Consider the following 54,156-nt stretch of genomic DNA (forward strand, 5'->3'; position numbering starts at 1 on the left):
GATCTTTAAAATGAATATTTTTAAATTTTCTTTTAACACCTTTTTCCGGAAGTGAAATTCGCGTATCGTTCATATTGACACAATCTTTTTGATGATTTTTATATGATTTCCAACTAATCTTAAAAGATCCTTCATCAGACAAAAATGAAAAACTGAATTAATATTTTTTTCATCACCTACTTCTACTCTACTTTGTACCATTAACAGGTGAATACATGGCTCATCTACTTTATAATATTTACTTAAATATTGTAAAATATTTGTATGTCGCCATCTAATGACTATTAGACTAACGATAGTTAGTTAGTTGTAGACGATTGCTAGACAATTAGATTGTTTATAGCAACGAGGGGAGAGTTTGTTTATCTCCAGTTTTTGACTGAGACTTGAGTTGACCGCACGGATTCTTTCTTTCTAATTAATTGCTGTTAATCTTTAATAAACATTTTTCTTTATTTATTAATTTTTCGAAGTTGTTATTTGGTCTTATTTTACAATATAATGTAAAAAGACTGCGAAACAAGGAGACACAAGAATATGAAATTTTCCTAAGTGATGATGACGATGAGACCGATGGAAAAAACAAGTGTTTTGAAACCTCTGCATTGAAAAAACAAATTTCGAAAAGCGGAAAGAATATTCGGAGAAAGTTGTAATAAGCCAGATATTAGTCCAGATTAAATTGTAGTAAGAGTTCGCAGACATTACGAGTCATTATATAAAAAATTAGAAACACGAGCTGGATTAGAAGGGAGGATTTAGGTAAGGGGTTGAAGGAGGATTCCTGAGGTAAGGTGTTGAACATACATGGGGAAATCTTACTGAATAAGTAATGGGGTGTTTATCTAAATATAGGTATGCTGTGTCTCGGTATGTTGATAACAAAATTCTTACTGAGGAATTAACAGAAATTGAAAAGATAAGCTTCACCTTAGTGGTACATAGGCACAGCTACATCTCCTTAATTCAATATTTCAATATTTCTTCAATAATTTATTATAAAATAGATTTGAAAAAATATTTTCAAATTATTTAAACCATGTGTCTTTTTAAATTATTTAAATCATGTGTCATATATATTTTCGAGTAAGCGAGGATTGATGGGAAAAGAAGAGAAAAATCATTACATAGAAACTGTATAAAACATGAAAACCAAAGTCGAGAATCTATCAGTCACGTTTCGATCGTGAGTGAAATACAATCATTGTAAACTAGTTATTAATTTTATCTTTCGTCATTCATCCAACATAACTTCTTTACCAAAAAATAAGTGTCATATTTGTCGATCAGCGGATTGTTATGTATATATAGCGGAAAATTTAGTGTGAACATAATGTGGACTTGAGACCATCTGGATATTCATGGAAATTCCTTAAAAAACAAGGATTGTATGTTGGGCTTATTTGGTCCAACTGTGGAAACCATACTGTAATTGGTATAAGTAAATCAACTAGTGAGTTTGATGTAGAAGAAAAAGTACATGAAGCTCTGGCATATGCTTCAAACAAAATTGTAATACAATTGAACAATTTTAAGATTGAAGGAAACTTTAAGAATTTAAGTCTTCAGGAAAATTTTAAAGTACTTGAAAATTGAAAAATAGATTCTCTACTCAAAGAAGGCTACGGTGCGTTGAGAGCCTACATTGATACACATCCTGAAATACTCCCTGATGAAGATATAATATCTCGATTCAATAAGGATGAAATGAAATCATGGACTGTTGACTTGTGCTATGGATGTGAGCTAAAAGAATGCTTCATAATACAATTATGGGCATTATGTACCAAAAATCGATACAGATACAATTTTACATAGGATTCAATAACAGCATCATCAAGCAAAGTGTGCATAATAAAAATGGAAAATGAGTGTATGGATTTTAATAAAATTAAAATCGATATTGGAGCTCTAGGAATAAGTATATACAGGGGAGATGATATGCTCACAATTGAAAATTCGGAGGAATTTTCATATAGCACTCATGAAACTACAGCATACTCTGCAAAAAAAATAATTTCACAAATAATTGATCCAGAAGCAGCTAAAACTACGCCTAACATTCTTCAAGATGATGAAATCGAACGCATAAATCAAGATAATATGCTCAATAAGCACATCGATGAGCATTCTGAAGTTTTTTTAGATGAGGATAGAGACGCATCTATGAAACTAACGGTGTAAAACTTATATATGTTTTCTCTAATAAACTACAAGTCTCACAATTCGTGAGCCATTTCATTTATGTTTTTAAATAAATAAATTCCTTTGAAATTTTTCCTATGTTGTTTGTTATTTGTCCCATTACAAAATGCAACATATATTTATGTTAGTTACATGGTTTACAAAAAGATTTTTTCCTGAAATTTTTAACATCAAATCAAGTAATAATTGATATTTCAATTTTTGGATATGGAACATCAAGCATAACATCGGCGCACAAACTTGAATGTTGCACATATGATACAAAACATCGAAAAAATATCTCCAATGAACAAAATATGTATCGTTTGTTCCAAGTCAACGATAAATATAGTCAAAAATATCTACACTTTAAAGAATACACGTTTCCATATGATTGTGCCAGACTCGCTGTACAGATGCGATGGTTCTATATAGATAAATTTATAAACTTAACATCAAGACGAAATTTGCTATCCCTACTGTATTTAAACTTGGGACGTATATCTCAGATGGAAACCGAGGACATTTTCGAACTTGTCTTGCAAACGGTGATGACCAATGCCTACTATGAAACCGATTATGTTTGGGAACAGCTGCCATTTGCATGAAAACACCACCCGCTGATAATCGGATACAATCGATGCTTCGAACATTTTCATAAAGATTCAACAGAAATTTTTAAATTTAAAAAAGATTGTTTTATATGTAATAATACAAAAAATCAATTTGTATAAAAAAAAAACAATTGAATAAATATTATATAAAAATAAAAATAACCTTCTTCTCATCCCATAATGCTTATTATACATAGATATATAAAAGGGAATAAATAAGGTTTTTTTTTCATAAAAATGATAAAACATAAATATGGTTACATAGACTTTTTTATTTAATCTTTTACAAATGTTAAAATGAATAATGAAATACACAATACATATTACTCATATGAAATTATAATTGTATAAAATTATTTGATACTGATTGATAAATTGAATAGTGGGAGGCGTCTTTCTCTAAGGATAACTGCAACAAGGAATAAAGAAAACATAAGTAATTTGAAAATAAATTTTTTAATAGTAGATAAAATAAAGTTCAAATTCTACAAATTATTATAGACGGGAACATATTCATATAAGAATTTAAATGATACTTACTTGACAATTCTCTTTGGAAGGAAAACTCTAAACTCGTCGTCCAGAGTTGCCACAGCAGCATCACCGTACTTGGTTGCAGTGAAATTCAATTTCGTCACTTTATATCTTTCGGATAATTTTAGATCCTTTATTGCTTTGTTTCGAACATTTTTTTGGCTGAGTTGTTGAATTCTGATCGATCCATTGTTATTCATAAAGGAATAAGATATTTTTCAGCTTACAAAGATTATGAAATATCAAACAACTTTTCGTTTGAGAGTGATTTTCTAACCAAAAAGTCTCAGCATTTATAGTACTTTTCACCCTAATTTTATCCTTACTATTTTCAAAATTTACCCTTCCTTTGCTTACTAAAGATTTCAACTTTTTCTCCCCTCACGCATTTAGAGAGGCGTTGATGCACTTTTAATGATTTTCCATCTGAAGTTATCAACTGTCATCGCTACTCCTTTTAAAATGTACAGCTCCTTCACCAACAGATTTTCATTTTCCCTCATCCCATGCATTTTGGAAGGAAGCGGCAGTACCGTCAATATCATTATCATCAGCAGCAACATCCTCAACATCATTATCATCAGCAGCAACATCTTCAACATCATCACCATCAGCAGCAACATCATCGACTTCAGCATCATCATCGTCAGCAGCAACAGCAGTATCTACCGATCTCAAATGGATTGATCTAGGCTTTCGAAAATCGCCTAAGTACTCATGTAATAAGAAATCCTAAATTGAAATATTTAAATTTAAGAAATTTTCTCGAAGAATGTGAAAAATTAGTAACTGATAAAATTGAATATTATCAATCATTAACAACCAATTTGCTCGTAAATTTTGAATTAGCACATTCGAAAATACAAAACAAGATTTAATAGTGTATGAAAAAAAGCATTTCCATATAAAAAACATACAAGTACTTATTTCAACGGAGTTTTCAGATCATTTTTTAAATTATACTATACCGCGTTCATTGAAAGATACAGAAGAGTTTCAAGAACTTAACTCTAGGTGGTCAATTGTTAGAATCGATAGCTTACAGATGAATATTAATAAGTACACACCTTCGAAAGGATCGGGATATATGAAGAAGAGTAAAAAAAAAAAATGAGTACATATTGTGATCTTCCTAGTTCAATAGAAAAAAAGCTGTTTTAAACATAAAAAATGAGGATTGAATACTGTTTTCTCTGGTCAGTTCTTGCTTCGTTACATCGAGCATCAGATGCGCGAACAAGTAATCGTATATCAAATTATAATAAACATTTTGATACTTTAAAAATAACAGGAATCTCATTTTCAACACCATTAAGTGCTATTTGCAAATACAAGAAATTGAATGGTTCAATTATTCATGTTTACGGTTTAGATGATAATAATAGATGATAATAATGACATTGTACCGGTTTATTTAAGTAAATATTATGATATCAATAAAAATCATATTCATCTTTTGATTTCTGAGATTGGAGTAAATGAAAATAAACAACTAGTTTACCATTACGCACTTATTAAATCTCTTTCTCGTTTCAAGTATCAAGTCAAATATCTAATCATAATGGGAGTATAGATCTATGTGACCGTTGTTTAAATTATTTTTACACGAAAAAATCCTATGATAAACATATTCAAGATTGTATTAATTTTAATGATCGTAAAATTTCATTCCCCAAAAAAGAAAATTTAAAAAGGAAATTTAAAAATCTTATGTACAAAGAAAAAGTACCTTGTGTAATTTATGCTGATTTAGAGTGCATTATGGAACCACCTATTGAAAAAAGATCTAAACATATACCATGTAGTATAGCTTCTTATATACATTGCTCTTATGATGATTCACAATCGAGATTTGCTCTTAAACGTGGGAAAGATTGTATAAATGGTTCATGGCAGAGTTAGATAAATTTTCTAAAAAATAATTGATCATCCCAAGTCAATGGATCCATTGAGTGATGAGCGGCAGTCTTATTTTTATACTGAATAAAATTGTCATATATGTGAGAAACGCATTGAACCCGATCAACCGAGAGTTCGCGATCATTGTCATTTAACAGGAAAAGTTCGTGGTCCTGCTCATAATGAGTGTAATTTTAATTATTAAATAGAACCCATAATTCCAATTGTTTTCTATAATTTATCGGAATACGATTCACATTTCCTTATTGAATCATTATCATCATCAGATTTCCCCGGTACTATAACTATTATTCCTATTAATAAAGAAAAATATATATCATTCTTCAAAGTAGTTGAAATCGATAAAAATAGAAATTCAAAAAGATCAAATGATGATAATTATGAAAAAAAAGAAAAAAATTTAAACATACAGCTTCGTTTGGAAAGATGAAAGATGAAAATAATGGTAACATTATGACACATTTTATTGGTTTAAGAGCTAAACTGTATGCATTCAAGGTAATGAATGATAAAGATGAAATAAAAGGTAAAAAATTAAAAGTAGTGAGAGATAAAGTAAAGCTAAAGGAGTAAAGTCATCTGTGATAGAAACGATTACATTTGATCATTTTAAAGAATGTTTATTTAATGATAAGAAAATATTTCGAATTGAGCATCATATAGTTAGTGAAAAACATAAAGTGAGTACAATTTCTCGAATAAAAATAGCTTTAACGCAGAAGATGATAACCGATTGGTGCAAAAAGGGAAGACTGATACATTTCCATGGGGGTATAAGAATGATAATATAGCAATCACATTGAAAACATGGAAAAAAGGTGAAAAAAGAAAAAAATAACGTGTGAAATGTCAATAGGTTCTTTATGATAGAAATGATCTGGTTACAAAAATTAATTAACCGTATTGTATCTTTTATATGACTTTTTGCAATTTTATTCGAACAACACCAAATTACATTACATGAAGCCTTCCGCCATATTGAAAAACTAACACTAACTTATTATATATGTATATAGTCCCTTTCTGGTAGAGAGTCTCTACATTCTCCCACCTTTGAGTTAGCATAACTCAAAATAAACAACAATTATTTATTCTTTTCAAAACAAAATGAACATTATTTATCCTTTAATGACTTTAATCTTCTATTTATCAAAATAAACATGCTAAAAAAACAATCATCAATGTTAATCTGTCATTAACACAAAGAATAATTAGTTATCAATCTTTAATTGTGCACACCATATTTCTTTGGTGGATTCAATTGTCTCCCATATCTCGTTACGACTTTTGGTACTACTGTCTCTATGTAATTATCACTTTCTTCAAGTAATGTTATTGCTACTGGATCAGTATTTAATGTTTCATTATTATCACACAAGCTCTCCTGTAGCCGTTTTAAGTCTTACGACTCTTATGACTTCATCTTCACTAGGAATTGTTTCAATTACCTTAGCCAAAGGACAGTCCAGACGCTTTTGATTGTCATTGCCAACAAGGACGATCTCTCCCACCTGTATTCCAGGCTTTTCATCCAATCGAAGTTGCTTTCGGGATAACTGTCCGAGATATTCACTCCAGAAACGGCGGCGTAGATCCTCTCTCAGAAGTTGTCGATATTTGACCCTTTTCTTTAGATCAATTGAATCTATATGATCTAAATCAGGTATTCCATTGCTCTTAGCTTCATGCAGAAACATAGCAAGGGTAAGGGGTCGAGGTTCATAAGCATTATCAGATAAATAAGCGATTGGTCGGGAATTGATTATTGACTCACAGTCGCAAAGTGTCGTGCTCATCTCTTCATAAGTGAGACTTGATTTCTTGAGTACCTTACGCAATAACTCTTTCATTACCCGAACCAATCTTTTCCACCATCTACCCTACCATGCTGCTGAAGATGGATTGAACTGCCATTTAATTTTTTCTACAGAACTATACCTCTCAATCTTGCTCCAGTTTATTCTTCGTAAATGATTACTCCAATAAAATTTGTGCCATTATCGCTATATATTGTGTTTGGTCGACCTCTGCGAGCAATAAATCGTCTCAGTGCTTCTAAGAACGCTTCTGTAGACAGTAATGTAACAAGTTCTAAATGTACAGCCCGATATATTGCACATGTAAACGAACATATCCAAGCTTTTTGATTTTCCTTTAAAAATACAGGCCCAGCAAAATCCACACCTGTGACTTTGAAGACAACAGCCTCTCTCACTCGATCTTCAGGTAATGCTGATGGTGCTGCGTCTGCAAACGTGGACTTGTATCTCTTACAAATAATGCATTTATTCTCAACCATTCTAATTGTTTTTCTGCCTTGTAAAATCTAGAATCTTTCTCTCATTTCATTTAGTATTGTTCGAACTCCTGCATGCTGCAGTTTGTCATGATAATGACGTATTAATTGTGGAACAATAGGATGTCTTGGGCTTAATACAATTGGTTCACGAAAATTGATGTCGTCACATCGATTAGATATCAAAGTTCTTATTCTAATCAGATTACTTTTATCAGTGTATGCCCTTAGACCTTTAATACGTTCATCATGCTCTCTACTGAAGGATTCCTTTTGTGAGAGACGTAAAACATCTGTCTCAGCGGCAGAAAACTCTTTTGCCGACAATTCTCCATATCTTCTGAATCTGGTCTTTTTCTGAGTATTGTAGATAAATCTTTTAATCCACCCAACCATTCTTATAAGCTGAGCATACTGCGAGAAATAACGGTAATACCAACCGTCACTTGTCTCATCATTGTCTTGACAGATATTGCTCAATATAGTATTTTCTTCGGTCATCTTCCTTGCTGACTTTTTTAATTCACTATTTACTTCATCATCGTCAACGGAGTATACACTTGTAGGCCAATTCTCTGGATCATGGTAAAGCCATTGAGGGCCCTCCCACCATTTTGATTTAACTAATTGTTTGGATGTACATCCTCTAGAAGGCATGTCGGCTGGATTCATACTTCCTGGCACATATCTTCAGGATGTTGCTTCGGTTAACTCACGAATTTCTTGGACACGATTCCACACGAATACTGCCCACTGACTTTGCCTATGTATCCATGTTAAAACTGTATTTTTACTCCACTCAAAGATTGTGTTCTAACATAAATAACTGCTGCGTAAGCTACTCGACTAACATCAACGAACACATGAAATGACGATCTTGACTCTTCGTTACAGCTGCGGAAAACCCATCTTGGAACTTTTACTTCTTTTAATAATTGTAATTGCTGATGCCACTCGTCAAACTGTACTCTAATTTCTTGAGGAACTTCTGTATCCCACTCTAAGCTATTGATGGTCTGTAATAATAATTTTGGATATAGCAATACTGGGCAGACAAAACCAATTGGATCGAACACCTTATGACTTGCTGCTAAAATTACTCTTTTGGTGATCTTCTCGTTAGTCGATTTAATTAATGTTTTATGCTTCAACATTAACACATCTTTTCTTTTATCCCAGGTAAGCCCAAGAACTGAAGTTAATTGATGTGGCTCTTCATATTGAAAGTACTTCCACCCTCTCAAATCAAACCCACCGGACGCCATCAATGTTGTGGATTCATCTTTAAACTGTTGTAACTGTTCTTTAGAGTCTAGACTAGTTACACAATTATCAACATAAAATGATTTTAATAATTTCTGGATGGCATTAGTCATGTGCTGGAACTGATATTCATGTGCTGCTTGTTCAAGGAGTAATTCTATTACTGCTGCTAATAAAAATGGACTACTTGTTACTCCAAAAACAACTCTTGTATGACAATAAATTTCGATGACACCTGGACTAGTTTTATTCCACCACAAAAATCTTAAAGCATTTCGATCTTTTGGTGTGGTACTAATTTGTAGAAATGCTTTTTAATATCTGAAATAACACCTATCTTTTTTTCTCGAAAACGCAGAAGCATTGTAGGAATCAACACTATCAAGTTCGGACCTGGTTCAAGGCATTGATTTAATGATACTCCATTCCTACATTTAGCTGAAGCATTAAACACTGGTCGTAACCTCGTTGTACTGTTATTTTTCAGCACATGACGATGAGGCAAGAAGTGAGGATTCGACCAATGGATATAGTATGGCTGCACATTTATCTTTTGCAGCACCAAGCGACTCTAAAGCACGCAATTGAGCTTCCAATTTATCGTAGATGCTTGACAGCACGATTTTTTCATTCGATTTTACAGCATTATTAATTACTAATGACAACAATTCTCGTACATAAACTTCCACTAGTAATTCTTCTTTACCAAAACGTCTCTTCAAGCTATCAATTACTTTCTCATAATTATTGCTGGTTGGAGGAAAGCTGTTTACTAGATCTGCTGCTCTTGATTTTCGGACCATCGCCTGGATTAAATACTGAAGCTTATCTTCTTTCGTGATACTTGTGTCCTTGTGTATGTTTTCGAATCGGCTCCAGAATCATAGCCAATCCTTTAAATCTACGTTGAATTTTTGTAGTTCAATTTTGGGTAACTTGAATCTTCGCTGGGAATCTGTATTATCGGTAGCTGTCATTTGTTGTTGAAACGTTGGCTGCCCTTGTTGGAATGCATTTTAATTAAATTTTGCGACCTCTATCTTTGCACGAAGGTACTTGAATATTCGGCCGCCATGTCATACTCATCTTGCATTACTTGTTCATGGTTTTCTTTGTCTGCCGTTATTTTCACCAATTGCTCACAAATTTTTTTATTTAGCCCATCTAATTTTCGAGATCTAGCTTCTAGGATTTGGAATGTTACCTGCACATCTTCATGATTTGGTTCTTCTTGTCGTACCTCCTTCACAAATGCTGTTAAATCTCGTGTCAATGCAGCTCGAGCAGCCTTTTTGCTCTTCTTTAGCATTTCATATAATACGGCTGCCATCTTTTTTCCAGACCACTTTGTCAAAACTTTTTTTTCACGAATATATCTCTTATCGAGTCACGGTCGCCACAATATGAAATGTCAATAGGTTCTTTATGTTAGAAATGATCTGGTTATAATAATTAATTAACCGTATTATATCTTTTATGTTGTTGACTTTCTTACATTTCATTCAATTCCAAACATATATGAAGGCAACAATAAATTTCGATATCAAATAAAAGACGAATGGCGTATAATTACAATTCCAACTGGTACTTATAATCTTACAGATATTTACATATTTCTAATTGCGACAGATCCTCAATTGAATCTTTCATTAGGAGTTGAAAAAAGTACACTCGTCACCGAATTATATAGCAAAAAATCAGCTATTGATCACATCTGAAGATTCTATCGGTGAATTTTTAGGTTTCGAACGAAAAATGTATAAAGCAGGAGAAGTATATAAATCAGAAAAACCAACATCAATATTGAGTGTTAATGCAATATGTGTAGAGTGTAATATTACAAGTGGTGTATACATAAATCATCAATTTGCTCATACAATTCATGCATTTTTTCCATCAGTCCCACCAGGATATAAAATTATTGAATCACCTACAAAAGTCATTTATCTTCCAGTCACGGTGAGGGAAATACATGATTTACAGATACGGGTTGTGGATCAAGACGGAAAATACTAGTTTACGGTAATAGTTTATGGTAGTCATTTGGAAGAACAAAGTTATAATAACCATCAACCATCCGCAAATGTGCACAGTTTAAAGAAGACAATGAATTAAATGGAGTTGAAATTGATCGTAGTAAAAATGTGGGCATTACAACACTTATGAAGGGATTTCCATCATTTACACCAGAGCAAGAATATTCTTCAGAAAACAGTGGAATGGTACTTGATAATAAAAAACTATGTAATTCCAATGGTAATTTTGACCAACACTGACTTGAATGCAATGAATCAAACTGAAATAGCTAATGCGGCAACAACAGCAACAGAAAATGTAAAAATTACTCTTGATAAAATTGAATCGTTGGTGCCATATGTTACAATGTCTGATTCAAAGAAAGTTGATATGTTAAGTTACATCAGTAAAGATCCATCGATATCGATACCCTTCAGATCATATTTGATCATTGTAAAATTAAAGATTTTGCTGTTTATTTAAATTCACAGCGATATCCATATGCTGACATAAATATTGATATTTTCAATAGTAAATATGCACTTTCGTATAAAATGTATACGAATTTTTCTTCATCCCATTATAGTAAAAATATTAAAAGACCATACTAAAATAAAGGAAATTTTAGGGAAAGAGAACCATTCATTGTAATAGATTGTTCAAGACAAAATGAATCTATTAAAGCGGGACAAGTCGATGTTCGTCCGAAATTTAAAGCTACTGACGTGTTTACCCTGAGTACAACTGCATACTATCTAATTTTACATAATAGAATAGTTGAATATAAACCATTAAGTGAACAAATTCATAAATTCATTTAGAAAATATATAATTATATGTTTATATTTAACTTTAATTTCAAAAATTGTAATTATTCATATATTTATATACAGGTAAGAAGAAAAAAAAAAAAAGAAAAGTTATATTTCTCTAAGAAAAATCTTATAAATATTTTAGGATAAGGGGTTTTTTTTATTATAGGAATAATTCAAAAGCATACATATCATCAATCTTACACTTTATTTGAAGACAAAAAAAAATTATATACAATATTTGATACATTTTTTCAATACATATTTATGAAACATTAACATATACATTTTTTCTAAATTATAGTTATTAAATATTTTCTAAAAGAAATTGATTAAAAGCGTGAACCTCCTTTTTAGGCCAATGAGCAATTCTAGGAGTTGATTCACCGCTACGAACTTCCAATTCATCATACTGAAGACAATCCAATGTTTCCATTATTTCAAATAAGTCCGGACGTCGTTCCCGCAATTAATTATATAATATTTCGAATTTTGGACATCCAAGCTTCTCAATATTATAACTCTGAATTCCCAAAAATGTGAGTTTGTCTCGTTCAACTGATCCACCTTTGTACCCTATGATTTCTTTTAAAGAACTTACTTCTTCATCGATGCCACGCAAGAAATCATTAATTGCTCCTTGATTCTGATGATTGCGGTTATTATCCATTTTTAATCCACGAACAAACATGGTATTGAAGCGTGCTGATGTATCATCTTCTCGTGACAGTCTATGTTCTCCAATATTATAATGGTTTGAATATATTTCACAGCTCTCAACTCAAATACACGCCATTTCTTTGCAGTAGAATTTTTTATTTATTGTGAAGCCATTCATACTAATGATGTGTGTTATTTTTAGCTAATTTTCCATTCTTAAAAATATCAGCTTTAATTACATTCAAAAAATGAAACTTTAATTAAATTTTTTTATTTAATATTATGACGATGGTAATGATGACCAATTGCTTCTCCAATTTATATTGCTTAATATTCTGCAACACATGGCAACCAATGATTCAGGTGTTCCATAATTTATAATACGTTGAGAGTATTTTCTTTGACGTTTTTTAGTTGGATAATTATAATTCTTGCTTTTATTTATATCAAAATAATATCCACTAAAATTTGATCATTCTTAAACAACGTATCAAATGTTTTTTTTGTAACTTGTATATAAATAACTTGTAAGGATGTTCTCTGATGATTACACATGCATAAATGCATCTATATCAGAAATATAATGAGTGTTACAATTTTGAATGTATTGATTGATTTTGTAGTAGTCATTTTGTTGTTCTATATCATCATTATTTATGAAACATTCATAATGAATAATCCAATAATCAATATCTGTATATATATTAGTATATCCCAATAAATATGAAGCAAATCCACCAGCAATGATTCCTGGTTTTAGTTTTTATAATTCTAAATACACTCCTGGCACAGTTTGTTTAATTTTTACGCGTAAAGTTTGTTTTAACGTAAATCTGTTTTGAATGTATAACTCGTAAAACTGATCACTTATTAACAACCTTTCCATATCTATAATACAATTTTACAAGACTTATGTCAGAAGCTAGACTCATGCTTTTTGAAAACAAATCTCCCAATAAATACAGGGTAGGCCTTACTCCTCACTTTTTTCCTCCCTACTCGCGTTTTCCCCCACAGGACATATTTCTAGATTTCATAGCAACTTTAGATTATGCACCTGCAGGTCAATGCATCACATTAGCTTTAGTTGTCAAGTTTAAAGGATCAAGGAGATTTAGTATGATTTTCCCGTTGTCCAACAGCATACTTACACTTAGATAAACACCCCATTAATCATTCAGTAAGATTTCCCCATTTATGTTCAACACCTTACCTCAGGAATCCTCCTTCAACCCCCCGCCTCAATAAACCCTAAGAACCCCACTACTTTTCACGTCTACAGCTATGAGAGTTCTACCACAAAACCTTAGAGACACCTTCGCTTCGTTATATTAATCAGACGGAGCGCTTTACGAAATAAGCAAGAGTTATTGATATGTAATGTTCCATATTTTTTCAATGTTTTTATTGTTTGTAGAGTTTGATGAAACTAATAGGTTGATGTTGAATCGTTGTTTACTGAAGTTATTATTTAGAAGAATGTAGTAATATTGTTGAATTTGGAAACAAGTACTTCAACTCTTGGATACTTAGATGGGGGAGATATTAAAGCATTGTCTGATTTCAATTTCTTTAAACGTTTTGAAATAGTAACAAATCACGTTCGAGCTATATTATCTTCTACAGTTTTTTCCTCCAGATTGAAATTGGTAATGTTTTGTTGTAAGCCACTCTTGATATATCTGAAAATTATTTTATTTCAGATTTCATAGTCGATTAAATGACGAATAATTAGAAAGTCGAGCCAACAAAAAATATGTTTAACTTTCTCATGAACAATTTCGTGAAAATCACCTCGTAATAGGACAATGTCTGAAAATCGTCTTATAAAGTTTTTCCATATTCTAAACATAAAAACATCCAATGGTTAAATTTGTCCAGTAGCCCCTTAAGGAATAATCTTTATCTCCATTTCGTTATCCGGTGATTTGGCAGATGTGACAGGTTGAGAACAATGTCCAGTCCACGAATCGATCAAAAATAAACTATTTTTCCCAACATTCGGAAAAAAACATTCTTCAACTAGATTTTGAAGTGTTTAAAAAAAAATAAGTATATAAACTTTCAGGATATATTATAAGATATAATATTTAAATTGAATTTTTTACCTGAAGTAAGTTTTCCAGCTTTCGATATTTCTACGCAACACAAGAAAAAGGGGAGTGAGGAGTTTTCCATCAGCTGATATCGTTGATTGTATAGTATAACTGCAAATTGTCGAAGAAACCGATTGAACTGTGCACTTTTTTTTTCTTCTTCTGGAGCTGAAGTCTTCTCTGAGTGTAATTATCATCAAAATCCACTTTGATCAGAATTATATATGTTGTCTAAACCGTATGATTGTATTTTCGATTTTACATCTTTAACGAACACTTCTGATGTTTGTTTCCATATTTTACGATCTTCAATCGTTGTTGATGATATGAATCTATTAACTTCAAGTGAAACAATACCATGAGCTCTTTTGAATGATAGTATCCACGTTGAAAATTGTAAATTTTTTTTAGCTAATAATGCTCATTTGTTTAAGTGGAATCATGGACTATCATCTCAGCATTGATAACAGTTTCGAAATTACTCAATACTCAACTGCTCGCAATTCATAATCATGACTTAAACTCTCTTATCAGTAGTACATGCTCTATCAGACACTTTTGGTTCATGGATTGCAGATGCATATTCTTCTATAATTTCTGGTTCCCCATCCTTATATGGTTGTTCAAAATGTAATGAATTCTCCTCCATCATTTCGATATCAGCATACCCATAATTGCATTCAATAATATTTGTTCGGAGTGATTCTTCAATTGTATTTCAGCATCATTTACAGGTGTCTCTATAATTTTCATAGTTTAAAATGTTGTTAAAAGTAACCGAATAACATGAAGAGGGTAAACTTTTATTTTCAACTACTGAGTGATACACAATTTCTAGAATAAAAGATAATAATATATCTATTTCGAGCACACGATTTTATACACATACAAAATAATGAAGATTAACCAAAATTAAAATTAATACAAGATGCAAAAGTATCCATTCACTACAGTATTAAAGATGAATGCGGAAAAATAATGTTACAATTTTTTAAATGATTAGAATATGTCACATTCGTTCAAAATGCTAGCATGGAATAATTCGTATATTACAATTACAGAAATAGTTTTCCTCAAAAATAGCTTAACAGTGACTGTGATAAGAATTATATTTATGTTTGCCCACATGACGGTAATAAAGAATAATATTTTGACTAATCATAGACTATGCAGTCTCTAATTACGACGTACTTTATTCGGTGATTATTGTGACTATAAATAATTAATCAATAACAATTGGAAATTTTTAAATTGTGATTTTGTTTATTGTCGTCAATGTTATATTGATAACTGTAAAGACACGTATCTCGTAAATTTTTGTATTTTTTTGATAAAAATTGGTTCCATCAAAAAATAATTTTCAGTTTTTGAGTTATAGTTTTTTATGGATTTGTTCGATAAAAAGGAATAGTTTTTTCGGCAGTGATTTCCATGTTATTTTAAAAATTTCAAAGACACGTATTCCGTAGTTTTTTATGCTCTTTTGATTAATATTGGTCCCATTAAAAAAGTAATTGATGGTTTCTGAGTTATAGATTTTTTGTTATTTTTAATAAGAAAAAAATGTATATCGAAAATTTCGATAAAAAATATACGAAAATTAAAAATTACCTTTATAGGGTGTCAACTTGGGGGGCGATTTTTACCCCTTTACAACATTTTTTCGTTGAAAAAAAATACATGGTTCATTATTTTTGACGTAGATTTTTATATAGGAACCTCAGCTAAATCGACGGTGACCACCTCACGAGGTTTTCTTGTTAGTAAAGTTTTAGAAGGTGGAATTCTTAAAATTGTTGTAAGATGTTCAGAAGTAAAGCGTCCTCCATGAACCTCAGATCCTCCCATGTTGGGAGCATCCTTTGCAAAATCCACTACTCGTAGCCACTTGGTTCAAAAAGCTACATTGCTTCTATTCTGATCTTCTGTAGTTAGTCGATGAAGCACTTGACGATCGACCTTAGCATTTTAAAGCTTCTTTGTGCTTGGGGTCTATATCATCTGACCATCGTACGACAGCAGAAGTATCCATCTGAAGAAGAAATTAACAAAAATATTTTTTTTAGAACAAATCTCGACATAAACATCGGTATGTTCCAATACTTTTTCAGAACCAAGAAAACCCACTCCATTACTTCTTTTACATTCCACGTCATACAATAATTATTTTTTATGCAAAGTATCTTTAATATCTAACGCCTTCTTTATCTGATGTCGAATAATATCTATCAATTTACTTTGTCACGCCGTAGTGTCGTAATTCAGGTACATAAGATTCTACTTCTTCAATTGACAATTGACTCAATGATTTCAATGGTGTTGGTTCGATGTGATTGCTCTCATTTATTACTATTTTTTCTTCTTCAGCTGTAAAAAAAAAATTATTTGTTGTTTTTAAAGACATGTAATATGTTTGAGTTCATAATTGGAAAACACTTTTGAAGTAATTCACGTGCAGCTCAAAAATGCAGTCATAAACTAAATTAAGTGCAGCTTTGTTAACATACATGGAATAAAAAAAATTTTTAATAATTAAGAAAATGAAAATCTTTCATTCAAATGCAACTTTTTAGTATCTTACACCTAGCATCGGTACTGACAAATATCTTGAGGATATCCCATCATGTTCATGTTGATTACTAAAGATTGAGCACCAAGACTCAGATAATGAGAAAGCTTATCAAATATTACACCTTTCTTAGTCACTGTTGGTGGTTGTGGGGGACTACTGTATTGTCCTGTGTATCTGCTAAACTTCTTTTTCTATTTAAAGAATACAATTCTACATGACAACTGGAATAAATGTAGTTACAAAAAATACAACCTATACTTACATTCGAAACCGATGAAGAATTACGAAGAGTCAAATTTTCATGCTCTAGACTCGCTTGTTTCAACTTCATCTCAAAAGAACGATGAACAGTCCAAGTTTTTGTCTCCAAAGCACTTTTACACAAAATTATCTTCTGCAAAACATTTTCCAGTTGTCGAAATGAATCTTTTTTCTATTGCAATAGATTTTCCAGCTCCAGTATCTTACTTGATTAAGCATCAACTTGCTCTGAAAGTACAGCTACTTCTAGGTTCCTCCTCAATCATTTTTAAGATTCCTAAATCCTTCCTAAAAGTGAAAAAAAAAAAATTTAATAAATAATTTGATAACTGGAGGAATAATCAATCAGGTAATTTATCAAAAAAAAATTGGATCCGATCTGATTTCACATCACTAATGACTTTTATAATTCAATACCATTGTTTAAATTGATCTTATGTTTTACTTTATATTCCGTAATAAATAAATAAATGAATAAAGTCGTATTGATTGGATGACGTTTGATTTTTAAACTTCTTTGGCTAATTAAATCATACTTCAGTATTACTATTACAGCAACTAATATAAAATGAGATAATTTAATCAACTAAAAAATAAAGATAGTAAATAATTAATGATATTTACATGTTTACAAAAATATTGCAATGATAAAAAAAAACAAAGCACTTCTTTCTCGACAGCGTAGTATGATTGACGGCAACACGTGATACATGCAATGTGCGCGTACGCGTGAAGAAGCGTGGTAGGATCACTCGGGGTTACATCCGAGTTCTATAGTACCTCTTTTAGTCTAAGAGCAGTGTGAATTTCCTATGCATTAATTTTAGAAAACTTAAAAAAATTTTTTGAAGACGGTTTCTCGTAGAGATTGACGAGAAAAGCATTTGTACTAAATGTCATTGTATGGAAATGATTTTTACTATTGTTTATTAATAATTGAAATTTGGCATAGTACATTTTTTTACCTTTCACTGCTTACGCAGCAAGAACCGCTTGTGTTTTCGAAACAAATGCAGATACCTTTTTTGTTGAGAATCGAATTCTCTACAAAAAAGTCCGCTAGAGCATATACTTACCTGTTATAAGTAAAAAAAAATTAATTTTTTTGATTTTCTACGGTGTGGTGAACGTCTTTTTTTCATTTTTTTTGGTCAACTTTGCGCACCTGTATTTTTAAACAATCTTTAAAAATTTTATTGCTATATTAGAAGTGGATAGAATTTTTCCTGCTCTACAAAATGGCTATCTCATTTTTTTCAAAAAAATTTTTTTTTCCTTTTAAAAAATCGAAGACATATTTTTCGTAACTTTTACCCTTATTTAAGGGTTGGAGATACCATTATTGAAAAAAAAATTAAATTCTATACAATTCCACTTAAATTGTGCTTAAAATTACTCTATACTACGTGATGTACACTACTTACTGATACTAGTTCTCATTTATTATTCTAGAGAATTATAACACAATAATCACATCATGTTATCAAATCTGTACAATCGTACTACCACACTCTGCCGTACCTCATACGGCCTTTTTTTTTTATAAGTATTTCATTACATTGTGTATGTCATTTTGTTCTGAATCATTACCCACAGTCTAGTAGCCACAAATTTGAGCCCTACGCTATCGTGCATTAATTATATAACGGAAATAAAATTTATTTGGTTGTAGGTTCTGGTAGAGGATGATGAGAAGATCATTTGTGCGAATTCTTATTACTCGTAAACAATAATTACTATTGTTTATCGAGTGTCAATGTTTGGCAAATTGCGTTCTTTCACCTTTCACCGCTTACGTAGCGAGAACGGTGATAGATATAAAAAAAAATTAACATCTTGCTCATTATTAAAAAATTGATTTTCTAATAACCATATTTGTTATTGGAACTATTTTTTTTATAAACAATTAGAAATTCACATACTACTAGTTTAATTTTCAATAAATCCATCATTCTGTTGATAATTGTTTATGAAATTTTTTCATGCTCTTCAAATGAAGATATGAAACTTTGCTGTAAATAATTTTCTGATTGAAAAATAACTTCTAAAAACTATAAATATATTTTTTTTTAATGTTAATTAAAAAAACGCTCAACGGCATATTTTGCCTGAGCGCCCGCAATGCACGATTTTCAGCGCGCTTTCGCAGCGCTGTACATTTTTACCTTCCACGATAGACAGTTGTTCTCGCAGACTTTTTTTGTACAGAATTCGATTAATACAATTATTATTGCACTCACCCGAAAACTCTACTTTTCACCCTAAACACCACTTTTTTGCATATAAACTATTTTCACAGTATAAAAATAAGATTATAACTTATAAAGATAAATACTAGAAGAGTTAATGTATTAGCTCTGCAGCCAGAGCCCTAGATTTTTGAATTGCCGAGCCGGGTTCAAACCCAGTCATAGCCAATTTTTTTTCCTCTTTTTTTTGTTAAAATTGCATATAATTGCAATTTTAGAATACCAAAATCAATTTTAAACATCAATTTTCATTTTTCCCATAATTATTTTTCTCATCAATGACGGAAAAATAATAAAAAAATTAAATAGTGTAGATAAACTTATTTCTATACAGCCATATAAGTTGTAGGATTTTTTTTTAAAAAATTTTCAATTATGAACAACAAATGTATGCTAGCTCTGTGGTCAGAACTCCAGACTTTTATTTTGCCGAACAGGGTTCAAACCTAGTTACTGGAAGATTCAAAAAAAATTTTTTTTTGTTAAAATTGCATGTAATTGCAATTTTTGGATGCCAAAATTAATTTTTAACATCAATTTTAATTTTTTCTATAATTATTTTTCTAATCAATGACGGAAGAGTAATAAAAAATAAAAATAGTGCAGACAAATTTATATTTATATAGCTACATTAGTTGTAGGATTTTTTTTTTTAACAAACAAAAATAATAAACAGCAAAAAACAGTTGAAACAATCCGCGGCGAGTTCCGGCGCATCGCCGGCAAGCTCTATTCCTACTCTTCGTACCGTATCCGTATTTTAAGCTGCTTGCTTGGGTATGGAGTGTGGGTACACAAATTGTCACAAATTGTTGTAAGTGCTCTTCATGTTTCATAATTATTAAAAAAAACTGCTGCCTCTTTTTGTAACGACATGAAAACAAGTTTTTTCAAACTTTTTAATAACTTTCTTACTCTTCCGCTACAAATTGGAAGGGTACTTAATAAAAAAAAATTATTATTTAGAACTAATTTTGGCATGCTAAAATAACGCTTGTATATCATTGGAAAAAAAAAAAAATTGGCGGCGACTGGGTTTAAACTCGGCTCGGAAAATTCAATATCTAGTGCTCTGTCTGCAGAGCTAATACATTAACCCTTTTATTGTTTATATTTATAAGTTATAAGCTACCCACTTGGGTTCAAAGGGAGGGGATAGAGCTTGCCGGCGAAGTGCCAGAACTTGCTGCTGATTGTCGTATGCCTCTCTCTTTCTATGAACATGAGCCTTTGAGTATTTTCCATTTAGAAAACACAAAACACTGTGTCGACACTGTGTTCAATAATTTTATAAATGAGATAGTGACTTTCTTATCTATCAACAGAGGGCAGCATGCATAAAGTTACTATATTTCAATAAAATTTTCGGGCAGGCATATTTTTATGCCATATATCTCTTGGCCAGATGGGTGTATGCATATATCTATTACTCCTATATTGCTAGTTCCCGTAAGTGGGCGCGTGGCCTATGAAGTGAGACAGAAAGTGAATATGTCTGTCTCTTTCTTTTCATTTGAACTGTTGTGCGCAAGCGTCACTACCGTAGAGGGAGAATTGGCAATTGGAGAAGAGCAAGCCACCTCCCTTTCATAATTTAAAATTGAGTTATAGTAGATTGGTTTCTATATGCTTCGTAGCTCAGCGGTAAAGCTCCCGACTCTGACAGTGAGTCTCGGGTGTTCAAATCTTCTTTGTTTTTTTTTTCTTCATTTTTTTCTTTTCTCTATTATTATTATTATTATTATTAGTAGAATAACTTCAATTAATAATTGTTTGAACATGTATAATAATTAAATCATTTATATATGATAATTTAATATCTAATTTCAAAGGTATATCTATATATTATTTCTTTGTAAATAAATTTATAATAAATAAAATAATCTAAAGTTGTAAGAACAAATTAATTTTTATTGTTCAATAATTTTAATTCAATTCGATGACTATAGATACTATTTTTAAATACCAGTACAAATTAAATTGTTTTATAAAAATTACAATTGAAAGTTCTTGGAGAATTAAAATTTTAAAGTCTTTTCCCCAAGCTGCCCAAACTCCTTGAGTTAGACCCAACATCCACAGTAATAAAATAACATGTAATAAATGCAAAAAATAATAATTGAGTCAATTATTGTTCCTTTAAATTATTATTTTTGTATTAGATTTTACAAACTACATACTAATCACGTTTGTACATCACCACAATAGTTGACATTGCTCTCCTATTTTTTAATTATATAGAAATGTGATGATGATAAATAAATAATCATGATTATTAATTTAAAAAATATTTTTTTTCCTGTTTATATTTTAATGACAATTTTAAATCACTAAATACAATTAAAATGTGATAATGATAACTATAAATAGTATACAAGCTATTGGATTTTAAATATCTTTATTTAATAATTGAAAAGTTTACTTTCTAAAAAATATAGCATTCATGAGCTCTGAAATTAATTTTAAACAATTTACAAATAGAAATATTTTTTTTCTTCGTTAATGAAAAAAGATTTTATTTCATTTTTTTAAAATGAAGTTTGCATATTCTACTTCTTATAACCAGCTTCATTCAAATGAACAACATATTTGAAACAGGCATTTTAAAAAAAATGGGGAATTGATTATTAATGAAGTCAATTAAAATATATAAAAAATTGAATGTAGCACGTAAAACAGACGCTATTCTATTTGCAAAGGATGCTATCTCATTCCTTGTACAAATTGAAATGCTATCTAATGCGCACGCTCCATTCACGATCATGCGCACAAGTCGCAGCGTATAATAAGTGAGACAAACGCATATATGTCTGCACCGTAATGCTTAAGTCTCTCTCCCTATACCGACTAGCAATATAGGAGTATTACATACAGTACCGGACATAAATGCTGTGTAATTTTCTATAGGACGGTATAGGGAAATCGCCTGTATAACCCTTAAAAAATTGAACAACATTTATGTCCGGTGCTGTATATGGGTGTATATGGGTGCCCCATGGGTACCCATGGAGAATATAATAAGGAGGCCGAGCTCACGGATAGGATTTTGGTACTAAAAGTAGAGTTGGTGGATAGTTCTCCTAAATTCTACGGGCAGCGCTGATGTCAAGAAGCGTCAGAAAAATTGAAACAAGTGGGAGAATAGAAAAAGAGAGAGGGATAAGAAAATTAAAGCGCGACAGTGGTAGATCCGCCCACATCAGTTCAGGCCAGACAGCCTAGAGAAGAACGTATAGAAAACATGCTTTTTCACCTTCTAAAATCTGTATCTTTTTTCAATATCAATATTAAGAAATAAAAATTGGCAGACTAATAGGGAATAGTCTGATCTATGATCCTGTCCGATAAAAATCATGCAAAACCGTGAATCGACCTCGCTGCAGATTTTAGAAGGTGAAAAGGATGTTTTCTGTACCTTCTTCACTAAAATTGATGCTCTCATAATTGCCTGCGAGGTCGATTCACGGTTTTTAATTATTTTAGTTGGGCAGGATTACAGATCAGACTGTTCCCTATTAGTCTGCCAATTTTTATTCCTACAGTTCTTCAATAGACGATTATTGTTAATTTAATCGATGAGGTGGGAATTTTTTCATGAGAGCGTCTCCTCCAAAAGTACAGCGAGACGAAAAGCTGCACGCTAGAAGGTCAAATCAGCGTTCGCTAACTGTCCCTTCCAATATTCAATATAGTCATTAAAATTCTTCTTATTATATTCTCCATGCGCAATACATAACTACCATAAGTTTTTATATTGTATTAAGGCTGGGCTGAAGTCAGAGAGGCGACTGATTCCCCCTATCCAAATACATGGGATCGGGATATTTCTAATTTCTTCGCCAATTTACTATTATTTCTATAAAATTAGGTACCAAATTACAGAGGAATTAATGCCGGACTGACGTAAACAACAATTTTTTGCATATAGTGAATATTTTTATTAAAAAAATTAGAAAGAATAATGAAAAAATTATGAATTGACTTGCCGCGCTTCAATTTCAAGATGGCGGCCACATCATTCAGATGAAAAATCACTAATTATTCTATTTTTATACGTTTTTTGCCCAAAATTCGTGTTTGCGTCAGTCCTTGCCACCTGTCTGAATGTTAAAAAAATCAATTCATAGTATAAAATTGAATAATTTAGAAATAATTAGAAATCTTGTATTCCAGATGACATTCTCCGGAAAATTAGTTTGAAAAAATTCTGATAGGTGACAGCATTATGCTCGCAGATGACCTCAGTCATCCATATTGAAAAAATGCTCAATCCGTATCCAGAACTGATGGTGCCCTGCATTTTGGCGAGTAAATTCTGTATGTGTGTGTACGGGTAATATATGTATGTGATGTAAACATAGTGTATCACTTTACAATGCCCTACACTTTGATGACTATTGCAGTTAGGATAAATAAAAATGATGATACTCATTTAACATTAATTAATATAATACCTGCAAATAACTTCAAATACATATACTCATCCATTATTATCATTTTTATTAGGTATAAATGTTAATAAGGAAGCTCAATTCCAAGTCGGCGTATCCAAGCATGTAGTGTAAAAACAAATATACATTAACTCAATATCGAGATTATGCTGGCCATGTGGTTAGGGCGTCAGAGTTCTATTTTACCGGGCAGGGTTCGATCCCAGTCATAACCAATTTTTTTTTTTCTACTTTATTCGTTAGATTAGCATGTAATTATAATATTGACATGCTATAATTAATCTTTTATAACAATTTGATTTTTTTTTCTCTTTATTCATTGAATTTATTGACGCTAAGTCGAAAAATATTTGAACAGAGCCATAAACTTTCTTTTTGTATAAATACATTGATAATAGCCTGTGTTTAACAACTTATACATCTTTACATGTATTAACAATGTTATGTTATTAACAAGTTAATCATATTATTATCAACATTGAAAAGTAGTTTAAACAATCTGTGGCGAGTTTCGGCACTTTCCCGGCAAGTTCTACCCCCCACTCTCTGTGCCCAAGCCTGCAGCTTATAATTTTTAAGCATATATAAGCGTACTGAAACCATAACAGCTCAGTGGTTACAGCATCGGTCTTTTATTTTGCTAGGCAGGGTTCGATTCCAATCATGATAAAGTTTTTTTTCTTTTTTATTTGTTAGATTTGCATGTAATTATAATATTAACATGCCAAAAGTAATTGTTTACAACGATTTGATTTTTTTTTTCTCAATTATTTATGTAATTTATCGACGCCGAGTCGGAAAACATGAACAGGGTTATAAACACTTTTCTTACTATAGCTATATGAACGTAGCTTTTTTTTAAGCAATTTAGAAATATTTAGAAGTAGTTGAAATAATCCACGGGGATTTCCGGCACTTCGCCGGCAAGCTCTATCCCCACCTTTCGTACTCAAGCCTGCATTATACAATTTATAAACATAAACATGATGTCAGAGATAATATGTTAGCTCTGTAGGTAGAACACCAAGCTTTCATTTTACCGATTAGGGTTCGATCCCAGTTATAGCCAATTTTTTTTTTCATTAAAATTTTATATCAATACAATAATTGGTTGTTTGTATAAGTTCAAAATCAATTCCTAGTGTCTTTTAAAGACAACATTCTCTAAAAAAGAGAATTCATAGTAACTCGTTCCTCACCCTCAGCTTATTTTCAGAAAAACAAGTTTTTTTTCGTAATTAATTGGAAGAATAATGTAATAAAATATATGAATTGATTTATAAGTATATAAAGTCACTTGAACAAGAAACAGAAAAAAAAATTGCCTATGACTGGGATCGAACCCTGCCCAGCAAAATAAAAGGTCGGGGCTCTAACCACTGAGCTATTATAGTTCCAATTATATAAACGATGCTTGAAAATTATAAGCTACAGGCTTGGGCACAGAAAGTGGGGGTCGAGCTTGCCGGCGAAGTATCGGAACTCGCCGCGGATTGTTTAAACAATTTTTTATTATTAATAAGTTGTTAAAAAAGGCTATTATCAATGTATTTGTACAAAAAAAGGTTAATGGCCCTGTTCAAATATTTTCTCATTTGTCATTGATTAATTGAAAAAAAAATTTTACATAAAAATTGAAATTTAAAACTCATTTTTGGCATGATAAAATTGCAATTACATGCAATTTAAATAAAAAAAAAATTTTGCCGCAATTGGAATCGAACACCGTTCGGTAAAATAACTGGCGAACCTTCTGACTATAGAGCTAGCATATTTTCATTTGCTTTGTTTACGTTTAGATATCGTAAGCTTCAGGCTTAGTAACAGAGGGTGGGGAATGTGCTTGCTCGTCAACTGTTCGAACTCGCAGTCTTCTCTGAAAAATAAGACGGAGATAGATAGATATATTTTGTGCTCTGTCTTGCTCGGAACAGATTATTCTGAAATTTGTAAATTTCTTGGTACCCTAAGGCTCCCTTTTTGTAGTGCATCCCTGAAAATTATCATTTTTCGAACGATTTCTCTGTTACCTACTCAATTTCAATTGATATCGAGCTTCGGCTTTTCGCCGCACAACGTGAGGGCGTAAAGTCAACTCCGGGAAACTTTCTGACTTCAGCCCAGCCTTAAGCCCAGCCTCTTATTTTTCAGAGAATGTTAAATGAGTATCATCATTTTTTTTTATCCTAACTGCAATAGTCATCAAAGTGTAGGGCATTGTAAAGTGATACACTATGTTTACATCACATACATATATTACCCGTACACACACATACAGAATTTACTCGCCAAAATGCAGGGCACCATCAGTTCTGGATACGGATTGAGCATTTTTTCAATATGGATGACTGAGGTCATCTGCGAGCATAATGCTGTCACCTATCAGAATTTTTTCAAACTAATTTTCCGGAGAATGTCATCTGGAATACAAGATTTCTAATTATTTCTAAATTATTCAATTTTATACTATGAATTGATTTTTTTAACATTCAGACAGGTGGCAAGGACTGACGCAAACACGAATTTTGGGCAAAAAACGTATAAAAATAGAATAATTAGTGATTTTTCATCTGAATGATGTGGCCGCCATCTTGAAATTGAAGCGCGGCAAGTCAATTCATAATTTTTTCATTATTCTTTCTAATTTTTTTAATAAAAATATTCACTATATGCAAAAAATTGTTGTTTACGTCAGTCCGGCATTAATTCCTCTGTAATTTGGTACCTAATTTTATAGAAATAATTGTAAATTGGCGAAGAAATTAGAAATTTCCCGATCCCATGTATTTGGATAGGGGGAATCAGTTGCCTTTCTGACTTCAGCCCAGCCTTAATAATTGTACTAAATTTTACAGCGTCAACATAATAGAAATGGCTTTTGTCTTTGGTCGGTATAGTAAATACCTTCCATATTTCCAAGATAATCTTTGTTTTTTTTTTCAGATAATATTCAAAATACAAAATAGTTGATCAGTAATTCTTTTATATATTGTTAATTATTAAATAAATAATAATATTTTTTCATTTATTATCACTTATAGTAGCTAATAATGTTTAGTGTGGTAATTATAATTCTTATATTGTTGATGTCATTATTATTGATTACGTTGATGTTAGGTATGAACTTTTCAAGTCTCTTATTCTGGATGGCTGGTGGTGGTCCTGGTACCAATAATAATTCAATAAAAAGAAAAAGAAAAAGACACTTTAGATGGTGTGTTGGAGATTTTTCTATCCTAGGCTTCTATATTTATATTATGCTTCTTCTAAATATAGTGTTTGTGATAAAAGTCATTAAGAGGTTATAATGACATTGCAGTAATATACATATAAACGAGAGGTGTCGAGCTATTGACAAGAAACTTGTTTTCATTGATGGACCATGGACAATCCAATGCTCATTATCAGAGCGAGCAATTTTTATTATGTTCAGAGAAGAGAAACAATTTTCCAAGGTATTCATCAAAATAAGGTTATTAGTGGATGGGGAATATCCGTGGCGAAATTGGTATTTTTTCTGCCAACTTTGTGAGTGATCAAGTTCGGTCTGTCGAGATTGACTTCAATAAACTACAACTAGGAAAATTTATAGAAATTGTATGCTTTGGTAAAGTTTACGAGTAGGTATTATATTAAAAATAACTTTTAATCATTTCAAATTGTGTCATTCGATTAATGCTATGATAAAAGAGTTTTGTTTTGTTGAACTTGTTATTGGGATTGAAATTTAAATATCAAATTCATGTTAAATATTCGTTTTCTGCATATTATTATGCTTGTAAATATTATACTTTTATTTTTTAACGTATTTAATACGATTTTTTTTATAAAAAATTTTATTTTTTCTAAATATAATTTCATAAGATAATTTAATAATTTAATAGAATTTTGAACTTCCCAGTGGGAAGTTATACACTGAGAAAAGAGTTTGACTGAGCCAAATATATATATTTATTTGCAATATTTTTTCGAGTATTTAGTAGTTATTAACAAATTTAGTAAATCTTATAAAATGGCAGAATTACATTCCATAAGGTGAATACTTGAAACAAAAAGAACATTTATTTGTGGTACTTATTCAGCACAAATAAATCTTATTTTCCAGAAAATTGTGAAAAGTTTGAAATATCAGAGCAAATTACATTTCATCGAAGTAAATTAATCAGGAAATAAAATAATTAGTATTATTTCAGATAAATAGAATTATTTACTTTGAAATGTATGAAAGAGTTATAATTACAAAATAGACATATTTTTTTCAATGTGGATTTATTAATAGTTAACAAGCCAAATTTGTCAATGATTAATTAAAGTTATTCTTAGCAGTAAATTATATTTAGTGGTAAGATTGAAATCTTTAGACTGAATATAACATCTGCTAATCGTTAAATAAATAAAAAATTGTGTGAATCAAATTTTTGCAAGTTATCAAATAAAGATGTAGAAGTAGGTGTAGAATAAACTATTTTGATGTAAGTACACAAGTATTTACTGTTAATAAATTAAATTTTGCTGCGCTAAAAAAAGGGTATTGGAGATCTTCGATATTTGTATATTTCTCCCACTTATACATATAAATATATGTATATGCAATTTTTTTCCGAGCTGTATTAGAACTAAAACCTACGCTTTATTTACAATTCATTGCTCTATAAATCAAAACATTGTTTGATGCTTTGGACACGATATAATTAATGGTTACAATCGGATATTACTTTAGTAGAATTTATTAATTCTTTCGTCGAAATGTACCATTATTTTTGAAAAATATCATTTGTTTAGAATAAACAAATACGATTTTAGATAAGCGAATGTATAATTGCTAAAGTACATACATAAACCAAGAATCCGTGTGCTATTCGATTATAGTAAAAAAGATTTCAGCTAACTTGTGTGTATTTCATGTATGAATAGTAAACAAATCGAGTTCCTAAGAATTAGCTGGTCAGAGAAACGCGTCTTTGTTGACCAAACGGCCAACACTTGAGCGAATGCAGTCGGTGTTTGACACAGTATCGATAGTATTCTCTCAAACATCCATTTATTAACAGTTACCAAATCAAGTTTGAAGAAAACAAAAGACGTGTTTAAGTTTCGTACGTTGTCGTTCACATCATTTCTTTTGTGAACGTGAAACGATAAAGACGTGTTGACTTTGTGTAATGGAAGAATTTTTGATTCAATCAGAACTTACTCATCTACAATCAGTTCTAGAAGGTACGTAAATTATATTAAACATGATAATTAGTTTTATATTTATATATAATAAATACATACATATAATAACTCTAAAGCTAATTATTTCACTGCATTCTCTATCAATCTGTGTTGTAGTAAAAAAAAATAGATATCGTAGCATCATTGGATTCTTTTTGTTTTTTTTTGAGTTTATGTAGGAAATTTATTCATTTAATTTGATGTATTATATATATCTAATCCCAATTTTTATTTTTTTTTATCCACTAACACCATTAACTCGGTGTATATTCTCAGAAAATGGCATTAATGATTTAGAAATTCTGGGCGAGCTTATTGCTCATCCAGATGATATGAAGGCGGTTATAACAAATGGGGGAGCACGATTGAAGCTAGAAAAGAAATATCAACAATACGTATGTGACATTTTCTTTGATTTCAATTCATTACATCATAAAATATTTATTCTTTTAATTATTAATATTCCATTTTGCATCCCCATTTCTCTATTGTAACTAAAGTATGTCTCATTTTCTTCACTCATGTTGCTTTTTTTGTACTGTAGAAAGGTTTATCGATCACAAAAAAGATTTGTTAATAATTAACACATCATATTTCACATAAAAATGATCTGTTCACTGAAAATATGATGTGTTTGTTATGAATAAATATTTATTCTGTAAGTTTATATCAAGCATCTGTAGTGATATAATTTTTCTTTCCATTAATTCAGGTACAAGTAAATAAGGATATCCTCGAATTAAATCTTCCAGTGACTTCAGGTGGTGGATTAGTAAATCCTTTACCACTTCAATTGATTGAACAATTCATTAATATACCACCCGAAACATCTGAAAGTAATTCAGTGGCTCCTGTCTTATGTGCAAGTGATGCAGCTGCTCTTTTGCAAAACAGAGCTGAATCGCCTCCTAAAAAGGCAATTATTGAGTCATCGAAATTTGAGTTTTCTGTGGAATCAACATTGGAGGGACATCCAATTGGAGTAGCTCTTTTGAAGATTGGAAAGTTCAACAAAAAACTGACGACTCAATATCAATCGATGATAGTTGACATTATTGTTTGTGAGCTTTTACGTATTCCACGGTATGTAACAAATTATTATGTGTATATTTCTTTATTTCACTATCAAATTATTCATTAATAATTAACTCACTTTATAGACACGTTACAAATGATGATCTTAGTGAAGTTGCTCAACAAATAGTGCTGTTATTTGAAGAAGAGTGTGTCGAAACATTCTATATACCACCCGTGAAAAAAAGAGATTCAAGATCAAATTTATCAGAAGTTTCAAAAGGAAAGCTGCCAGATAAACTTCGTAATTTGAGAACAATAATTCGTGAAGCAGCTCGTATTGGAAAAGAAGTAACGATATATACAGAGAAAGAGAATCACGACCAAAAAGGTATCTATAATTTCTTCTGATTTGCATTTGTGATAATATTGATTATAATTGTTCTTCGAATTTTATTGAAATTTTTAAATATAGTTAGAGCTCTGACACCCAATAATTTATTTTTAAAGTATTAAATAAAAAAAGGTATAATTTAAAATTTGAATGCACATTATAACTGGAATCAAATATTATTTTTCAAAATCATAATTAGAATTATTCATGTATAATTATAATTTCTTTTATTATGATGAAATTAAAATTATGAATAACTACATTTTAAAATAGCAAAGATAAACACATGAATAGATTCAAAAAACCCATACAATTAAATACTTAATTATTTTTTATTTGTAAGAGAAAATTTTGATTTATTTATCAGAAATAGCAACAGCAGAAGAAAGCAAAATTTGGCTTGTGCATAACAGAGAATCGACTGAAGTATTAAACCATTGGAATTCATCGTACATTCTGCGTGAAATAGATTTAGATGAGAAGAACTATGCTAGCATTGAAGACGTGTTAAACAATTGGCCAATTTTAAAAGAATCAAAAAGCTTTGAGCTGGTATAATTGATTTCAAGTGATTTTTAATATTATGTTTTATTCTTACATAGTTGCATGAGTTTTTGTTTTTTTAGATTGAGAAAGACTTTGATAGAAAGTTTCCTAATGCTGGTAACACTTTCATCCTAGAATGGGATAAGTTTTTTGGAAATCTATTGAATTTATATGGACAAAAAATTACAGACCAGGATTCTATATACGTAAAACTCTTAGATAACAAGGACAGCCAACTTCGAGCAGGTACATATATTTAACTTATAAATTAACAATAGATTATCTCATTTTATAAACTAATTTTGTGAACCTTGTTATATAGACAGTAAAACTGCTATACAGTTCTATCTATTAGCGAGTTTAATGGCTCCAAAGTCTAATAAAACAAGGGTTAAGAAAAAAGAAAAAACAACGAATAATGAACGATTAGGTTTTTGGAAACCGAGTATTGCTGAATCGCGTGAAGGCTTCATTCTTCACGTACAGGTATAATCTTCGTTGTTTTTTTATTAATACTTTATTAATATTTTTGAAGAGTAGTAAATAAATATGCATGATATCTGTATAAAGATAGTTTATGACATGATAATAATTTTTTCAATGGTCTACAGATTCCCGGAGACATAGAGACTCGGATATATTCTAAACAAAAAGCATTGATTCAAAAAGGATTGCATCTGCAGCCATTAGTGATTGCTATAGGAGAAGATTTGACGAATATTACTAAGTCGTATGTAAGATTTGAATCAGTTACATATGAACTGCCATCACTTTTAAAAGCTATTGATGTTCTGTTCAAAATATATTTAGTTTTTAATTTAGCTTACCCGTTAGAATGCGAGAATTTCTGTTACTTGATACAGTGGGGAGTCTATCAAATTAAAACTAAATCGGACACGAAAATTCCGTTGGTATTTAATACATTAAATAAGTTAAAGCCCAAAGATAAATAACACTTTGTTATAGTTACTTCGCTATTATTAGATGTTTACTCAATATTTTTATACATGAATTGCTTAATTTTTTCCTTTAAGTTCATACAAAAATTTTTAATTTTATCAAAGAAAACTTTTTGAATAGATTCATTATCATGTAATCTTAATCTCAACGATAGAAAGTATTAAAGTAAATTATAGAAGTTTGATCAAAATAAAAAATTGATAAGTCAACTAATATTGAGATACTCAATTGATTGACATACTATATTGATTTATATTTTTCATCACATCATTACTATAATTTTTTATTTACTTAATTGAATTAAAGCTTAGTGTGGTTTAATTACAAAATGTATTGCAGTATATGCAACGAATTTTCCTCTCCGTGCAGTTTACAAGTATTGCGTCATATGCAACTTTTTCACTCTCATAATACTGTTTATCCGTGTATCAATAATTGTAACAGGACATTTGCATCAATACCAACTCTGAAGAAACATATCAAAATTTGCTTAGTAGCTGCTAATGATTTGGTAACACAAAATAATACACTATTAAAATCAGAAGTCAAGTTTGATTCTACTTTAAATAATACAGATCATAATGACCACACGGAAAGTTCTGAAGATCAGAGTAGTATTGGTACAATTGTCGATGATAAATGTATTGAGCGAAAATTTTTACAATTTATTGGCTATTTGTATAATAAGCCATCATTATCGAGATTGATTGTCCAGGATATTGTAGAAAATTTTAGTGAGTTGACACACGGTATAATTTCCATTTTTGAACATAATTTGAAAACTGCAATTCCTTCTGATTATCACGATTTGATTACAAATATTTTACAAATTAATCCATGTAGCAATTTCGACAGTGAATACAAACGATTCAAATATTTTAAAGGTCAAAATTTACTTATAACTCCTGTACCTTTCAAAATAGGAGAAATTAAAGATGATAAAAAAATGAAAGGTACTGTAGTTTTAACAAATAAACAATGTTTTGCTCAAGTAGTACCAATGCGGATTGTACTGCGTCAATTTTTCGAATTACCCAATGTCTACGAAAGAATAATTAGTTATATTAAAGATGAGTCTTCCCGTAATTATTTACCAAAATTATACACCAGTTTATTTCAAGGAAAAATCTGGGAAAATATTTCAAATTCTTATGGTAAAAAAGTTGTGGTACCTCTTTACCTTTACTATGATGATTTTGAAATATCTAATACACTTTCAAGTGCGGCTGGAATATATAAAATCGGTGCATTCTATTTTTCCATAGCTTCAATGCCCCCAGAATATTCTTCTTCGATTGATTCCGTTTTTTTAGCTGAATTTATCCATACTATGGATTTAAAAGAGTTCGGAAATGAAAAATGTTGTCGAGCTATTGTTGATGAATTAAAATTCTTGGCAGAAGAAGGGATTTGGGTAGATGTAAATGGCATTAATAAACAAATTTTTTTCGTCCTGATTGGTGTATTAGGTGATAATTTGGGCATGAATGGCATATTAGGGTTTTCAGAAAGTTTTATAGCTGAATATTTTTGTCGATGTTGTAGAAGTACAAACAATGAATGTAGTAAGCAGCTTGTAGAAAATAAAGGATCACTTCGAAATATTCATAATTATGAAGATGATACAAGAAGTTTATCAACAGGCGTAAAGGAAAAATGTATTTTTAATGTAATTCCGCATTATCATTGTACGATAAATATTACTTGGGATTTGATGCATGATTTATATTTAGGCATTTGTCGTTATGACATGGCTAAAATCATAGATCACTGTATTAAAAAAACCTATTTTAGCTTAGAACATCTAAATAACCGTTTGAAATATTTTGATTATTCGGAAATTGATCGTGGTAAGAAAATATCGTTTATTTCAGCACACCACATTCATAAGGGTAATATAATTATTACAGCTTCAGAAATGTCAGCTTTAATTTCTTATTTTGGAATAATCGTTGGTGATTTAGTTCCAGTTGATGATGATGCATGGGAGTTATATAATACCCTTTATGAAATTATTGACATTGTAACCAGTTCATCAATATCAGAATACCAAGTAATTCATTTGGAACAGTTAATACGAAATCACAACGAACTTTTCATAAACTTATTTGGGCCTTTAGTTCCAAAAAGTCACTTTTTAACTCATTACCCATTATGTATAAAAAATATGGGACCAATAAAGAATCTATCTAGCTCTAAATTTGAATCGTTTCATCAATTGTCGAAAAAAAATGCTCATGTTGTCAACTCAAGGATTAATATTACGTATACTCTGGCATTAAAAATGCAATTACAAGTATGTTATAGAATTTTAAGTCAGAAAGGACTTGAGCCAAAAATTGAATACGGTCAGGTGTTAGAAATTTCTGATAATTATGAATCAACATTTTCATCACATATAGGTGCAGAAGCTTGTACAGTTTCGTGGGTAAAAATCAACGGAACAATATATAAACCTGACTTTGGTATATACGTAAAAAATGATGATTTTAATGATCCAATGTTTGGTATAATTATAAGTATTATTATGAGTAAAGACTGTACGATTTTCTTAGTTTATAAAGAATGCTACACTATTGGTTTTAATAATCATCAAAAGGGATATGAAATTGTAACGCCAAATATTCATGTTAAAACTAAATTATTTAATATAAATAATAATTTTTATGTAAGGCCTGTAAAAATTCATGTTACAGCAAACGGTAAAAAAATTATAAGTCGCAGAGATTTACAATAAAGAGTTATTTTTATCTATAATTTTGTTGTTCAATAATTTATTCTGTATTAATATTTATATCCTGTAAATTACCAAGAAAAAAATTGAATTAATGCTTAATTTACTACGAATTGCTAAAATATGTTTTTAACAAAAATTGAAAATTGATTCAAATACAAGTAATTTATTTGAAATATCGTGCAGGTTTCGTTTGTCTCCTGACAAAATTGATTCTAACGAGCATACTTTTATATTAAATATTGATTTATTTTTACCATCATAATATCTGATGTTATCAAAGAATACGTTTCTTTATTGTTAACACACCGACTTTCCAACCATCTGCACATTATTTCGAAAAGTAAAAAAATCTATTCTATGTAACCATGTAATAGATTGCTTTAGCTTCTGTATTTATTCAATGAATTATTTTTATAATATATAGAAATATTGTTTTATTTGAGATGACTCTTGCAATTTTTTTTTACAAAGATTTATTTTATTCGCCCAAACTTATGTAATTCTTTTTTAAATTAATGCTCGTTTTGCCTAATTGACTATAATGTTGAATTAATCTGATTTTAATTTAATACAATGCAACGATTTGTTCGTTGTTAACAAATGAAAGTTTGATGCAAATCAAATCATCAAATATGGGAGTTGTTAATAATAACTAAATATTTATTTCGCCATTATCAACTATATCATTTTTTAATCACAAACAAATCTTATTTATTATAAATAATCTATTTTCTCAGTGTAGATTAAAAATAATTGAGTAAGTACAATGGATAAATTTTTAATTAGTAAAATTTTATACTCTTAATAATTGTTGAATTACTTGAACTATTCTCTACGTCAGTTTATTATTATATTATTGTTAAATTATTAATAATTATCATTAAATTAATCATTTTACATAACATTGAAATAATCATAACAAATAATTGATAATTGCGTGAAGTGGTGTAAGCTTGAGGCTTTCATAAATTTAATGAATCGAACATTTTTTTTTTCTTTGTTCTAGTATCTTCCAATTAACTAATTTATTGATTAGGGTTAAATGTTATATTTAGCAGCATGTGATTATGGTTTTTTCTCGTAAAAAAATGGAATGACGTCATATTTTCCTTTGTTCGAAAACAATACCTATAAAACATGAATTCGTATTTTTGACTGAGTAGCTATTTGCACAATATATATATATATATGTATATAGATATTTATATATATATATATATATATATATATATATATTTAATTTTTTTTTACTAAAAATATATAAAATTATTTAAAATTTAATAAATTATTTAATAAAATAAAACGTATTATAAGATAAATTTTTTTCTGTAATTAAATTGAACATATGATTTCAGTGTGTGACTTAACACAATTTTTTGTGATATGAATATTTTGTAATATAATACACAAATTGTAAAATTTTTTTTTATTTTAAATAATGGAAGTATATCCGCGGGAACGACCAGGGACATGTAGATATAGTTATCAAGATCATATTTATTATCACGATGCCCGTTACCCCAAATATGTGGAACAATATGTTTGTTCCTTACGAAATTCATGAATTTGGAATTGCCAAGTGACGGCATCAGTTTTGCCAGGTGGATGGGTAGAATTATCTGATGTCCATAGACACCCATCACGTCAAATAGACAACGAGATTCGAAAGCGTCAAATGATTGCAGAAATAAAAAGAAGAGCCCGGGAAACGAACGACACACCTGATCATATATTTACAGAAGTATCAAGAGAGTGAGGATAAATATTTTCTTTAACGTGTTTTCATTTTTATACGATTTTGATTCAATCATTTTGAATCACATCGAATATTTATTTTAATTCAGATTTCCAGACATTGCATTTTCTATGCGTCCGGAAGCAAGACGTATGCATGTCACGCGAACTCGTCAACTTTGTTGTCCGCCTATCCCAACGTCGATGGAAGAATTAGGACCTATGTTACATTCATATTTACCAGCTTCGCCAATATTTCGGGAAGCAGTTACTGCAGATGACGAAAGTACTGGAATTATTTTCAGTAGCCAAGATATGGTCAATAGATTCAATATGGTAAATGATTTACACATTGATGGTACTTTTAAGGTATGTGTAATTATGTATATATCGCTAATTTTTTTTAGATTTATTTAAAATAATAAATATTTTCTCTTATGTTGTATAGTGCATTCCGTAACTTCCGAGAGCAACTCAACTTTTTATTATACACTTCTGCATAATGAACATTGTAAGTAAAAACATTATTTATGTTGATAATTTTTTAGTGGAAGTTTAGTACAAATTTTACTAAAAGCGCCGCTTGAAGCTGTAGAGAATTCATCAAAATCAATGATATTTTTCTTTAAATTATTTTGACTACCAAATTGTATATTGCGCCTGTTGATTATACACTGTTAAAATCAATCGTTAGATTATTTTTGCTGAAAAGTACAAATACAGTTGCCTGTTGCTTTGTGATAAATAGTTAACGGTTACTATGTTTGACAAAACCACGGTGTATATTCTAAGCCTAATAAGCGCGAAAGTGAGAAAGAGATATAAATAGTAAGGAAGGAAGACAATAGAGTGGTGAAGTGAAAAGTATTGTAACAAAGTGACTTTAGAGAGAGAGAGAGAGAGAGAAAGAGGCCGAGTGCAACGAATAGAGTCAGTGTAGTAGTCCTATCTTCAAAGAAGTACTTAAGGCCGCTGTACTGCGTGCCCACTGTTGGCCATGCGGTGTGGGACAACCAAGCTGGCTTTAGTTGCCATGTTTCTCGAGCTATTACATGGCTACGCGCTCAGTTTTGCTTCGGCTGTCACGTTATGTGCGAATTTTGTGTCAATCCAAGTTAATTAATTAGTCTCAAATGTACAAGAACGTGCGCGTGTATAAGAAATAAGCATCTTTTGAAAAAGTTAATAGGAAAAGTTGAATTACTAGTGTTTTGTCAGTGTCAATGTTTGATGAAGCATCGGTTGCACAAAATTTTTGAGAAAAAATGAATTTTTTTGATATTCTGATGTGAATAAAAAAAATAAAAACATTTTTCATGACTTTTATGTACGTGTGTATATGAATGTACTTCTATATTTGCTCGAGTTTATATTTTCCGAGTATTCCTGACTCGGACGAACGAGAGATAGTGGTAGTTAAGAAATTAAGTACAAGAACGAGAGTACCTATTGGGCATTTAGATTAGATTAGTGTTTTTATTAAATGTGATGAATTATATGTACACTTTTATTTAGATAAAATTCTTTCAATTATTTTTTTTCATCAAATTAAAAATTAAAATTTTAATTCAAATCGCGTCGTGTGTTTCGTTTTGTACATTGTAGATGGTGAATTTTCTCGTGAGCGTTTTGATATCAAGATTCAATTGAGTTAATATTTATATTTGAGATTGATTGAAACTTTAAGTGATAGCGTGCGTGTATACAGTATTCAAAATGACCTTTTTTTTTCTTTTGCAAGAAACACAGTAGATAGGGCTATAAGATTTATTATTGATTATCGTTGTGAAATTTCTCAAAAGTACTAAAGGTCACGAGTGTATTTTCTTAAGACTATTTTAATTTAGTATTGCAGATAATGCTGAAAATACAATAATTTGCAAGTTACAGGTTTATACAGGCAAATACGTTTTTGTACATACAGAGCATATCAATTTAGAATAAATGGTAAAAAATATTGATTAAATAATCTTAATATATATAATAGTGTAGATGATGACATTTTCAACAATTGTTTTTGAATTTGATACTCCGATTAATACGCGTTTATTCTTGGAACTCGGTACAGTCTATTTGGGAATCAATTGAGTTCGAGCACCAACTTTGAAGAAACTGAAAAAAAAATTCATTCAAATAAATTTTTCCATTTTTTTAGGGTCTACCAGCACTCTATGTTTTGTGTAGCCGCAAAACTACTGCCATGTATAATAGTATTTGGAGTTACATTATGAGGGTTGCTCCAGGGATTGTCAAAAATTTAAAAATTATTATAATGGACTACGAAAGAGCATTGATATTATAATTTTAAAATACTAAGAAACGCCAATACAAATTTATTAGAACTAACTTGGGCACTTCCATTACTTCCTCCAGATGATTTTGAAAATGCAATAGACATTTTAAGCGTCGAAGGAAGAAAAATTAAACATCAACATCAAAATGTCGAACGTTTTTTACGATATTTAGAACGCATTTGGGTTCCATTGAAAAATCTTGTATCCGTTCGAGTATCTTCGATCCAAACTAATAACATCGCAGAAAGTTTTAATCGACAACTTGTAATAAAATTAGGAGGCCCGTATCCATATTTATTTAATTTTATTGGTAAATATTTTTCTGTGAATCAATAGTAATATAATGTGATATAAATATTTTACGACATGAAAAAATATCAGTGCTCTGCAGTGGTCTGGGTGCGACCCGAAAGGTCCACACGACCAACTTCCCAGTGGAAAAAATAAAAAAACAATTTATACAGAACCCGTTTCCATTTTTTATAACAAGTGGAATTGTTATAAACGAAATGAGTCTGTTTTTATTCATTTGATATGGTTAGTTACTTTATTTCAGTAAAAGAAAAAATTGTGCGTTAAAAGAATTCGAATATACCTCATAGATCCTTTTATTCATTATTTACAACAAATTACATTGTCATACACGAAAAAAGTATGTTTTGATTTATGTCATACGGTTGGTAACATTTTTTTAGTAAAAGAAAAAATTATGCGTTCAAAGTACTCATATATATAGAAAGGGCCCCTATTTTTATTGTTTATAACAATTTAAATCTTATTATTCAAATATTACCATGATCAATAATCATTTGTTAGTAACAATGTTCAATTGTTATGGACACAATTTCATATTATTAACAATTATTACTGACTATTATAGCGTCTTTAATGCTATTTTCTCAATCTTCATACGAGTTTGAAATTCTTTCATTGCTGATTTTGTTTTTCAAAATTTTTTTTTTTCGATGAAACATTGTCATCATATTTTCAAACAAGTATTCTAATCATTTAATATTCATATTTTTTTTAAGATTTCGAAATTTTGTCTAAAAAATGGTATAATTTAGAAATTGAGAAATTCAGGTCATTTTCCATTTTTGCTAGTTTTTTAGTTCTGCAAAAAAAATAGCTCGACCGATTTCGTTAAAAATCTAATCAATTCTAAGTTACATAATTACGCGTCGAATGCAATTGGTCCCACATCGATATCATTTTTTGTTCTCGGGAAATCGAGGCGACAAATAATTCCGAACGCACATACGTACATCCGCACACACAGATGTCCACTGGAAAACGATCGTATTCGACTCTGGAGACCTTAAAACGTGGAGATATGTCAAAATTAGCGATTCGCAAAATCGGACCCATTACTATAACTTCCCACTGGGAAGTTAATAATTATTTTTTGTTCATCAATAACATTAATCTATTGTAGGGCTAATTTCAGGTTTAACACCAGCTGAATCTAAAGCCAGAACGGTAGAATAAGTGAAACTTCTCAACAAAGAACTAAGAAATGCAGGTGCAGGAACACCTCCACCAATGATATACCGATGAGAGAGTGTAATATCATCATCATAAAGTAATGAATTTTTTTTCTAATAAGCTTGCAAAATTGATTCTTAGCATCAAAAAAAAACAATATAAAGTTACCAAGGCAAGATTTACTTTTTCACATTTTATAAGATGATTGCATAGTATTAAATAACGTGTAATAATCTTTCAAGCGGCTTATAATTTTAACATGAAATATTACATGAGTATATTTAATTTTAGCTATCGGAGATGTAAAAAACACTATCCTGGTTTATTGAAGGCAACAATCGAGTGGTTTAAAATTTATAAAATTCCTAATAGAAAATCAGAAAATCAATTTGCTTTTAATGGCAAAGCAAAACTCCGTGACTTCGCTTTACACATTATAGAAGAAATTCACGAGCACTGTAAGAATATTATCAAACGTGAGACTGGAACTTCAGGAATTATATAGTAGTCACAATATAATTATTTATATATAAATTACTTGAAGAAAATCTCATCAAAGGTAGACATGTATGTAATTTCAGTATCAATTTCACTGTGGATAGAAGCCCATTTAAAATTGATGCAAGTGCAGCTGAAGATATTTTGAATCAAGTATTGATAAGAATAATAGTAATAACAATAATAATTAATGTAACTATATCATTGATTAATTAATTACATTGAATAAATTTTGTTCTTGTTGTATGAAGAAGAACACTTTTTTTTATATTATGGTGTCAGTTTGAATGTATCTTATGTCTAATCTTTTAATTAAATGAAAACCTAAATTACTATTCTTGAATCACGAATAAAATGGTCAATGCATTATATTTTTACAAATATTTGTTAATGAATATAATCAGAATTTTCATTGTCTTCAAACGAATACATGAGTAGTTAACGTGACATAAGTCATATGACTTTTTTTTATTCTCAAAATATATTAAAACTTTAAAATTAACACTTCATTTTAAAATGATCAAAGAGACTTGTGTTCATTTCATTCAAAGTAAGTTTAAAAGAATTTATTAAAAGATTTAAAAGATTTGTATAAAAACATGATTTTCAAATTTGACTTTGTTAACCGAATAGTACTTAGTTTATTATCTTTGTCGTAAATATTTTTAAATGTACAATTTTTTGTAATAATTTAAGAAGAAGCTCAAAACTACTCCAATGATAATGAATAAAAAGGATAAATAAAAGTGAAGTATTTTATAAATAAATATTTTTTTTAATATAATTCTTTTGTTCAAATGCTCCAAAAGTCATTATCCTTATTTACTATTTCTTCGCAAAATTCTAGAAACATATCGTAATATGGTCCTTTGTATTTTGATTCTCCCTTTTCATGTAAATGATATTCTTCCTGAGAAAATGATAACTATTATAATAATGAAAAAATTATGATTATGAAACCTACTTTAAATTTGTGATATAAATCACAAAATTTTCTTCAATATTCCAATGGATTAAGCCAGGGAAGCGACATTTCTTTTGCTATGAAACTTAAATAGAAATTTGTAAAATTAATAAATTATTTTTATAATTATATCAAATAATAAATTAAAAACAACTTACTTCCAAACTTCCAAATCATTTTTCCGTAACCCAGTGATTTCCCATAATTTTGTGGTTTCGAAATAACCTTCATAATATTTAATTCGTAATAACACTAGTTTTTTCTCCATTAATTTTGTCCCTGAAATAAAAAAAAATTAAAATAATATGTTATATTTATAAATGTAATTTATAATTTAGAATCTTTAAAATATAAAAAAAATTACACATTTTTAAATTGTTTAATTTATTTTAATACGGTCAATTAGTCCACTTCAAATACATATTAATAAACAAATGAAACATGAAATTGTTTTTCTTATGTTTTTGAACATAATCACAATTTTTGTTTTCTAATTTTAAAATATACAAATCCATTATTATGCATTGGGGTTACTGATAAAAATTTAGATTTATCAATTATGAAATTCAAATCTGAATAATACTCTGATTATAAAACTTTCGAATGATCTATTTCTGGTTCATCGTCAACAATACTTGTACTGTTGTGGCAAGCATCCTGTGAACTAGTCCATCGCTTTTTTTTCTGTCTCTACGATATCTACATTCATAGTCTTTTGATTCCTTCTCATCGGATTCTTGTTTCACATTTGGCTTCATTTCAACATCTTCTGGTTCAATTTTAGCTGTTTCATTGAGATCATCAGTCTCTTGTTTCAAATTATCAGATGACTGTTCTTCGAACTCTTGTTTTATTTCTTTATCATCAGAAACATTTGAAGAATTAAAGTTATCAAAAGATTGTTCTTCTGGTTTAAAATCATGATTTCGATCATCAACGTCATTAATTTATGTTTTCTTCTGTGTCTTCACATTTTTATTCTGTTTCTTCAATAGAATTGAACATCTTATCATCTTCTGATTTTTCTTCTGAATATTCGTCAGATATTTTATTATCAATGTCATTTTCCTTATCATTTGTAAGCTCTTATTCCATTGGTTCATCATTTTGGATCGCATTTTTGGATATATTAGTTTTAGATATCAAGGAAATCGGCTTGGATTCATTTATCGATTCATCTTGAGCTAGTTTTTATTTCTGGTGCTTCTTCAGCTAGTTTAGGAGTACATATTTTCGTTTCTGATGACTCACTCATTTGCTGCATAGCTGCATTCTGTGACTCTGTCATATAGGAAGGTTTATTATTTTCTTAAACTCATCTCCACTAGTAATTTTCGTTATCACAGGAGTATCTGTTATCGATATTGGTGCTTCGTTAATAGGTGATTTTACAGATAAAGGAGTTTCTTGCGTTACAGGTGCTATTATAGTCTTTGGAGAGCCTCTTGTATGAGTTTTTATTCGATTACCACCTGAAGAACTCCTAGGAGATCTACCAGGTATTCTGATATGTGTAATAACCTTAGTTGGTTCTGGACTTTTCTCACGTTCATCTGAACATGAATCATAAAGAAATATGAAATTGTTTTTTAAAATATCTACATGATTGGAGCTGCAACAGACATCTTCATTTTTATGGATTTTGGAGTTAAAAAATGAATCATCAATAACCAATTCAATAACCTTCGTTGGCAATTACCAATTGCATTTTTCTCGGCATAGAATTGACTAAATTTTCAGTAAAATCTGGTCTGTTTTTCAAATCATACCAAACGTTCATTACACTCGTAATTAGATCATTACGATTTCGTCCTTGATAATTCCTACTCCATTGTTTTTCCATTTATCTTGTAATAATGATATTAAAAAAAATTAATTATTTTAATGAAAAAATTTGATTTCATTATAAGAGAAAAAAAAATAAATCTATTATGTGTATACCCCATATGTTTTCAATAGGATTTAAATTAAGGGAAAGAGGAGGATAAGGGATGAGGATCACTTCAGGGTGGTCAACGAACCATTGGCGAACAATACCTGCTGTATGAATTGAGGCATTATCCTGTCGAAAATAAATAAATGGGTATTCCTCTTCATGAAAGACCTCCCTCGCAGCTGAAGGCATTACATTTTCTAGAACTTCAATGTACTCTACTGCGTTCATGTGGCTTGAAACTTCTTGGAGTGCCATGACTCCAGTGGAAGTCATATAGCCCCAAATATAACAGATGATCATTACATCTTTTTGGAGTCACAAATCTAGAATCTAATCTTTGGCCAGGTGCTCTATAGACTACTCTCTTTCCATCTTTTTGAATTTTAAATAACTAAAAATAATTATTGATGAAATTTTCATTTTTATAATTAAAGGAAAACTTACTTTTTCATCGGACCAAATAATATTTTTCCACTGTTCCACAGTCCAACAAAGATGATCGTGAGCATATTCCAATCTTTGATGAATGTGGTGAGGTAGTCAAAAAGTCTTACATGCTGGTTTCGAAGCATATAAACCTAGCTATCTTGATCTTTATTCACTTGTTCTCACGGAAAAAAGTCCTAAAATCACAGAGATTTCACCAATTTTTGTACATAACAACTGAAAAAGAATATTAAAAAAAACTCTGTTCAGAAAATATTTTAATCATTTGTATGTTCGCGCTCGAGCAAAATTAACTTGTTACCAACTTTATAATTTGTTAGTGAAAGAACTTCACAGCAATCAAAAACTCTGATCACCAACCTAATAAAAAAAAAACGTATGATTGCTCTATAAAGCCCCGTCTACAATAGGACATTAGACATTAAACTTTAGGAATAAGAAACAAAACTTAGTCCATAGGAACGGAACATTAAACACTATCGTAAACATAAGCGGAAATGTCAATGCTTTATTTAATGTATATGTGTACTTTAAATTTTATTTATGTACAGTGGTGATTTTTAAATTTATTCAAATACCTAGTGCAAATAATGAAGAAGAAATATATATTAGTGTATTTATGTGCAAAAATTTTATAAATAAATGCATTTTTATAATTCGAAAAAATAAATCATTAATTTTTATTGAATAAATGATTTTTATTAATTCAAAACAATTAATATTTTTAAAAAATAATCATTTGGATAAAATTGTGTATAAGCCTGATACGTAATTTTAATTAACTGAGTGTTAATTACATTATTACATCTCTTGAAAGGTATTGTATTATTATATTTCATTATAAATATAATAAATAATTATTTTGATATTTATTAGTTTCATCTAATTTACAGAACTGCTAATATAATGCATTGGATAGATATTCAACTCCAGAGATTCAACGAGTTCCTTTAGACTCTTTTTTATTACAAATGAGAATTCGATTTTGTCTTTGAAAGAACATGGAGCTTTGACAGAAAATGAATAACTTGCTTGTATAACTTTTGTAACAATAATTAGAATTTATTTACATATATAAACTTAATTAAATACAAATAAAGATTGTATTTGTGTAAACACCATCAAACTTTAAATGGCTCAAAATTTTTTTTCAACGTTTTTCAAGCTGTGGTATATTTTGATCTAATCTCTCAAGTTTCTTATCACGATATTATGATTTCCACAAAGTGTTGCCCCAATTTTGATCTCGATTAGAATTATTTGGATTTTCTAGAAGCTGAAAGAGAATTGTTAATAGATGATTTATTGTAATTCAGCAATATAATCTGAATTATAATAAAAGTTTTAGATTAATTCACATAATCAATTTATTTATCTCAAAGTTAACTTACTTTTAATTAATATTTCCATTGTGGTCACCATGAAGTCCTCTAAAAACGTAGTCAAGCTGCCATGGTACTTGACCGTCTTGACTCATGAACCATGTGGACAAATTGTTTCTCTGCTCGTGTGCTTCTGCAATTGATTGACGAACGTTCGTTTGAGATAGTGGTTGTATATTACTTGGTTCTGTTTCACAATCAGAATCCAAATCTATAAAACTATTTTGCACATTGTACATTCTTTGTTCATGAAATATAAGAAAATTATGAAGACTAACACATGCAGCAACAATGTGATCAGTATTTGTTAAACTCTTATGAATACTTCTTTTCAGTACTCTCCATTTACTCGATAAAATTCCAAAAGTATTTTCAATGGTTCGTCGTGCTCGAGACAAACGATAATTAAAAACTTTTTGCGTTGTAGTGAGTTCATGACCTGGATATGGTCTCATCATATGGCGTGAGATTTTGAAAGCTTCATCTCCAACAAAAAAATGGTGAGTAAACATATTAGATCCTGGAATTTTGTTTTTTCTTTTGGCAGGTTTAATTTATCCTCTTCTAAAGCTTTTCCAAATGAAGATCTTGCAAAAACACCACCATCACTTTCACTTCCATATGCACCAATATCAACAAAGGTAAATTTATATTCATGATCACACACTGCCAAGAGTACGGTACTAAATGTTTTTTTATAATTGTAGCACATGGTTCCTGATTTAGGTGGAGCAATTATTTCAATATGTTTTCCGTCAATGGCACCAATACAATTAGGCATGTTCCATTTTTGATAAAAACCATCAGAAATAGCTTTCCATTGATCACTATCTGGAGCTTTAATATATTTTGGCATTAAAACTTGGGCCAACACAGCACACGTTTCATTAATAATTGAATGATGTGTTGATCTTCCAATACGATATTCGACTGCCTGAGATGATACTTCATCACCTGTAGCTAAATACCTAAAGAACATATTTTATTTGAAAAATGATTTGCAATAAGGTAGTGTCGCCGAAGATGGCCCGGCTCCTAGGATAGCCCACTTTTAATTTAAAACTTCGCGGTACCATAGACAACACTATTGTCTATGGTACTAGTAGCATAAACCCGCGAAATTTCAAATTAAAAGTGGGCTATCTTAGGAGCCGGGCCATCTTCGGCGACACTACCTTAATACATTTTTTCTTAACTTCAACATTAAGGACGATCAAGTTGTTATAATAATTGTAATAATGCAAATATTTTTTTCCGATAGAAAATCTCAAGCCAAGTATTTGTATTTGTATTTGAATACTTTTCAGAAGGTATTTTTTACAAGTCTGAAAAATATATACCTCAATGTTATTAGCAACCGATGTTCTGCTGAGATAGATTGACGACGACTATTTTTGGTCAGATATGGAGATACTTCTTCTAATAATTTATAAAATGATTGCTGAGTCATTCTGGTATAATTAAAAAATTTATCAGGAAAGTTTTTTAATTCCTGAAAGAGAGTGTTGAAATGTCCTAATTTTTGTCGTTGCTGATTAATGGGATGTACCCACCACTTTCTGGAACGTTTGTTTTTATTTTTTTTAGTATTTAAAATATGCTTCATCATCAACATTAATAATTGACAATTTAAAAGAACAATATTTAGTTCTAAATCACGATCCATTTTTTTCAAATGACAAATTTATGTTCACTTAATTATTTATTTAGCTTTTCATTGAAAAAAGAAAAATTCTATTCAAATCTGTCAATTGTTTTTGAACAAAACAATTTTTGTGTTACATCTTTCTGTGTTCATTTCATTAAAGTTGATATCTGTAGTGAAAAATAATTATAAGAAAATGTCTGAAGAAGCGAAACAAGGAGATGAATTATTAATATCGTTAGTGAGATCATATGAGCATTTGTGGGATAAGAAGAATGAAAACTATAAGGATCATCAAATGAAGGAGACGTCATGGTCAGAGATAGCATCAGCTATGGATATGACTTGTAAGATTTAAAAATAAAATAGATCTACATCGATCTATTTAGATCTTTTTTTTGCCACAATTAGATCTACTTTGTTCTGTGTACATCTGTTTTGATCACTTTAAATCTTCTGTGATCTCTGTAGATGTATTAAATTTTTTTTATCATCGAGATCAATGGAGATCTCCATAGACATACTGTTATTTGTGTAGATATACAGTGATCTCACTAGATATCCATAGATTTACTTAGATCAAATTTTTTTTAGTTTTTTAAATATGAGTAGATAAAATTAGATCTAGAAATTGGCAGTTTCAAAAACTACATTTTATTTATTTAAAAATTTCAATTTTATTATAGCTCATAATTGTCAATCACGATGGAAAAGGTTGAGAGAGTATTTTTCTAAAGAGAGGAAGAAAAGAGAAGACGAAGCAAGAAGTGGTAGCAAGGGAGAGGTTCGAAAGCCTTGGCCACTATATGAAGTGATGAATTTTTTAGAAGAAACAATGCACAGGAGAAGGTAAATATACTACAAACTCATGTTCACAAAATTAATTGACATTTTAAGGTGATATAGTCTATTCTAATCTAACAAATTTTTAGAGTTAAATTAATGGAAAAAAAAAAACTGATTTATGGTTTTTATAGCTTTTAGAAAGTTAATTAATTGTTACAGAACGTATTCAAGTTTCAAAGAAAAAGATGACTTAGAAAATGAAAATTCAGAAGAAGAAGAAAAAAAAGAAGAAGAAGAAAAAGAAGAAGAAAAAAAATCAAAGAAACAAAAAATGAATGAAGCTAATAAGTCAAGGTGTATAATAAAAGAAGAACATTCTTACAAAAAAACTAAAGGAAAATGTAATGAGTCAAGTGAAATGTTAAAAGCATTTAGTACAGTTAGTTCTTCGATCCAAAAAATAAACGAAAAAATATTAAATAAAGAGAAAAGTAGAGATGAGGCGTTATGCAAAATGATTTTAAGAGGATTACAAGAGAGTACAGGATCAAAGAAAAAGACTTTGAGAAAAAAATTATTGAAAGTTATTTCTGAAAATTTGGAATCAGATAGTGAATAAATTTATTGCGTAATTAATAATTTATATTCTTGAAAAAAATGTTAACAAATTTTTAATCTAAAACTAATGATATTGAATAAAAAATTTATATATTGTTACACAAATACAATCTTTATTTGTATTTAATTAAGTTTATATATGTAAATAAATTCTAATTATTGTTACAAAAGTTATACAAGCAAGTTATTCATTTTCTGTCAAAGCTCCATGTTCTTTCAAAGACAAAATCGAATTCTCATTTGTAATAAAAAAGAGTCTAAAGGAACTCGTTGAATCTCTGGAGTTGAATATCTATCCAATGCATTATATTAGCAGTTCTGTAAATTAGATGAAACTAATAAATATCAAAATAATTATTTATTATATTTATAATGAAATATAATAATACAATACCTTTCAAGAGATGTAATAATGTAATTAACACTCAGTTAATTAAAATTACGTATCAGGCTTATACACAATTTTATCCAAATGATTATTTTTTAAAAATATTAATTGTTTTGAATTAATAAAAATCATTTATTCAATAAAAATTAATGATTTATTTTTTCGAATTATAAAAATGCATTTATTTATAAAATTTTTGCACATAAATACACTAATATATATTTCTTCTTCATTATTTGCACTAGGTATTTGAATAAATTTAAAAATCACCACTGTACATAAATAAAATTTAAAGTACACATATACATTAAATAAAGCATTGACATTTCCGCTTATGTTTACGATAGTGTTTAATGTTCCGTTCCTATGGACTAAGTTTTGTTTCTTATTCCTAAAGTTTAATGTCTAATGTCCTATTGTAGACGGGGCTTAAATAAACTCTCATTGTACTCAATTTTTGCGCAACGAAATTTTTTCAATTTCGTGTATTATGGATGAAGCAATGATAATACTTTATAGTATTCTTAATCGAAAGTCAACGATTGCTTTCCGAGCAAATTATTAATTTCAACCCATGTTTATGTTATAATAAAAAAAAAATTTTTAATTTAAAAATCATAACCTGCAAAAATCATCTTTTATAATTTGTATAGAGACACGGTAGTGCCTAGAGATGTGAATTTACCGGTAATAGAAAATTCGGTAATTACCACGTAAAATTACCGGTATCTGACGGTATTCTGACGTCAAAAAATTCTGAATGTAAAATTTACCGTCAAGCCGTCGGTCAGCGTAATTACCGTAAATTACCGGTCATTCGCATCTATATAGATGAATATGATAAGCTTTTTACCGAGGAAATGGCTTGCTTTCGAACTTGCTTGCCAATTTGCTTAAGTTAATTTTGCTTTTTGCACTTGTTAATTTAAAACTAATTAATTATTATAAGATGAAAAAAAAATTTTGTAATTTGTAATAAAAAAAATATTTTACATTCTTGACTGTTAGGACAGAAATAATAAATATATTGAAAATTATTATAAACGTTTATTTAGTTAAGTTTTTGGTACATTTTTTTTTATAAAATAGATAATCCTTCGTTATTACATATTATAAAGAATTTGACTTTTTTAACTTTTATGTAAATTATTTATGAAAAAATAAAACCATATAATCTATAGTTTCTATCATCTAGTAATATCACATAATAATTGACATATTTCATTAGGAAATAACAAATCTAATACTGATTCAATTCCATCAACATCACTAATTAGTCTTGAGTAAATTCTTCTTCTAAAAATTCAACTTCTTCATGCTCAGCACAAATTTCACTTATTTCATCCTCTCCTTTATTACTTTCCTCATCTTCTTCCCATTCTTCTTCTGTATTTTTTGGTGAAGGATTAAGTAATTTTAAATTTCTTGCAATGTATGTTATTTTTCCAGCTCTATCGATACTTAACTTATTTCTTTTAGATGAATGAATCCATCCTTGTGTACTAAAGGAACGCTCGGTTGCAGCTGATGTTGCAGGTAAAGTCAATATAGCCACAGCTATTTTGCTCAACGAAGATTTTTGGCAAATACTTTGCCACCATTGACATGCTGAAGTGATTATACTTGCTCGCTTAACGTAGTCGTAACTCCACATACTTGATTCTGACACATAATCTGTTAAATCTTTTAATACCTTATCACTATTTAGATTTAATTTATCACCAAGATTTATAATTAATTGATGAGCTTCAACCATTTCTGACCTATTTAAATTTTTTCCTTTTAATTGAGGATCAAGTAAGTTAGCTGCATAATGTATGGGCGCGTAGAGCCATAGTTTTACGATTTTCTAAACAAGTATATATGCTCAGCTTTTCTTCTTCCGAAAAAATATTTCCAATATTGCTTGACTACCAATATCTTTCATGAGTAGGTTAAGAATGTGAGCAGCACAACCATAACAATACAATTTGTCGACATTATACTTTTGATCTATCAAAGTCCAAGCACTTTTCATTGCAGCACAATTATCTGTACAAATTCCGATAACTTTTTTAATTCCCAAAGCATCAATAACACTTCCTATTTTTCAGAAATATATAAGGCAGTTTGTGATTCGGTTCCAGTTGGAAATGTTTTGAAAAAAACTGGCGCTGGGGTTGTTACAATAAAATTGATGATTCCTTCTTTGCGAATATTAGACCATGCGTCACATTGCACTCCAACAGTAGTAGCAGATTCAATTTTTTCATTAACCATATTTTGTGTTCTAACGAATACTGAATCTAAAAGATTATTTGATATTTGATTTCTTGATGGCAAATTAAATGAAGGCCGTAATGCGTTAAAAAATTTTAGCCAATATGGATTTTCTGTTATACATAATGGTGTACCAGATGCATAAATCGCTTCTGCAAGTAGTTCTTGTAGAGAATCTTCATCTTTTTTTGACATTTTATCACAAAAACTATCGATTGTATTTTTTTTATAGTTATTGCTACAAACACTTATATTATTTGGTAAATTTTCATTTGAAATCATTGAAGTACTTGCTCTATTGTCTGCTTCATTCAAATCTTCAATAGTAAATGAGTCGTCTGTGCTGTTTAGATGAGAATTATTTCGTTTACGAGGTTTACATGGTTTTAAAAGTTTCCGTAAGTCTTGAGGACAACTTCTACACTCTTGATAAAGATGTTTTCGCATGCGAGTAATGTTTTCTGCATACTTTTTCTTGCAATAGTTACATGAATACGATTTTAATTTTTGGTTAGGTTGCAGAGGTAATGCAGAGAAATGTTTATATATTGATTTGTTCTCCCCCATTGCACCAAGTTCTCAATGAAAATCCTTATCTACAAATTGAATTTTCTTATATTAAATATTATCAGTATTTTTAATAAACAAATAAAAATGAAAATATATACCTGATAGAACAAATAAACAGTTGTATGCCGTTGGGAATTCTAAACTGTGATTGGACATGTATTAACCAATCAGAGATCAGCATTTTTCTGACCGGTATGGTAAAACAGGCTTGGTCATTGACGCGTTTTTTTACCGGTAATTTACGGTAAATTTACCCGTCAATTACCGATTCACATCTCTAGCCTCGTCCTTTATCAATGTTCATATTTATAAATTATGAGCTATTCGCTTGGGTACGGAGGGTGGGGATAAGAGCTTGCCGGCGAAGCGCCAGAACTCGCAGTCTTCTCTCTGGTGGATAAGACGGAGAGAAATGTAATACTTTGTTCTCTGTCTTGCTCGGAACAGATGATTAAAGAATTTGTGAATTCTATGGTGCCCTAAGGCTTCCCTTTTATTATGCATCCCTGAAAATTATCATTTTTCGAACGATTTCCCTGTTACCTACTCAATTTCAATTGATATCGAGCTTCAGCCTTTTGCCGCACAACGCGAGGGCGCAAAGTCAACTTCGGAACTTTTCTTAGGTATAGCCCAGTCTTAATGTTGCGTAGTGTACAGTACCGGACATAAATGCTATTCAATTTTTTAAGGGTTATACAGGCGATTTCCCTATACCGTCCTATAGAAAATCACACAGCATTTATGTCCGGTACTGTATAAGTTCGCCGTTCTTGTAAACATAGCATTTGATTGTCTTCAATTGAATTATGAAAAAAAATAGTTGAAAATGTTACCAACATTATTTGTTTTTAAAAAGAAAGTTAACGTTCTTCAAACCTATTATTCAATTCGTCGTCTAACAGCTGTTGAAGAAATGGTAAATAAATGTAACAATTTTTTTCATCAACATAAAACGAAAATTGAGCGCGATGTTTCGTATACATTTTTTTTCGTAAACAATTAAGATGCTATTGAGGACGGCAAATTAGCTGAAATTTCGAACAGGATTTTTCGATACATGATAAATTTATGTTCAGATAATTCACGTGTCATGCGATTTTTGATTGAACTTTGGATCTCATGACACTCGAATCATTTGAATATAAATTTATCATTTATCGAATAATTCTATTCGACATTTTAGCTAATTTGCCGTTCTCAATAGCTCTTTAATTGAATTCACCATATGTTCATTCATTACAGGATAAGTTATTGTCTGAAGAAAGGACTGTTCTACTGTCTCCTCTTCTAAAAAGTGGGTGGACTATCCAGTCAGGAAGGGATGCTTTACAGAAAGAATTTTTATTTAAGGATTTTAACCAAGTAAGATCCATTTTATTCATGATCACGGTTTATGAGCTTATTATTATAATACAATTTTTTTAGGCATTTAGTTTCATGACAAGTGTTGCATTAAAAGCTGAAAAAATGAATCATCACCCCGAATGGTTCAATGTATATAATAAAGTTAACATTACGTTATCGTCACATGATGTAAATGGCATATCTCATCGAGATATTTTGCTCTCTGAATTTATCGATATAACTGCAAAAAATACTCAGAATGTCAAGTCATGAACCCTATGTACTGATACTAACAATATTATGTAAATTGCTTTCAAGTTATAAATAAAAATGTGTGTTAAGTTGATTGAATCGTATTTTTTTTATACCTTAGAAACAGCTCCTATGAATTTACTGAGAAAATTTTAGTTAAAAATCTGGAGAACATCATTTGTCTAACCTCCCTGATTGAACAATAAAATTCAAGTCAATACAATTTTGTAGACTTTGAATTGGATTTAATAAGCTTCAATTAGGAACCAATAATCCGTCTATTTAGACACAATAAAAATAATGTATTGTATTTAAGGCTGGGCTGAAGTCAGAAAGTTTCCCGGAGTTGACTGTACGCCCTCGTGTTGTGCGGCAAAAGGCCGAAGCTTGACATCAATTGAAATTGAGTAGGTAACAGGGAAATCGTTCGAAAAATGATAATTTTCAGGGATGCACTACAAAAAGGGAGCCTTAGGGCACCAAGAAATTTATAAATTTCAGAATAATCTGTTCCAAGCAAGACAGAGCACAAAATATATCTATCTATCTCCGTCTTATTTTTCAGAGAAGACTGCGAGTTCGAACAGTTGACGAGCAAGTACATACCCCACCCTCTGTTACCAAGCCTGAAGCTTATGATCTCTAAACGTAAACAAAGCAAATGAAAATATGCTGGCTCTGTAGTCAGAACGTTCGACAGTTATTTTACCGAACGTTGTTCGATTCCAATTGCGGCAAAATTTTTTTTTATTCAA

General features: G+C 30.0%; 5 protein-coding genes, 1 long non-coding RNA gene and 1 pseudogene across 6 annotated transcripts; 4 read left to right on the top strand and 3 right to left on the bottom strand.

Annotated features, from left to right (window-relative positions):
• Positions 1–16,102: 16,102 nt before the first annotated feature.
• Positions 16,103–18,754, bottom strand: LOC118065307 (uncharacterized; annotated as a pseudogene).
• Positions 18,755–30,125: 11,371 nt separating this feature from the next.
• Positions 30,126–32,066, top strand: LOC118065297 (uncharacterized). The gene is made up of 6 exons (XM_035080482.1): positions 30,126–30,228; positions 30,306–30,550; positions 30,921–31,105; positions 31,180–31,345; positions 31,422–31,585; positions 31,711–32,066. The coding sequence occupies exons 1-6, from the start codon at positions 30,185–30,187 to the stop codon at positions 32,050–32,052; spliced, it is 1,146 nt and encodes a 381-aa protein (XP_034936373.1). The 5' UTR covers positions 30,126–30,184; the 3' UTR covers positions 32,053–32,066.
• A 321-nt stretch (positions 32,067–32,387) lies between these two features.
• Positions 32,388–36,990, top strand: LOC118065317 (uncharacterized). The gene is made up of 4 exons (XM_035080516.1): positions 32,388–34,761; positions 36,377–36,548; positions 36,641–36,899; positions 36,979–36,990. Exons 1-4 carry the CDS (start codon positions 32,388–32,390, stop codon positions 36,988–36,990), a joined length of 2,817 nt encoding a protein of 938 aa, XP_034936407.1.
• Positions 36,991–37,402: 412 nt separating this feature from the next.
• LOC118065275 (uncharacterized) lies at positions 37,403–40,416 on the top strand. Its single transcript, XR_004690153.1, has 3 exons — positions 37,403–37,857; positions 38,686–39,134; positions 40,272–40,416. It is a non-coding gene; the product is annotated as an uncharacterized lncRNA (long non-coding RNA).
• Positions 40,417–45,990: 5,574 nt separating this feature from the next.
• LOC118065326 (protein ANTAGONIST OF LIKE HETEROCHROMATIN PROTEIN 1-like) lies at positions 45,991–46,986 on the bottom strand. The gene is made up of 2 exons (XM_035080523.1): positions 46,877–46,986; positions 45,991–46,504 (listed from the first exon to the last, which is right to left on the bottom strand). The coding sequence occupies exons 1-2, from the start codon at positions 46,984–46,986 to the stop codon at positions 45,991–45,993; spliced, it is 624 nt and encodes a 207-aa protein (XP_034936414.1).
• Positions 46,987–50,905: 3,919 nt separating this feature from the next.
• On the bottom strand, positions 50,906–52,025 carry LOC118065280 (uncharacterized). The gene is made up of 2 exons (XM_035080458.1): positions 51,901–52,025; positions 50,906–51,828 (listed from the first exon to the last, which is right to left on the bottom strand). Exon 2 carries the CDS (start codon positions 51,797–51,799, stop codon positions 51,056–51,058), a length of 744 nt encoding a protein of 247 aa, XP_034936349.1. The 5' UTR covers positions 51,800–51,828; positions 51,901–52,025; the 3' UTR covers positions 50,906–51,055.
• Positions 52,026–52,524: 499 nt separating this feature from the next.
• LOC118065289 (pterin-4-alpha-carbinolamine dehydratase-like) lies at positions 52,525–53,495 on the top strand. The gene is made up of 3 exons (XM_035080469.1): positions 52,525–52,721; positions 53,048–53,167; positions 53,231–53,495. Exons 1-3 carry the CDS (start codon positions 52,632–52,634, stop codon positions 53,420–53,422), a joined length of 402 nt encoding a protein of 133 aa, XP_034936360.1. The 5' UTR covers positions 52,525–52,631; the 3' UTR covers positions 53,423–53,495.
• Positions 53,496–54,156: the final 661 nt, after the last annotated feature.

Source organism: Chelonus insularis, unplaced genomic scaffold (assembly GCF_013357705.1).
Source record: "Chelonus insularis isolate UGA/USDA-ARS -01 unplaced genomic scaffold, ASM1335770v1 contig_119_pilon, whole genome shotgun sequence".
Taxonomy (NCBI): Eukaryota; Metazoa; Arthropoda; class Insecta; order Hymenoptera; family Braconidae; genus Chelonus; species Chelonus insularis.

Bases quoted from the DNA above. Each gene is read 5' to 3' on its own strand.
- LOC118065297 (XM_035080482.1), top strand. From the start codon at position 30,185: ATGATAGTTGACATTATTGTTTGTGAGCTTTTACGTATTCCACG. The intron at 30,229-30,305 runs GTATGTAACAAA...CTCACTTTATAG, and splicing joins GAGCTTTTACGTATTCCACG to ACACGTTACAAATGATGATC. The intron at 31,106-31,179 runs GTATAATTGATT...TTGTTTTTTTAG, and splicing joins AATCAAAAAGCTTTGAGCTG to ATTGAGAAAGACTTTGATAG.
- LOC118065317 (XM_035080516.1), top strand. From the start codon at position 32,388: ATGTATTGCAGTATATGCAACGAATTTTCCTCTCCGTGCAGTTTACAA. The intron at 34,762-36,376 runs GTAAAAAAATTA...GGAATTGCCAAG, and splicing joins AATTCATGTTACAGCAAACG to TGACGGCATCAGTTTTGCCA. The intron at 36,549-36,640 runs GTGAGGATAAAT...ATTTTAATTCAG, and splicing joins TTTACAGAAGTATCAAGAGA to ATTTCCAGACATTGCATTTT.
- LOC118065326 (XM_035080523.1), bottom strand. From the start codon at position 46,986: ATGACTCAGCAATCATTTTATAAATTATTAGAAGAAGTATCTCCATAT. The intron at 46,505-46,876 runs GTATATATTTTT...TATGTTCTTTAG, and splicing joins CGGTTGCTAATAACATTGAG to GTATTTAGCTACAGGTGATG.
- LOC118065280 (XM_035080458.1), bottom strand. From the start codon at position 51,799: ATGGGGGAGAACAAATCAATATATAAACATTTCTCTGCATTACCTCTG.
- LOC118065289 (XM_035080469.1), top strand. From the start codon at position 52,632: ATGTTACCAACATTATTTGTTTTTAAAAAGAAAGTTAACGTTCTTCAA. The intron at 52,722-53,047 runs GTAAATAAATGT...CATTCATTACAG, and splicing joins TAACAGCTGTTGAAGAAATG to GATAAGTTATTGTCTGAAGA. The intron at 53,168-53,230 runs GTAAGATCCATT...CAATTTTTTTAG, and splicing joins TATTTAAGGATTTTAACCAA to GCATTTAGTTTCATGACAAG.